This window comes from Sorex fumeus, unplaced genomic scaffold (genome assembly GCF_029834395.1).
Source record: "Sorex fumeus unplaced genomic scaffold, SorFum_2.1 ptg000069l, whole genome shotgun sequence".
Lineage (NCBI taxonomy): Eukaryota > Metazoa > Chordata > Mammalia > Eulipotyphla > Soricidae > Sorex > Sorex fumeus.
Window position 1 is genome coordinate 2085222 of NW_026606126.1, and position 66174 is coordinate 2151395.

The window sequence follows — 66174 nt, forward strand, 5'->3', positions numbered from 1 at the left end:
GTGGCCTGGGCGCGCGGCCTGGCCCTACGGCGGCGGGTGCCACGGAGCTAAGTCCCGGGGTCGGCAGCTGCCCGGAGCAGTGCCGAGGAATGGGCCAGGCGCGGGGCAGCCCAGGCGCGCGGCCAGTCCCTCCGCTGCCGTGTGCTGCGGAGCTAAGCCCCGGGGTCGGCAGCGGCCCAGAACGGGGCCGAGGGCAAGGCCTTGTGCCGGGTGGCCCTGGCGCGCGCCCCGGTCCTCAACCGGCGGGTGCCGCGGAGCTAATCCCCAAAGTCAGCAGCGGCCCTAAGCGGGGCCAGGGCCGGGCCGGGCGCTGGGTCGCCCGGCACACAGCAAGGCTGGGCGCGGGGCGGCCAGGGCATGCTGCCAGGCCCTAGGTCGGCGGGTGCCGCAGAGTTAAGCCCGGGATCGGCAGCAGCCCAGAGCGGGGCCGAGGGTCGGGCCAGGCGTGGGTCAGCCTGGGCGCGCGGCCCAGCCCTCGACCCGTGGGTGCCGTGGAGCTATGTCCCGGTGTCGGCAGCGGCCAGGAGGGGGGCCGAGGGCCGGGCGCGGCGTTGGGCGGACCGGGCACGCGGCCCGGCCCTCGGCCTGCGGGTGCCGCGTAACTACGCCCCGCAGTTGGCAGCGTCCCGGAGGGGGGCCGAGGGCCGGGCCCGGTGTGGGGCGGCCGGGTCGCACGACCCGACCCTCAACAGGCGCGTGCCGCGGAGCTAAGATCCGGGGTTGACAGCTGCCCGGAGCGGGGCCAAGGGCCAGGCCCGGTGTGGGGCGGCAGTGCACTTGGCCCGGCCCTCCGCCGGCGGTTGCCGTGGAGCTAAGCCCCGGGGTCGGCAGCATCCCGGAGCGGGACCGAGGGCCGGGACGGGCGCATGTCTGCCCGGGTGCGTGGACCGGCCCTCAGCCCGCGGGTGCCACGAGCTAAGCGCAGGGGTCGACAGCGGCTGGGAATGGGGCTGAGGGCGGGGGCGGAGTGGGGCTGCCTGGGCGCAGGGCCCGGCCCTCGGCCGTCAGGTGCCGCGGAGTTTAGCCCCGGGGTTGGCAGCGGCCCGGAGGGGGGCCAAGCCCGGGGGTCGGCAGCGGCCCGGAGTGGGGCCGAGGGCCAGGCTGGTCGCAGGGTGGCTCGGGCGAGCGGCCGGGCCCTCAGTAGGCGGGTGCCGTGGAGCTAAGCCCCGGGATTGGCAGCGGTCTGGAGCGCACCCGAGTGTCTGTAAGGGCGCGGGGCGGCCTGGGCGCGCGGCCCGGCCCTCAGCCTGTTGGTGCCGCTAAGCTAAGCCCCGGGGTAGGCAGCGGCCCGGAGAAGGGCCGAGGGCCGGGCCGGGTGGGGTGTCCATTGCGCGCAGCCTGGCCCTTGTCCCTGCGGGTGCCACGGAGCTAAGCGCCGGGTTTAGCAGTGGCCCTGAGCGGGGCCGAGGGCCAGACCGTGCGCGGGGCGACCCTTGCGCGCAGCCTGGCCCTCCGCCGACAGGTGCTGCGGAGCTAAGCTCCGGAGTAAGCAGCGGCCCGGAGCGGGGCCGAGGGCCAGGCCTGGTGCGGTGCGGCCCGGGCGCGCGGCCCGGCCCTCGGCCGCGGGTGCCGCGGAGCTAAATCCCGGGGTCAGCAGCAGCCTGGAACGCGGCCGAGGGTCGGGAAGGGAGCGGGGCGGCTCGGGCACGCGGCCCGGCCCTCGCCGGCGATGCCGGGGGTCAAAGCCCCGGGGTCTGCAGCGGCCTGGAGTGGGTCCGAGGGCCAGGCCGGTCGAGGGGTGGCTCGGGCGTGCGGCCGGGCCCTCGGTCGGCAGGTGCCGCGGAGCTAAGCCCTGGGGTCGGCAGCGGTCTAGAGCACGGCCGAATGTCCGTACGGGCGCGGGGTGGCCCAGGCGCGCGACCCGACCCTCGGCCCACGGGTGCCGCGGAGCTAAGCCCCGGGGTCGGCAGCAGTCTGGAGCACGGCCGAGTGTCGGTATGGGCGCGGGGCGGCCCGGCCCTCGGCCTTTTGGTGCCGCGATGGGAGCAGGGTGTCCCTTGCGCGCGGCCCGGCCCTTGTCCCGCGGATGCCACGGAGCTAAGCGCCGGGGTTAGTAGTGGCCCGGGGCGGGGCTGAGGGCCGGGCCGGGCACGGGTGCCACCGAGCTAATTCCCGAGGTCGGCAGCAGCCGGGAATGCGGCCGAGGGTTGGGAAGGGAGCGGGGCGGCTCGGGCGTGCGGCCATGCCCTCCGGCGACGGATGCCGGGGGGCTAAGCCCCGGGGTCGGCAGCGGCCTGGGGCGGGACTGATGGCCGGGCCAGGTGCGGGGCGGTCTGGGCGCACCGCCAGGACATCCGCGGGCGGGTGCCGCGGGGCAAAACCTCTGTGTCGGCAGCGGCCCTGAGCATGGCCGAGGGCCGGGCCTGGTGCCGGGAGGCCCAGGAGTGAAGCCCGCGCCTCGGCCCGCCGGTGCCGCGGAGCTAAGCCCTGGGTTCAGCAACGGCCCGGACCTGGGTGGAGGGCAGAGCTGGGCGCGGGGCAGGCTGGGCGCGCAGCCCAGCCCTCCGCCGGCAGGTGCCGCAGAGCTAAGCCCTGGGGTCGGCAGCGGCCAAGAAGGCGGCCAAGGGTCGGAAAGGGAGCTGGGCGGCTCGGGGGCTCGGTCCGACCCTCGGACCGCGGGTGCCGCGGAGATAAGCCCCGGGATCAGCAGTGGTCGGGGGCGGAGCTGAGGTCCGGGGAGGGCGCGGGTTGGCCCAGGCGCGTGGCCTGGCCCTATGCCGGCTTGTGCCGCGGGGCTAAGCCCCAGGTTCGGCAGTGGCCCGGAGCGCGGCCGAGGGTACCGACAGTATCGGTGCAGCCTGGGCACGTGGCCTGGTCCTCCGCCGGCGGGTGCCGCGGAGCTAATCCCCGGGGTCGGCAGCGGCCCGAAGAGGGGCCGAGGGCACAGCAGGGCGCATGCGACCCGGGCATGCGGCCCGACCCTCGGCCCGCGGGTGCCGCTGAGCTAAGCTTCGGGGTCGGCAGCGGCCCAAAGAGGGGCCGAGGGCCCGGCAGGGCACATGCGGCCCGGGCACGCAGCCCGGCGCTCCGCCGCCGGGTGCCGCAGAGCTAAGTCCTGGTGTCGGCAGCGGCCCAGAACGCGGCCGATGGTCGGGACGGGAGCTGGGCGGCTCGGGTGCGCGTCCCGGCCCTCCGCTGGGGGTTGCTGCTGAGCTAAGCCCCGGCAGCGGCCTGGAACGGGGCCAAGGGCTGGGCCGGGCGCGGGGCAGCCCGGGCACGCGGCCCGGCCCTCGACCCGTGGGTGCCACGGAGCTAAGCCCAAGGGTCGGCAGCGGCCCAGAAAGCGGCCAATGGTCGGGACGGGAGCGGGGCGGCTCTGGTGCACGTCCCAGTCCTCCGCCGGGGGGTACCGCGGAGCTAAGTCCCGCGGTCAGCAGCGACCCGGAGCGGGCCCGAGGGATGTGCCGGGCGTGGGGCGGCCCGGGCGCGCGGCCCGGCCCTCGACCCGTGGGTGCCACGGAGCTAAGCCCCGGGGTCGGCAGCGGCCGGGAGCAGGGCCAAGGGATGGGTCGGGCGTGGGTCGGCCCGGGCGCCAGGTCTGGCACTCCGCCGTTGTGTGCCGCAGAGCTAAGCCCCGGGGTCAGGAGCAGCCCAGAACGCGGCCGACGGTCCCGACGGGATGGTGACAGCCTGGGCACGTGGCCCGGCCCTCTACCGTTGTGTGCCGCGGGGCTAAGCCCTGGGTTCGGCAGCAGCCCAGAACGTGGCCGAGGGTCCCGACGGGATCAGTGCTGCCCGGGCACATGGCCTGATCCTCCGCCGGCAGGTGCCGCAGAGCTAAACCCCGGGGTCGGGAGCGGCCCAGAACATGGCCGATGTTCAGGACGGAAGCGGGGCGGCTCGGGTGCACGTCCCGGTCCTCCGCCGGGGGGTGCCGCGGAGCTAAGTCCCAGGGTGGTCAGCGGCCCGGAGTGGGGACGAGGGCCGGGCCGGGCGCAGGGCAGCCCGGGCGCACGGCCCAGCCCTCCGCCGGGGGGTGCCGCGGAGCTAAGCCCCGTGGTCGGCAGCGGCCCGAAGCGGGACCAAGGGTCGGGACGGGAGCGGGGCGGCTCGGGCGCGCGGCCCGGCCCTCAGCCCGCTGGTGCCGCGGAGCTAAGCCCCGGGGTCGGCAGCGGCCCGGAGCGTGGCCGAGGGACGTGCCGACGGGATCATGGCAGACTGGGCACGTGGCCCGGCCCTCTGCCGTTGTGTGCCGCAGAGCTAAGCCCCGGAGTCTGCAGCGGCCCAGAACGCTTCCAATGGTCAGGACGGGAGGGGGGCTTCTCGTGTGCACGTCCCGGTCCTCCGACGGGGGTACCGCGGAGCTAAGCCCCGGGGTCAGCAGCGGCCCGGAGGGGGCCGAGGGACGTGCCGGGTGCGCGGAGGCCCGGGCGCGCGGCCCGGCCCTCGGCCCACGGGTGCCGCGGAGCTAAGCCCCGGGGTCGGCTGTGGCCAGGAGTGGGGCCAGAGCCGGGACCGGCGCAGGGCGTCACCGGCGCACGACCCGGCCTTCAGCCCGCGTGTGCCGCGGAGCTAAGCTCCGGGATCTGCAGCGCCCCGGAGCGGGGCCGAGGGCCGGGCCGGGCGCTGGACGGCCCGGGCGCGTGGCCAGGCCCTCCGCTGGAGGGTGCTGTGGAGCTTAGCCCCGGGGTCGGCAGCGGCCCAGAGCGGGGCCGAGGGCTGGGCCGGGCGCGGGTCGGTCCGGGCACCCGGCCCGGCCCTCCGCCATTGTGTGCCGCGGAGCTAAGCCCCGGTGTCGGCAGTGGCCCAGAGCGGGGCCGAGGGCCTGGCAGGGTGCATGCGGCCCGGGCACGCGGCCCGGCCCTCGGCCCGCGGGTGCCGCGGAGCTAAGCCCCGCGTTCGGCAGTGGCCCGGAGTGGGGCCAGGGCCGGGACCGGAGCGGGGCGGCCCCGGCGCGCGACCCGGCCCTCAGCCCGCGTGTGCCGCAGAGCTAAGACCCGGGGTCGGCAATGGCCCAGAGCGGGCCCGAAGGCCTGGCCGCGCGCTGGACGGCCCGATCGCGTGGCCAGGCCCTCCACTGGTGGGTGCCGCGGAGCTAAGCCCCGTGTTGGCAGTGGCCCGGAGCATGGCCGAGGGTCCCGACGGTATCGGGGCATCCCGGGCACGTGGCCTGGTCCTCCGCCGCCGGGTGGCGTGGAGCTAAGCCCTGGGGTCGGCAGCTGCCCGGAGCGGGGCCAATGGCCGGGCCGGGCGCGGGGCAGCCCGAGAGCGGAACCCAGTCCTCCGCCGTCGGGTGCCGCGGAGCTAAGTCCCGGAGTCGGCCGCGTCCCGGAGCGGGGCCGATGGCCGGGCCGGACGCGGGGCAGCCTGGGAGCGCAGCCCGGTCGTCCGCCTGCGGTTGCCGCGGAGCTAAGTCCCGGAGTTGGCAACGGCCCGGAGCGGGTCTGAGGGCCGGTCCGGGCGCGGATCGGCCTGGGCGAGCGGCCCGGCCCTCAGCCCACTGGTGCCGTGGAACTAAGCCCCGGGGTCGGCAGCGGCCCGGAACGCGGCCGAGTGTCGGGACGGGAGCGGGGCGGCCTGTGCTCGCGGCCCGGCCCTTGTCCCGCGGGTTCCACGGAGCTAAGCCCCGGGGTGGGCAACGGCCCGGAGCGGGGCCGAGGGCTGGGCCGGGCACGGGGTGGCCCAGGCGCGCGGCCCAGCCCTCTGCCGGGGGTTGCCACGGAGCTAAGCACCGGGGTCGACAGCAGCCCGAAGCGGGGCCGAGGGTCGGGACCGGAGCGGGGCGGCTCGGGTGCGTGGCCAGGCCCTAAGCCCGCTGGTGCCGTGGAGCTAAGCCCCAGGGTCGAAAGCGGCCCAAAGCGGGGCCGAGGGTCGGGACGGGAGCTGGGCTGCCCGAGCGCGCGGCCTGGCCCTCAGCCCACTGGTGCCGCGGAACTAGCCCCGGGTTCGGCAGCGGCCCGGAGCGGGGCTGAGGGTCGGTCCGGATGCGGGGCGGCCCGGGCGCGCGGCCCAGCCCTCCGCCGGGGGTTGCCGCAGAGCTAAGCCCCGGGGTCGGCAGCGGCCCAGAAAGCGGCCGATGGTCGGGACGGGAGAGGGGCGGCTCGGGTGCACGTCCCGGTCCTCCGCCGGGGGGTACCGCGGAGCTAAGCCCCGGGGTGAGCAGCGGCCCGGAGCGTGGCCGAGGGACGTGCCGGGCGCGGGGCGGCCCGGGCATGCGGCCCGGCCCTCGGCCCGCGGGTGCCGCGGAGCTAAGCCCCGGGGTCGGCAGTGGCCCGGAGTGGGGCCAGGGCCGGGACCGGCGCAGGGCAGCACCGGCGTGCGGCCCGGCCCTCAGCCCGCGTGTGCCGCGGAGCTAAGCCCCGGGGTCGGCAGCGGCCCGGATCGGGGCCAAGGGCTGGGCCGGACGCGGATCGGCCCGGGCGCCTGGCCCGGCCCTCCGCCGTTGTGTGCTGCGTAGCTAAGCCCCGGGGTCGGGAGCGGCCCAGAACGCGCCCGAGTGTCCTGACGGGATCGCGGCACCCCGGGCATGTGGCCCGGCCCTCCGCCGTTGTGTGCTGCGGGGCTAAGCCCTGGGGTCGGCAGCAGCCCAGAACGCGGCCGAGGGTCGCGACGGGATCGGGGCAGCCCGTGCAGGTGGCCTGGTCCTCCGCTGGCGGGTGCCGCGGAGCTAAGCCCCGGGGTCGGCAGCGGCCCGGAGCGGGGCCAGGGCCGGACAGGGCGTGCGGTGGCCCGGGCACGCGGCCCTGCCGTCGGTCCGCGTGTTCCGCGTAGCTAAGCCCCGGGGTCGGAAGTGGCCCAGAGAGAGATGCCGAGGGCCGGGCCGGGCGCTGGGCTGCCCGGACGCGTGGCCTGGCCCTCCGCTGGCGGTTACCGTGATGCTAAGCCCTGGTGTCGGCAGCGGCCCAGATCGGGGCCGAGGGCCACGCCGGGCGCGGGGCAGCCCGGGCGAGCATCCCGGCCCTCCGCCGGCGGGTGCCGCAGAGCTAAGCCCCGGGGCCGGCAGCGGCCCAGAAGGCGGCCGATGGTCGGGACGGGAGTGGGCCGGCTCAGGTGCACGTCCCAGTCCTCTGCGGGAGGGTGCCACGGAGCTAAGCCCCGGGGTCGGCAGCGGACCGGGGTGGGGACAGGGCCGGGCCAGGCGTGGTGTGGCCCAGGAGCGCGGCCCGGCCCTCGGACCGCGGGTGCCACGGAGCTAAGCCCCGGGGTCAGCACCGGCCTGGGGAGAGGCCGAGGGCCGGGCTGGGCGAGGGGCGGCCCTGGCGCGCGGCCATGCCCTCCACTGGCGCGTGCCGCGGAGTTAAGCCCCGGGGTCGGCAGTGGCCCGGAGCGGGGCCAAGGGCCTGGCCGAGTGCGGTGCGGCCCGGAAGCACGGCCCTGCCCTTGGACCGCGGGTGTCGCGGAGCTAAGCCTGGGTTGGCAGCGGCCCGGAGCGGGGCCATGGCCAGGACGGAGCGGGCCCCCCCCCGGTTCGTGGCTCGGCCCTCGGCCCGCTGTTGCCGCGGAGCCACGCCCCAGAGTCGGCAGCCGCCCAGAGCTGTACCGCGGGCCAGGCTGGGTGCAGTGCAGCACAGGTGCGTGGCCCGGCCCTCCACCGTTGTGTGCCGTGGAGTTAAGCCCCGGGGTCGGCAGCGGCCCGGAGCATGGCCGAGGGCCGGGCTGGGCGCGGGCGGCCCAGGCGCGCGGCCCGGCCCTCGGCCCCCTATTGCCGCGGAGATAAGCCCCGGGGTCGACAGAGGCCCGGAGGATGGCCGAGGGCCAGGCCGGGCGCGGGGCGGCCAAGGCGCGCGGCCCGGCCCTCGGCCCCCTGGTGCCACGGAGCTAAGCCTCGGGGTCAGCAGCGGCCCAGAGCGGGGCCGAGGGCCAGGCTGGCGCGGGGCGACCTGGGCGCGCGGACCGAACCTCGGCCAACGGGTGCCGAGTAGCTAAGCTCTGGGGTTGGCAACGGCCCGGAGCTGGGCCGAGGGCCGAGCCGGACGCGGGGCATACCGAGAGCGCTGCCCGGCCCTCCGCTAGGGGTTGCTGCTGAGCTAAGCCCCGGTGTCGGCAGCGGCCCGGAGTGGGGCCAAGGGCCGGGCCGGGCGCGGGGCAGTCCGGGCCCGTGGCCCGTCCCTCGGCCCGCGGGTGCCGCGAAGCTAAGCCCCAGGGTCGGCAGTGGCCCAGAGTGGGGTCAAGGCCTGGACCGGCCAGGGGTGGCTCGGGCGCGTGGCCAGGCCCTCCGCCGGCGGGTGCCGCGGAGCTAAGCACAGGGGTCGGCAGCGGCCCGGAGCAGTGCCGCGGGCCAGGCCGAGTGCGGTGCGGCACAGGCGTGCGGACCGGCCCTCGGCTGGCGTGTGCCGCGGAGCTAAGCTCTGGGGTCGGCAGCGGCCCAGAGCGGGGCCAGGGGCCGGTCCGGGCGCGGGACGGACCGGGCAGGTGGCCCATTGCTCCGCCGGGGGGTGCCACGGAGTAAAGCCCCGGGATCGGCAGCGGCCCGGAGCGGGCCCAGAGCTGGGCGGGGCGCGTGGCGGCCCCGGCACGCGGCACAGCCCTCGGCCCGCGTGTGCCGTGGAGCTAAGCCCCGGGGTAGGTAGCGGTCCAGAGCAGGGCCGAAGGCTGGACCAGGCGCGTGGCAGCCCAGGCGCGCGCCCCGGCACTCCGCCGGCGGGTGCCACAGAGCTAAGTCCAGGGGTCGGAAGCGGCCCCGGACGCGGCTGATTGTTGGGACGGGAGCAGGGCGGCTCGGGTGCGCGTCCCGGTCCTCCGCCGGCGGGAGCTGCGGAGCTAAGCCCCGGGGACGGCAGCGGCTCGGGGCGGGGCCGAGGGCCGGGCCGGGCGCAGTAGGGCCCAGGCGCGCGGCCCGGCCCTCGGACCGTGGGTGCCGCGGAGCTAAGCCCCGGGGTCAGTAGTGGCCCGGAGCCGGACAAGGGTCCTGACGGTATCGGGGATGCCCGGGCACGTGGCCCAGTCCTCCACCGGCGGGTTCCGCGGAGCTTAGCCCCGGGGTCGGCAACGGCCCGGAGCTGGGCCGAGGGCCGAGCCGGACGCGGGGCAGCCCGCGAGCGCGGCCCGGCCCTCTGCCGGGGGTTGCCGCTGAGCTAATCCCCGGTGTCGGCAGCAGCCCGGAGTGGGGCCGAGGGCCTGGCTGGGCGCGGGCCAGCCCGGGCGCGCAGCTTGGCCCTCCGCCAGCAGGTGCCGCAGACCTAAGCCCCGGGGTCGGCAGCGGCCCAGAATGCGACCAATGGTCAGGACAGAAGCGGGGCGGCTCGGGTGCACGTCCCGGTCCTTTGCCGGCAGGTGCCGCGGAGCTAAGCCCCAGGGTCAGCAGCGTTCTGGAGCAGGGCCGAGGGACGAGCCGGGCGCGGGGTGGCCAGGGCGTGCGGCCTGGCCCTCGGCCTACGTTTGCTGCGGAGCTAAGCACTGGGGTCGGCATTGGCCCGGAGCGGGGCCAGGGCCAGGACCGGCGTGGGGCATCCCCGGCGCGCGACCCGGACCTCGGCCCACGTGTGCCGCGGAGCTAAGTCCCGGGGAAGGCAGCGGCCCGGAGCGGGGCCGATGGCCCAGCCGGGCGCGGGGCAGCCCGGGAGCGCAGCCCGGTCCTCCGACGGCGGGTGCCATGGAGCTAAGTCCAGGAGTTGGCAACGGCCCGGAGCGGGGCCGAGGGCCGGTCCGGTCTTGAGGCGGACCGGGCACGCGGCCCTGCCCTCAGCCCACTGGTGCCGCGGAACTAAGCCCCGGGGTCGGCAGCGGCCCGGAGCGCGGCCGAGTGTCGGGACTGGAGCGAGGTGGCCCGTGCTCGCGGCCCGGCCCTTGTCCCGCGGGTTCCTCGGAGCTAAGCCCCGGGGTGGGCAGCGGCCCGGAGCGGGGCCGAGGGCCGGGCCGGACGCGGGGCGGACCGGGCGCGCGGCCCAGCCCTCTACCGGGGGGTGCCACGGAGCTAAGCCCCGGGGTTGGCAGCGGCCCGAAGCGGGTCCCAGGGTCGGGACGGGAGCGGGACGGCTCGGGCGCGCAGCCCGGCCCTCAGCCCGCTAGTGCCGCGGAGCTAAGCCCCGGGGTCGGCAGCGGCCCGGAGCTGGGCCGAGGACTGGGCCGGCCCCGGAGCGGCCCCAGTGCGCGGCCCGACCCTCGGCCCGCGGGTGCAGCGGAGCTAAGCCCCGGGGTCGCCAGCGGCCCGGAGCGGGGCCGAGGGCCGGGCCGGACGCATTGCGGCCCAGGCGCGCGGCCCATCCCTCCGCAAGGGGTTGCCCGGAGCTAAGCCCCGGGGTCGGCAACGGCCCAGAGCAGGGCCGAAGTCCTGGCCGGGTGCGGGGCAGCCCAGTCGCGCGGCCCGGGCCTCTGCCGGCGGGTGCCGCAGAGCTAAGCTCTGGGGTCGGCAGTGGTCTGGAGCGCGGCCGAGTGTCTGTACAGGTGCGGAGCGGCCTGGGCGCGCGGCCCGGCTCTCGGTCCGCGAGTGCCACGGAGCTAAGCCCCGGGGTCGGCAGCAGTCTGGAACGTGGCCGAGTGTCGGTACGGGCGCCAGGCGGCACGGGCGCTCGTCCCGGCCCTCGGCCTGTTGGTGCCGCGAAGCTAAGCCCCGGGGTCGGTAGCGGCCTGGATGGGGGCCGAGGGCCGGGCCGGGTGGGTTGCGGCCCAGGCGCGCGGCCCGTCCCTCCATAGGGGATTGCCCGGAGCTAAGCCCCGGGGTCGGCAGCGGCCCGGAACGGGGCCGAGGGACGTGACAGGCGCAGGGCAACCCGGGCACGTGGCCCGGGACGCGGCCCACTGGTGCCGCGGACCTAAGCCCCGGGGTCGGCAGCTGGTCGGAGCGGGGCCAGGGCCGGGCTGTGCGTGCGGCCTCCCTGGCAGGCAGCAAAGCCCTCGGCCCGCGTGTGCCACGGAGCTAAACTCCGGGCTCGGCAGCGGCCCGGAGTGGGGCCGAGTGTCGGGACGGGAGCGGGGCGGCCCGTGCGCGCGGCCCGGCCCTTGTCCCGCGGGTGCCACAGAGCTAATCCCCAGTGTGGGCTTCGGCCCGAAGCGGGGCTGAAGGTCGGGACTCTCTCGGGGCGGCCCCGGAACGCGGCACAGCCCTCGGCCCGCGGGTGCCGCATAGCTAAGCCCCGGGGTCGGCAGCAGCCTGGAGCGAGGCCAAGGGCCGGGCTGGGCGCTGGGCGGCCCGTGCGCTGGCCAGGCCCTCCGATGGCGGTTGCCGCGGAGCTAAACCCCAGTGTCGGCAGTGGACCGGAGTTGGCCGAAGACTGGGCCGGGCGCGGGGCAGCCCGGGCGCGCGGCCCGGCCCTCCACCAGCCGGTGCCGCAGAGCTAAGCCCCGGGGTCGGCAGCGGCCCAGAACGCGGCCGATGGTCAGGACGGGATTGGGGCGGCTCGGGTGCACGTCCCGGTCCTCCACCGGCGGGTGCCACGGAGCTAAGGCCCGGGGTCAGCAGAGGTCTGGAGCGCGGTCAAGTGTCGGTACAGGCGCGGGGCGGCCCAGGTGCGCGGCTCGGCCCTTGGCCTGTTGGTGCCGCTAAGCTAAGCCCCGGGGTCGGCAGCGGCCTGGAGCGGGGCCATGGCCAGGACGGGAGCAGGGCCCCCCCGGCTCGCGGCCCGGCCCTCGGCCCGCAGGTGCCGCGTAGCTATGCCCCGGAGTCTGTTGCCGCCCAGAGCAGTGCCGGGGGCCCAGCCGGTTGCGGTGCAGTACAGGCGCACGGCCCGACCCTCGGACCGCGGGTGCAACGGACCTAACCCCCTGGGTCAGCAGCGTGCCGGGGCGGGGCCGAGTGTCGGGCCGGTCACGGGGCGGCCCTGGAGCGGGGCCAGGACATCCGCCGGCGGGTGACGCCGGGCAAAACCACTGTGTCGGGAGCGGTCCGGAGCGTGGCCGAGGGCCGGGCCGGGCGCGGGGAGGCTCAGGTGCGAGGCCCGGCTCTCGGCCCGCTGGTGTCGCGGAGCTAAGCCCCGGGGTCGGCAGTGGCCCGGAACGAGGCCAAGGGCCGGGGCGGGCACTGGGCGGCCCAGGCGCGTAGCCAGGCCCTCCGCTGGCGTGTGCCGCGGATCTAAGCCCCGGGGTCAGCAGCGGCCTGGAGCTGGGCCGAAGACTTGGCCGGGCGCGGGGCAGCCCGGGCGCGCGGCCCGGCCCTCCGCCGGCCGCTGCCGCAGAGCTAAGCCCCGGGGACGGCAGTGGCCCAGAACGCGGCTGATAGTCAGGACGGGATTGGGGCGGCTCGGGTGCACGTCCCGGTCCTCCGCCGGCGGGTGCCGCGGAGCTAAGCCCCGGGGTCGGCCCCTGCCCGGAACGCGGCCGAGGTTCGGGACGGGAGCAGGCAGGCTCGGGCGCGCGACCCGGTTCTCCGCCGGCGGGTGCCGTGGAGCTTAGCCCCGGGGTCAGCAGCGGTCAGGAGCGCTGCCGAGTGTCGGTACAGGCGCGGGGCGGCCCAGGCGCGCGGCTCGGCCCTCGGCCTGTTGGTGCTGCGAAGCTAAGCCCCGGGGTTGGCAGCGGCCCGGAGCTGGGCCAAGGACCGGGCCAGGTAGGGTGCGGCCTGGGTGCGCGGCCAGGCCCTCCACCGGGGGTTGCCGCGGAGCTAAGCCCCGGGGTCGGCAGCCGCCCGGAGCGTGGCCGAGGGACGTGCCGGGCACAGGGCGGACCGGTGTGTGGCCCAGCCTCTCAGCCCGCGGGTGCTGCGGAGCTAAGCACAGGGGTCAGCAGCGGCCCAGAACGCGGCCGAGGGTCCCGACGGGATTGGGGCAACCGGGCACGTGGCCCGGTCCTCCACCGGCGGTTGCCGCGAAGATAAGCGCCGGGGTCGGCAGCGGCCCGGAGCGGGGCCGACGGCCGGACAGGACGCGAGACCGCCCTGGCGCGTGGCCTGGCCCTCCGCTGGCGGGTGCCGCGGAGCTAAGCCCCGGGGTCAGCAGCAGCCCGCGGCAGGGCCGAGTGCCCGGCCGGGCGCTGTGGGACCCGGGCGCGCGACTAGGCCCTCGGCCCGCGGGTGCCGCGGAGCTAAGCCCCGGGGTCAGCAGCAGCCCGCGGCAGGGCCGAGTGTCAGGCCGGGCGCTGTGGGACCCGGGCGCTCGACCAGGCCCTCGGCCCGCGGGTGCTGCGGAGCTAAGCCCTTGGGTCAGCAGAGGCCCGGGGTGGGGCCAAGGGCCGTGCCGGGCGCAGGGTGGCCCGGGCGCACTGCCAGGCCATCCGACAGTGGGTGCCGGGGGGCAAAGCGCCTGGATCGGCAGCGGCACAGAGCGTGGCGGAGGGACGGGCTGGGCGCGGGGATGCCCAGGCACGTAGCTCAGCCCTCGGCCCACTGGTGTCGCAGAGCTAAACCCCGGGGTCGGCAGCGGCCCGGAGCAGGGCCGAGGACCGGGCTGTGCACGGTGCGGCCCGGGCACGCGGGCCGGCCCTTGTACCGCGGGTGCGGCGGAGCTAAGCCCCAGGGTCGGCAGCAGCCCGGGGTGGGGCAAGAGCCGGGCCGGACGCGGTGTGCCCCGGGAGCGCGGCCCGGCCCTCGGCCCGCGGGTGCCGTGGAGCCCAGGCCCGGGGTCAGCAGCGGCCCGGAGCGTGGCCGAGGACAGGGCCGGGCGCGGGGAGGCCCCAGTGTGCGGCCCCGCACTCGGCCCGCTGGTGTCGTGGACCTAAGACCCGGGGTCGGCAGCAGCCTGGAGCGGGATCGAGGAACGGGCCGGGCACGGGGCGGCCTGGGCGCGCGGCCCGATCCTCGGCCCGCAGGTGCCGCGGAGCTAATCCCTGGGGTCGGCAGCGGCGGGGATCGGGGCCAAGGGCCTGGCCGGCCGCGGGGCAGCCCGGGTGCGCGGCCTGGCCCTCCTCTAGTGGGTGCCGCGGAGCTAAGCCCCGGGGTTGTCAGCGGTCTGGAGAGTGGCCGAGTGTCGGTATGGGCACGGGGCGGCCCGGGCACGCGGCCTGGCCCGCGACCCGCTTGTGCCACGTAGCTAAGCCCCGGGGTCGGAAGCGGCCCGGAGTAGGGCCGAGGACCATGTAGGGCGCTGGGCAGTCCAGACGTGTGGACAGGCCCGCCGCCGGCAGGTGCTGCGGAGCTAAGCCCCGGGGTCGCCAGCGGCCCGGAGCGGGGCCGAGGGTCGGGACGGGAGCGGGGCGGCGCGGGCGCGCGGCCCAAAACCCGGACCGCGGGTGCCTCGGGGCTAATCCCTGGGGTCCGCAGCAGCCCAGAACGCGGCCGAGAGTCCCGACGGGATCGGGGCAGCCGGGCAGGTTTCCCGATTCTCCGCCGGCGGGTGCCGCGGTGCTAAGCCCCGGGGTTGGCAGCGGCCCGGAGCGGGGCCATGGCCAGGACGGGAGCGGGGCCCCCCCGGCTCGCGGCCCGGCCCTTGGCCCGCGGGTGCCGCGGAGCTATGCCCCGGGGTCGGCAGCCGCCCGGAACGGGGCCGAGGGACGTGACGGGTGCGGGGCAGCCTGGGCGTGCGGCTCGGCCCTCGGCCTGTTGGTGCCGCGAAGCTAAGCCCCGGGGTTCGCAGCGGCTCGGAGCTGGGCCGAGGACCAGGCCAGGTGCGGTGCGGCCCGGGCGCGCGGCCAGGCCCTCCGCCGGGGGTTGCCGCGGAGCTAAGCCCCGGGGTCGGCAGCCGCCCGGAGCGGGGCCGAGGGACGTGACGGGTGCGGGGTGGCCTGGGCGCGCGGCCCGGCCCTCCGCCGGGGTTGCCGTGGAGCTAAGCCCCCAGGGTCGGCAGCGGCCCAGAGCGGGGCCGAGGGACGTGCCGGGGCCGGGGCAGCCCGGGTGTGTGGCCCGGCCTCTCAGCCTGCGGGTGCTGCGGAGCTAAGCACAGGGGTCAGCAGCGGCCCAGAATGCGGCCGAGGGTCCCGACGGGATCGGGGCAACCGGGCACGTGGCCTGGTCCTCCGCTGGCGGGTGCCACGGAGATAAGCCCCGGGGCCGGAAGCGGCCCGGAGCGGGGCCGACGGCCGTACCAGACGCTGGACCGCCCTGGCCCGTGGCCAGTCCCTCCGCTGGCGGGTTGCGTGGAGCTAAGCCCCGGGGTCGGCAGCGGCCTGGAGCGGGGCTGAGGGCCGTGGTGGGCGCGGCCAGCCCGGGCACGCATACCGGCCCTCTGCCGATGGGTGCCGCGGAGCTAAGCCCCGGGGTCGGCAGCGGACCAGAGCAGGGCCAGGGCCAGGCCGGGCACGGGGCGACCCTGGCGCGCGGCCCGGCCCTCGGCCCACCTGGGCTGCGGAGCTAAGCTCCGGGGTCGGCAGTGGCTCGGAGCGGGACCGAGGACCGGGCCGGGCGCAGGGAGGCCCAAGCGCACAGCCCCGCCCTCGGCCCGCTTGTGTCGTAGAGTTAAGCCCCGGGGTCGGCAGCGGCCGGAGCGAGGCCGAGGGCCGGGCCGGGCGCGGTGCGGCCCCGGCGTGCTGCCAGGCCCTCGGACCGTGGGCGCCGCAGAGCTAAGCCCAGGGTCAGCAGGGGCCCAGGGCGGGGCCGAGGGCAAGGCTGGGCGCGGGGCGGCCCAGGCGCGCGGCCAGGCACTCCGCGGCGGGTGCGGCAGATCTAAGCCCCGGGGTCGGCAGCGGCCCACAGCAGGGCCGAGGGCCCGGCCGGGCGCTGTGGGACCTGGGCGTGCGACCTGGCCCTCAGCCCGCGGGTGCCGCAGAGCTTAGCGCCGGGGTCGGCAGCGGCCCGGCGCAGGGCCGAGGGCCAGGGCGGGCGCCGGAGGGCCAGGGCGCGCGGGCAGGCCATCCAACGGCGGGTGCCGGGGGGCAAAGTCCCTGGGTCGGCAGCGGCCCAGAGTGTGGCCGAGGGCCGGGCCGGGCGTGGGGAGGCCCAGGCACACAACCCGGCCCTCCACCGGGGGTGACGCGGAGCTAAGCCCGGGGTAAGCAGCGGCCCGGGGCGGGTCCGAAGGCCGTGCCGGGCACGGGGGGCGGCCCGGGCGCGCGGACAGGCCATCCGGCGGTGGGTGCCGCAGAGCTAAGCCCCGGGTTTGGCAGCGGCCCAGAATGCGGCCGAGGGTCCGGAAGGGAGTGGGCCGGCTCGGGCGCGCGTCCCGGCCCTCCGCCATCGGGTGCTGCAGAGCTAAGCCCAGGGGTCAGCAGCGGCCCGCGGCAGGGCCGAGGGCCCGGCCGGGCGCTGTGGGTCCGGGCGCGCGACCCGGCCCTTGGGCAGCGGATGCCGTGGTGCTAAGCCCCGGGGTAGGCAGTGGCCCGGAGTGGGGCCGAGGGTCGGGAAGGGAGCGGGCTGGCACCGGCGTGCGGCCCGGCCCTCGGCCTGTTGGTACCGTGAAGCTAAGACCCGGGGTTGTCAGCGGCCCAGAGCTGGGCCGAGGGTCGGGCCAGGCGCGGTGCGGCCCGGGCGCCTGGCCAGGCACTCCGCCGGGGGTTGCCACGGAGCCAAGCCCCGGGGTCAGCAGCGGCCCAGAGCGGGGCCGAGGGCCGGGTTGGGCGCTGGGCAGCCCGGGCATGTGGACAGGCCCTCCGCCGGTGGGTGCCGCGGAGCTAAGCCACGGGGTCGGCAGTGGCCCGAAGCGGGGCCGATGGCCAGGCCGGGCGCAGGGAGGCCCAGGTGCGCGGCCCCGGACTCGGCCCGCTGGTGTCGCAGAGCTAAGCCCCGGGGTCAGCAGTGGCCCGGAGCGGGACCGAGTTCCGGGCCGGGCACGGGGCGGCCCGGGCGCGTAGCCCGACACTCGGCCCGCGGGTGCTGCAGAGCTAAGCCCCGGGGTCGGCAGCGGCCGGAGCAGGGCTGAGGGCCGGGCCGGGAGCGGTGTGGCCCGGGCGTGCGACCCGGCCCTCGGACCGCGGGTGCCGCGGAGCTAAGCCCCGGGGCCAGCAGCAGCCCAGGGCGGGGCCGAGGGCCAGGCTGGGCGCGTGGTGGCCCGGGCACGCGGCCAGGCCCTCCGTGGGCGGGTGCCGCGGAGCTAAGCCCCGGGGTCAGCAGCAGCCCGCAGCAGGGCCGAGTGCCCGGCCAGGTGCTGTGGGACCCGGGCGCGCGACCCGGCCCTCGGCCCGCGGGTGCCGTGGAGCTAATCCCCGGGGTCGGCAGCGGCCCGGATCGGGGCCAAGGGCCTGGCCGGCCGCGGGGCAGCCCGGGCGCGCGGCCTGGCCCTCCGCCGGCGGGTGCCGCGGAGCTAAGCCCCGGGGTTGTCAGCGGTCTGGAGCGCGGCCGAGTGTCGGAACGGGGGCGGGGCGGCCCTGGCACGCGGCCCGGCCCGCGACCCGCTTGTGCCGCGGAGAAAGCATCGGGGTCAGCAGCAGCCCGGAACGGGGCCGAGGGCCATGTAGGGCGCTGAGCAGCCCGGGCGTGTGGACAGGCCCTCCGCTGGCAGGTGCCGCGGAGCTAAGCCTAGTGTCGGGACGGGAGCAGGGCGGCCCGTGCACGCGGCCCGGCCCTTGTCCCGCGGGTGCCACAGAGCTAATCCCCAGGGTGGGCATCGGCCCGAAGCGGGGCCGAGGGTCGGGACTGGATCAGGGCGGACCCGGAACGCGGCACAGCCCTCGGCTCGCGGGTGCCACAGAGCTAAGCCCCGGGGTCGGCAGCGGCCCGGAGCGAGGCCGAGGGCCGGGCTGGGCGCTGGCCAGGGCGCTGGCCAGGCCCTCTGATGGCGGTTGCCGCGGAGCTAATCCCCGGTGTTGGCAGCGTTCTGGAGCTGGGCCGAAGACAGGGCCGGGCGCGGGGCAGCCCGGGCGCGCGATCCAGCCCTCCGCCGGCTGGTGCTGCATAGCTAAGCCCCGGGGTCGGCAGCGGCCCAAAACGCGGACGATGGTCGGGACGGGATTGGGGCGGCTCGGGTCCACGTCTCGGTCCTCCGCCGGCGGGTGCCGCGGAGCTAAGCCCCGGGTTTGGCAGCGGCCCGGAACGTGGCCGAGGGTCGGGAAGGAAGCGGGCAGGCTCGGGCGCGCGACCCGGCCCTCCGCTGGCGGGTGCCGCAGAGCTAAGCCCCGGGGTCAGCAGCGGTCTGGAGCGCGGCAGAGTGTCGGTACGGGCGTGGGGCGGCCCAGGCGCGCGGCTCGGCCCTCGGCCTGTTGGTGCCGCGAAGCTATGCCCCGGGGTTGGCAGCGGCCCGGAGCTGGGCCGAGGACTGGGCCAGGTGCGGCCCAGGCGCGCGGCCAGGCCCTCCGCCGGGAGTTGCCGCGGAGCTAAGCCCCGGGGTCGGCAGCTGCCCGCAGCGTGGCCGAGGGACGTGACGGGTGTGGGGCGGCCTGGGCGCGCGGCCCGGCCCGCGGCCCGCTGTTGCGGCGGAGCTAAAGCCTGGGGTCGGCAGCGGCCTGGAGCGGGGCCGAGGGCCGGGTTGGGCGCGGGGAGGCCCAAGCGCGCGTCCCCGCCCTAGTCACGCTGGTGTCGCGAAGCTAAGCCCCGGGGTTGACAGCGGCCCGAAGCGGGCCGAGGGCCGGGCCTGGCGCGGGGAGGCCCAAGCGCGCGGCCCCGCCCTCGGCCCTCTGGTGTCGCGGAGCTAAGCCCTGGGTCGGCAGCGGCCCGAAGCGGGGCCGAGTGCCGGGCCGGGTGCGGTGAGGCCTGTCGTGCGGCCCGGCCCTCCGCCGGGGGTGCCGCGGAGCTAAGTCCCGGTGTTGGCAGCGGCCCAAAGCGGAGCCGAGGGACGTGCTGGGCGCGGGGCGGCCCGGGCGTGTGGCCCTGCCTCTCAGCCCACGGGTGCCGCGGAGCTAAGCACAGGGGTCAGCAGTGGCCCGGAGCATGTTCGAGGGCCGGGCCTGGTGCGGGGAGGCCGAGGGGCGTGGCCCCGCCCTCGGCCCGCTGGTGTCGCGGAACTAAGCCCCGGGGTCGTCAGCGGCCCGGAGCAGGACCGAGGGCCAGGACGGGCACGGTGCGGCCCAGGCGCGTGACCCGGCCATCGGACCGCGGGTACCACAGAGTTAAGCCCCGGGGTCAGCAGCGGCCCAGGGCGGGGCCGAGGTCCAGGCTGGGCGCAGGGCGGCCCGGGCGCTCAGCCTGGCCCTCCGCGGTGGGTGCCCCAGAGCTAAGCCCCCGGGGTCGGCAACGGCCCGGAGCGGGGCCGAGGGCCGGGACAGGATTGGGGCGGCTCGGGCACCTGGTCCAACCGTCGGACCACGGGTGCCGCGGAGCTAAGCCCTGGGGTCGGCAGCGGCGCGGAGCGGGGCCGAAGAATGGGCCGGGCACGGGGCAGCCCGGGCGCGCGGCCGGGCTCTCTGCCTACGGGTACCGCAGAGCTAAGCCTCAGGGTCGGCAGTGGCCCGGGGCGGGACCGAGGGCCGGGCCGGTCGTGGTGTGGCCCGGGCGCGTGAACCGGCCCTCGGACCGCGGGTGCCGCGTAGCTAAGCCCCGGTGTCGGTAGCGGCCCGGAGTGCGGCCGAGTGTCGGGACGGGATCGGGGCGGCCCGTGCGTGCGGCCCAGCCCTTGTCCAGCGGGTGCCACGGAGCTAAGCCCCGGTGTGGGCAGCGGCCCGGAGCAGGGTCGAGGGCCGGGTCGGGCACGTGGCGGCCTGGGCGCGCGGCCCAGTCCTCTGCTGGGCGGTGCCGCGGAGCTAAGCCCCGGGATCAGCAGCGGCCCAAAGCGGCGCGGAGGGTCGGGATGAGAGCGAGGCAGATCGGGCGCAAGTCCCGGCCCTCAGCCCGCTGGTGCCGCGGAGCTAAGCCCCGGGTTCGGCAGTGGCCCGGAGCGGGGCCGAGATCCGTGGTGGGCGCGGCCGGCCCGTGCGCGCGTCCCGGCCCTCCGCCGATGGGTGCCGCGGAGCTAAGCCCCGGGGTCGGCAGCGTCCCGGGACGGGACCGAGGGCCATGCCAGGCGCAGGGCAGACCGGGCGCGCGGCCAGGCCATCCGACGGTGGGTGCTGCGGGGCAAAGCCCCTGGGTTGGCAGCGGCCCAGAACGTGGTGAGGGCTTGGCAGGTCACGAGGAGGCCCAGGCACGCGGCCCCGCCCTCGGCCCACTGGTGCCGCGGAGCTTAGCCCCGTGGTCGGCAGCGGCCCGGAGTGGGGCCGAGGGCCGGTCCGGGAGTGGGGCAGCCCGGGCGCACGGTCAGGGCCTCTGCCTCTGCCGGCGGGTGCCGCAGAGCTAAGCCCCAGGGTCGGCAGCGCCCAGGAACGCGGCCGAGGGTCGGGAAGGGAGAGGGCTTGGTCTGGCCCTCCGCCGGCGGATGCCGCGGGGGTAAGCCCCGGGGACGGCAGCGGCCGAGTGTCTGTACGGGCGTGGGGTGGCCCGGGCGCCCGGCCCGGCCCTCGGCCCGCGGGTACCGTGGAGCTAAAACCCGGGGTCGGCAGCGGTCCGGGGCATGGCTGAGTGTCGGTACTGGCGCGGGGCGGTGTGGCCCGGACTCTTGGTGCCGCGAAGCTAAGCCGCTGGGGTCGGCAGCAGTCTGGAGCGGGAATGAAGGCCGTGCCGGGCACGTGGACAGGCCCTCGGCTGGCGTGTGCCGCGGAGCTAAGCCTCGGGTTCGGCAGTGGCCCGGAGCGGGGCCGAGGGCCGGGCCGGGTATGGGGCAGCCGGTGCGCTCTGCCCGTCCCTCCACCGGCGGGTGCCGCAGAGCTAAGCCCCGGGGTCGGCGGCAGCAGCCCGGAGTGGGACAGAGGGCCGTGCTGGGCGTGCGGTGGCCCGGGCGCGCGGCCTGGCCCTTGGCCTGCGTGTGCCGCGGAGCTAAGCCCTGTGGTCGGCAGCGGCCCGGAGCGGGGCCAAGGGCCCGGACGGGCGCTGGGCGGCGTGAGCGCGTGGACAGGCGCTCCGCCGGCGGGTGACGCGGTGCTAAACCCCGGGGTCGGCAGCGGCCCGGAGCGGGGCCGAGGGCTGGGCCGGGCGTGGTGCTGCCCGGGCGCACGGCCCAGCCCTCCACCGGGGGGTTCCGCGGAGCTATGCCCCGGGGTCGGCAGCGGCCCGGAGCAGGACTGAGGGCCGTGACGGGCGCGGCCGGCCCGGCGTGCGGACCGGTCCTCCGCCAGCGTGTGACGCGGAGCTAAGTCCCAGGGTCGGCAGTGGGCCGGAGCAGGGCAAGGGCCGGGCCGGGTGCGGGGTGGCCTGGACGCTCGGCCCGGCCCTAGGCCCGCGTGTGCTGCAGAGCTAAGCTTCGGGGTCGGCAGCGGCTGGAGCGGGGCCGAGAGCCGGGCCGGTCGCTGGGCGGTCCGGGTGCGTGGCCAGGCACTCCGCAGGCGGGTGCCACGGAGCTAAGTCCAGGAGTCGGCAATGGCCTGGAGCGGGGCCATGGGCTGGGCCAGACGCGGTGCGGCGCGGGCGCACGGCCAGGCCCACGGCCCGCGGGTGCCGCAGAGTTAAGCCCCAGGGTCGGCAGCAGCCGGGAGCGGGGCCGAGGGCCGGGCAAGGCGCGGGATGGCCAGGGCGCGCGGCCCCATCTCTCGGTCCGCATGTGCTGTGGAGCTAAGCCCCGGGGTTGGCATTGGTCTGGAGCGCGGCCGAGTGTCGGTACGGGCGCGAGGTGTCCCGTGTGCGCGGGCGGCCCTCGGCCTGTTGGTGCCGCGAAGCTAAGCCCCGGGGTTGGCAGCTGCCCGGAGCGGGGCCGAGAGCCGCGCCTGGCGTGGTGCGGCCCGGGTGCGTGGTCCTGCCCTCCGCTAGTGGTTGCCACGGAGCTAAGCCCCGGGGTCATCAGCGGCCCGGAGTGGGGCCGAGGGACGTGCCGGGTGCGGGGCAACCTGCGCGCCCGGCCCGAACCTCGGCCCGCGGGTGCCGTGGAACTAAGTCCAGGGTCGGCAGCGGCCCGGAGCTGGGCCGAGAGCCGAGCCGGGCGCGGGGCAGCCCGAGTGCCAGGCTTCGTCTCTCAGCCCGTGGGTGCCGTGGAGCTAAGCCGCGGTATCAGCAGCGCCCTGGAATGGGGTCGAGGGCTGGGCCGCTCGCGGCCGGCCCTGGCACGTGGACTGACCCTCCGTCAGCTGGTACTGCAGTGCTACGCCCCAGGGTGGGCAGCGACACGGAGCAGGGCTGAGGGCTGGGCCTGGCGCGGGTCGGCCCGGGCACGCGGCCCGGCCCTCCGCCGTTGTGTGCCACGGAGCTAAGCCCTGGGGTCGGCAGCGGCCCGGAACGTGGTCGAGGGCCGGGCCATGTGCGGGGCGGCCCAGGCGCGCGGACCGGCTCTCGGCCCGCAGGTGCCGTGGAGCTAAGCCCCGGGGTCGGCAGCGGTCCGGAGCGGGGCCGAGGGCCCGGCCGGGCGCGGTTTGGCCGGGTCGCGCGGCCCGACCCTCGGCCCGCGGGTGCCGCAGAACTAAGCCTGGGGTCGGCAGTGGCCCGGAGCTGGGCCGAGAGCCGAGTCGGGCGCGGGGCAGCCCGGGCGCGTGGGCAAGCCCGCCGCCGGCCAGTGCCGCAGAGCTAAGCCCCGGGTTCAGCAGCGGCCCGGGGCGGGGCTGAGGGCCGGTGCTGACGCGGGGCGGCCCGGGCGCACGGCCTGGTCCTCTGCTGGCGGGTACCGTGGTGCTAAGCCCTGGGGTCGGTAGCGGCCCGGAGCGCGGCATAGGGTCCCGATTGGATCGGGGCAGCCCGGGCATGTGGCCTGGTCCTCCGCCGGCGGGTGCCTCGGAGCTAAGTTCCGGAGTCGGCATTGGCCCGGAGTGGGACCGGTGGCCGGGCCGGGCGCGGGGCAGCCCGGGCGCGTGGCCCGGTCCTCCGCTGGCGGGTGCCACGGAGCTAAGCCCCAGGGTCGGCAGCGGCCGGGATTGGGACCGAGAGCCGGACAAGGCGCTGGGCGGCCAGGGTGCCAGGCCTCGTATCTTGGCCCGCGAGTGCCGTGGAGCTAAGCCGCGGGATCGGCAGCGCCCCAGAGCGGGGTCGAGGGCCGGGCCGGTCGCGGCCGCCCCTGGCACGCAAACTGACCCTCCGTCGGCGGGTACCACAGTGCTAAGCCCTGGGGTCGGCAGCGCCCCGGAGCGGGGCCGAGGGCAGGGCCGGGCGCGGGCCGGCCCGAGCACGCGACCAGGCCATTAGATGGCGGGTGCCGCGGGGCAAAGCCCCTGGGTCGGCAGCATCCCAGAGCGTGGCCGAGGGCCGGGCCGGGAGCGGGGCAGCCAGGGCGTGCGGCCTGGCCCTCGGCCCGCGGGTGCCGCGGAGCTAAGCCCCGGGTTCAGCAGCGGCCAGGAGCGTGGATGAGGGCCGGGCCGAGCACGGGGCGGACCAGGCGCGTGGCCCGACCCTCGGCCCTCGGGTGCCGTGGAGCAAAGCCCCGGGGTCGGCAGCGTCCCGGAGCAGGGCCGAGGGACGTGACGGGCGCGGGGCGGCCCGCGCACCCGGCCCGGCCCGCGGCCCTCTGGTGCCATGGAGCTAAGCCTCGGGGTCGGCAGCGGCCCGGAGCGGGGCCGAGGGCCATGTTGGGCGCTGGGCACCCGGGCGCGTGGACATGTCCTCCGCCGGTGGGTGCCGCGGAGCTAAGCCCCTGGGTCGGCAGCGGCCCGAAGCGGGGTGGAGATCCGGGCCGGGCGTGGTGCGGCTCGGGCGCGCAGCCCGGCCCTCCGCCGAGGGGTTTCGCGGAGCTAAGCCTCAGGGTCGGCCGTGACCCGGAGCGGAACCATGGACCGGGCCGGGCACGGGGCGGCCCGGGCGCGTGGCCCGACCCTCGGCCCGTGGGTGCCACGGAGCTAAGCCCCAGGGTCGGCAGCAGCCCAGAACACGGCGGAGGTTTGGGAAGGGAGCGGGCCAGGTCGCGCGCGCGGCCCGGCCCTCTGCCGTCGGGTTTCGCGGAGCGAATCCCCGGGGTGGGCAGCGGTCTGGAGCACGGCCGAGTGTCGGTACAGGCGCTGGGCGGCCGGGCATGCGACCCGGTCCTCGGCCTGTTGGTGCCGCAAGGCTAAGCCCCAGGGTCAGCAGCGGCCCGGGGCGGGGCCGAGGACCGGGGCGGACGCGGGGTGGCCCGGGCGCGCGGCCCGGCCATCCGCCGGCGGGTACCGCGGGGCTAAGCCCCGGGTCGGCAGCGGCCCGGAGCACGGCAGAGGGTCCCTACGGGATCAGGACAGCCCGGGCGCGCGGCCTGGCCCTCCGCCAGCTGGTGCCGCAGAGCTACGCCTCGGGTGTCTGCAGCGGCCAAGAGCGCGGCCGAGGGTTGGGACGGGAGCAGGGCTGCTCGGGTGCGCGGCCCGGTCTTCTGCCGGCGGATGCCGTAGAGCTAAGCCCCCGGGTCGGCAGTGGCCGGGAGCAGGGCCGAGGGCCTGGCAAGGCGCGGGACGGCCCGGCCGCGCAGCCCCATCTCTCAGCCCGCGGGTGCCGTGGAGCTAAGCCCCGGGGTCGGCAGCGGTCTGGAGCGGTGCCATGGCCGGGACGCGAGCTGGGCCCCCCCGGCTCGTGGCCCTGCCCTCGGCCCGCAGGTGCCACGGGGCTAAGCCCCGGTGTCGGCAGCGATCTGGATCGGGGCCGAGTGTCGGTACGGGCGCGGGGTGTCCCGGGCACGCGGCCCGGCCCTCGGCCTGTTGGTGCTGCAAAGATAAGCCCCGGGGTCGGAAGCAGCCCGGAGTGGGTCCGAGGGCCGGGCCGGGTTCGGGGCAGCCCGGGCGCGCGGCACGGCACTCGGCCCGTGGGTGCCGCAGAGCTAAGCCCCAGGGTCGGCAGCCGCCCAGAGGGGGGCCGAGTTTCGGGACGGGAGAGTGGCGGCCCGGGCGCGTGGCCTGGCCTCGGCCTGCAGTTGCAGCGGAGCTAAGCACCGTGGTCGGCAGCAGCCCAGAGCGGGGCCGAGGGCTGGGCCCGGCGCGGGTCGGCCAGGGCGCGCAGCCCGGCCCTCTGCCTGCGGGTTCCGTGGACCTAAGTCCCGGGGTCGGCAGCGAACCGGAGCAGGGCCGAGGGCCGGGCCGCCGCATGTCAAACCGGGCGTGCAGCCAGGCCCTCGGCCGCGGGAGCCGCGTAGCTAAGCCTCGGGTTTGGCAGCGACCCTGAGCGGGGTTGAGGACCGGCCCGGGTGCGGGGCAGCCCGGGCGCGTGGCTCGGCCCTCCGCCGGCTGGTGCCGCAGAGCAAAGCCCCAGATTGGCAGCGTCCCGGAGCGGGGCCTGGGCCTGGTGGGGCACGCGGCGGCCCCGGCACGCGGCACAGCCCTCAGCCCACGTGTGCCAGGGAGCCAAGTCCCGGGGTCGGCAGCGGACAGGAGCGGGGCCGAGGCCCGGAGAGGCACGGTGCGGCCCAGGCACGCGGCCCGGCCCTCGGCCCGCGGGTGCCGTGTAGCTAAGCCTCGGGTTCGGCAGCGGCCCAGAGCGAGGCTGAGGGCCGGGCTGGGCGCTGGGCGGACCGGGCACGTGGCCAGGCCCTCCGCTGGTGGTTGCCGCGGAGCTAAGCCCCGGTGTCGGCAGCGGCCTGGAGAGGGGCCGATGTCCAGGCCAGGCGCCGGGCAGCCCAGGCGCGCGGCCCGGTCCTCTGCCGGCGGGTGCCGTGGAGCTAAGTCCCGGGGTGGGAAGCGGCCCGGAGCGGGGCCGAGGGTCACACCAGGCGCGGGGCGGCTCGGGCGCAGCACGGCACTCGGCCCGCTTGTGCCACGGAGCTAAACCATGGGGTCGGCAGCGGCCCGAGGCGCGGCCGAGTGTCGGGACGGGAGCAGGATGGCCCGTGCGCGCGGCCCGGCCCTTGTCCCGTGGGTGCCACGGAGCTAAGCCCCGGGGTCGGCAGCAGCCCAGAGTGGGGCCGAGTGTTGGGACGGGAGCAGGGCGGCGCAGGCGCGCGGCCCGACCTTCGGTCCGTGGGTGCCGCGGAGCTAAGCCCTGGGGTCGGAAGCGGCCCGGAGCGGGGCTGAGGGTTGTGACAGGTGTGGCCAGCCCGGGCGTGAGGACCGGCCTTCCGCCAGTGGGTTCCGTGGAGCTAAGCCCCAGGTCGGCAGTGGCCCGGAGCGGGGCCAGAGCTGGGTGGGGTGTGTGTCGGCCCCAGCACGCGGCACGGCCCTTGGCCCGCTTGTGCCGCGGAGCTAAGCCCCGGGGTCGGCAGCGGCCCGGAGTAGGGCCGAGGGCTGGGCCGGGTGCGGGGCAGCTCAGGCGAGTGTCCTGGCCCTCCGCCGGCGGGTGCCACAGAGCTAAGCCCCGGGGTCGGCAGCGGCCCAGAACGCGGCCGATGGTCGGGACGGGAGCAGGGCGCTTCGGGTGCACGACCCGGTACTCCGCCGGCGGGTGCCGCGGAGATAAGCCCCGGGGTCGGAAGCGGCCCGGGGGTGGGACAAGGGCAGGGCCGGGCATGGTGTTGCCCGGGAGCGCGGCCAGGCCCTTGGACCGCGGGTGCCGTGGAGCTAAGCGCCAGGGTTAGCACGGGCCTTGAGGGAGGCTGAGGGTCGGGCTGGGCGCGGGGCGGCCCTGTTGCGCGGCCCCGCCCTCGGCCAGCGGGTTCCGTGGAGCTAAGCCCCCGGGGTCGGCAGCGGCCCGGAGTGGGGCCAGGGCCAGGTAGGGTGCGGGGAGTCACTGGCGCGCGGCCCGGCCCTCGGCCCGCTTGTGCCGCGGAGTTAAGCCCCGGGGTCGGCAGCGGCCCAGAACGCGGCCGAGGGTCGGGACGGGAGCGGGGCTGCTCGGGCGCGGGGCCCAGTCCTCCGCCGGCGGGTGCCGCGGAGCTAAGCCCCGGGGTCGGCAACAGCCGGGAGCGGGGCCGAGAGCCGGGCAAGGCGCGGGGCGGCCCGGGCCCATGGCCCCATCTCTCGGCCCGCGGGTGACGTGGAGCTAAGCCGCGGGGTCGGCATCGACCCGGAGGGGGGCCGAGGGCCCAGCCGGTCGCGGCCGGCCATGGCTCGCGGACTGACCCTCTGTCGGCGGGTACCGCAGAGCTAAGCCCCGGGGTCAGCAGCAGTCTTGAGCGCGGCTGAGTGTCAGTACGGGCGCGGGCCTGCCCGGGCGGTCGGCCCATCCCTCGGCCTTTGGTGCCGCGAAGCTAAGCCCCGGGGTAGGCAACGGCCCAGAACAGGGCCGACAGTCCCGATGGGATCAGGGCAGCCCAGGCACGTGGCCCGGAACTCCGTCGTTGTGTGCAGCGGGGATAAGCCCTGGGGTCGGAAGCGGCTTAGAATGCGGCCGACGGTCCCGACGGGATAGGGGCAGCCCGGGCACCTGGCCCTGTTCTCCGCCGGAGGGTGCCGCTGAGCTAAGCCCCGGGGTCGGCAGCGGCCCAGATCGGGGCTGAGGTCCGTGTCGGGAGTGGCAGGCCAGGGTGCGAGGACCGGCCTTCTGCCAGTGGGTACCGTGGAGCTAAGTCCCGGGTCGGCAGCGGCCTGGAGCGGGGCCAGAGCTGTGCGGGGCGCACAGCGGCCCCGGCACGCGGCACAGCCCTTGGCCCGGGTGTGCCGTGGAGCTAAGCCCCGGGTTCGGCAGCAGCCCGGAGTGGGGCCGAGGGCCAGGCAGGGTGTGGTGCGGCCCAGGCACGTGGCCTGGCCCTCGGCCCGCGGGTGCCACGGGGCTAAGCCCCGGTGTCGGCAGCGGCCCGGAGCGGGGCCGAGGGCCGGGCCGGGCGCGGGGCAGCCCGGGCGAGCGTCCCGGCCCTCCGCCGGCGGGTGCCACAGAGCTAAGCCCCGGGGTCAGCAGCGGCCCAGAACGTGGCTGATAGTTGGGACGGGAGCGGGGCGCCTCAGGTGCACGTCCCGGTACTCCGCCGGCGGGAGCCGCGGAGCTAAGCCCCGGGGTTGGCAGCGGCCCGGAACGCGGCTGAGAGTCAGAAAGGGAGCAGGGCGGCTTGGGCCCGCTGCCCGGCCCTCCGTCGGCGTATGCCGCTGGGCTAAGCCCCGGGGTCGGCGGCAGCCCGGACTGGAGCCGAGGGCTGGGCCGGGCGTGCTGTGGCCCGGGCGAGCGGCCCTGCCCTCGGCCGGCGGGTGCCGCGGATCTAAGCCCCGGGGTCAGCAGTGGTCTGGAGTGCGGCCGAGTGTCGGTTCGGGCGCGTGGCGGCCCGGGCGCCCGATCCGGCCCTTGGCCCGCGGGTGCCGCGGAGCTAAGCCCCGGGGTCAGCAGCTGCCCGGAGCAGGGCAAGGGCCGGGCCGGGGGCGGGGCGGCCGGGGCGCGCGGCCCGGTCCTCGGTCCGCGGGTGCCGCGGAGCTAAGCCCCGGGGTTGGGAGTGGCCCGGAGTGGGGCCGAGGGCCACTGGTGCCTCGGGGCTAAGCCCTGGGGTCTGCAGCGGCCAAGAACGCGGCCGAGGGTCCCGATGGGATCGGGGCAGCCGGGGCACGTGGCCCTGTCCTCCAACGGCGGATGCACGGAGCTAAGCCCCGGGGTCGGCAGCGGCCCGGAGCGGGGCCGAAGGCCAGACCGGGCGCTGGACGGCCCGAGCACGTGGCCAGGCCCTCCGCTGGCGGGTGGCGCGGAGCTAAGCCCCGGAGTCAGCAACGGCCCTGAGCGGTGCCTTGGGCCCGGCCGGGTGCGGGGCAGCACTGGCGCGCGACCCGGCCCTCGGCTGGCGTGTGCCACGGATCTAAGCGCCGGGGTCGTCAGCGGCCCGGAGCGGGGCTGAGGGCTGGTCCGGGCGCGGATCGGCTCAGGCGCGCGGCCCGGCCCTCCGCCGTTGTGTGCCGCGGAGCTAAGCCCCAGGGTCGGCAGCGACCCGGAATGTTGCCGAGGTCTGGGCCGGGTGCTGGATGGCCCAGGCGCGCGGCACGGCCCTCGGCCCACTGGTGCCGTGGAGCTAAGCCCCATGGTCGGCCGGGCCGGGCGTGGGGCGGCCCGGCCGCATGTCCCGGTCCTCCGCTGGCGGGTGCCGTGGAGCTAAACCCCGGGGTCGGCAGTGGCCCGGAGCGGGGCCGAGGGCTGTGGCGGGCGTGGCCATCCCGGACGCCCATCCCGGCACTCCATTGACGGTTGCCGCGGAGCTAAGCCCTGGGGTCTGCAGCGGCCCAGATCGCGGCCGAGATTCGGGACGGGAGCGGGGCTGCTCGGGTGCGCGGCCCGGTCCTCCGCCGGCGGGTACAGTGGAGCTAAGCCCCAGGGTCGGCAGCGGTCTGGAGCGGGGCCATGGCCGGGACGGGAGTGGGGCCCCCCCAGCTCGCAGCCCGGCCCTCGGCCCGCGGTTGCCGGGGAGCTAAGCCCCGGGGTCGGCAGCGGTCTGGAGCGCGGCCGTGTGTCGTTACGGGCGCGGGCAGTCTCGGGAGCGCGGCCCGGTCCTCAGCCTCTTGGTGCCGCGAAGCTAAGCCCCGGGGTCGGCAGCCGCCCGGAGCGGGGCTGAGGGCCGGGCCGGGCGCGGTGCGGCCTGGGCGCACAGCCTGGCCCTCCGCCGGGGGTTGCCGCGGAGCTAAGCCCCACGGTCGGCAGCAGCCGGGAGCGGGGCTGAGGGCCGGGCAAGGCGTGGGATGGAACGGGCGCGCGGCCCCATCTCTCGGCACGCGGGTGCCGTGGAGATAAGCCCCGGGGTTGGCAGCGGTCTGGAGCGGGGCCGTGGCCGGGACGGGAGCGGGGCCCCCCCAGCTCGCGGCCTGGCCCTCGGCCCACGGGTGCTGCGGAGCTAAGCCCCGGGGTCGGCAGCGGTCTGGAGCGCGGCCAAGTGTCGGTACGGGCGCGGGCTGTCCCGGGCGCGTGGCCCGGCCCTCGGCCTGTTGGTGCCGCGAAGCTAAGCCCCGGGGTCGGCAGCGGCCCGGAGCGGGGCCGAGGGCCGGGCAGGGCGCAGTGCGGCCCGGGCGCGCGGCCCGGCCCTCCGCCGGGGGTTGCCGCAGAGCTAAGCCCCGGGGTCGGCAGCGGCCCGGAATGGGGCCGAGGGCCGGGACAGGCGCTGGGTGGTCCGGGTGCGGGGCCCGGCCCTCCGTTGGCGTGTGCCGCGGAGCTAAGCCCCGAGGTTGGCAGCTGCCTGGAGCGGGGCCGAGGGCTGGGACGGGCGAGGTGCGGCCCGTGCGGGCGTCCCGGCCCTCGGCCCGCGGGTGCCGCGGAGCTAAGCCTGGGGGTCGGCAGCTGCCCGGAGCGGGGCCGAAGGCCGGGCCGGGCGTGGGGCAGCCCGGGCGCGCGGTCAGGCCCTCCGCCGGCGGGTGCGGCAGAGCTAAGTCCTGGGGTCGGCAGCGGCCCAGAACGCGGCCGATGGTTGGGACGGGAGCGGGGTGGCTCGGGTTCGCGGCCAGGCCCTCCGCGGTCGGGTGCCACGGAGCTAAGCCCCGGGGTCGGCAACGGCCTAGAGCGTTGCCGGGGGCCAGGCCGGGTGCAGAATGGCACAGGCGCACAGCCCGGCCCTCTGCTGGCGTGTGCCACGGATCTAAGCCCCGGGGTCGTCAGCAGTCCAGAGCACGGCCGAGGGACGGGCCGTGCGCAGGTCAGCCTGGGCGCGCGTCCTGGCCCTCCGCCGTTGTGTGCCGCGGAGCTAAGCCCCGGGGTTGGCAGCGGCCCAGAACGCGGCCGAGGGTCGGGTTGGGAGCGCGGCAGCTCGGGCGCGCGGCCCGACCCTCGGCCGGCGTGTGCCGTGGATCTAAGCCCCGGGGTCGGCAGCGGCCCGGAGCGGGGCCGAGGGCTGTGCTGGGCGTGGGTCTGCCCAGGCGCGAGGCCCAGTTCTCCGCCGGCGGGTGCCGCAGAGCTAAGTCCCGGGGTCGGCAGCGGCCCGGAGCGGGGCCGAGGTCCGGTACGGGCTCGGGGCGGCCCGGGCGCGCGGCCCGGTCCTCGGCCCTGTGTTGCCGTGGACCTTAGCCCCGGGGTCGGCAGCTGCCCGGAGCGCGGCCGAGTGTCGGGACGGGAGCGGGGCGGCCCGTGCTGGCGGCCGGGCCCTGGTCCCCCGCGTCCCACAGAGCTGAGCCCAGGGGTCGGCAGCGGCCCAGAGCAGGGTCGAGGGCCGGGCCGGGCCCTGGAAGGCCCGGGAGCATTGTCAGTCCCTCTGCTGGCGGGTGCCGCGGAGCTAAGTCCCGGAGTCGGCAGTGGCCGGGAGCGGGGCCAGGGCCGGGCCGGGCACGGGACTGCACCGGCACGCGGCCCAGCCCTCGGGCCTCCTGGGCCGCGGAGCTTAGCCCCGAGGTTGGCAGCGGCGGGGAGCAGGGCCGAAGGCCCCACCAGGCGCTGGACGGCCCGGGCGCGTGGCCAGGCCCTCTGATGGCGGGTGGCGCGGAGCTAAGACCCGGGGTCGGCAGTGGCCCAGAACGCGACTGATGGTCGGGACGGGAGTGGGGTGGCTCGGGTGCGCGTCCCGGTCCTCTGCCAGCGGGTGCCGTGGAGCTAAGCCCCGGGTTCGGCAGCGGCCCGGGGTAGGGCCAAGGGCCGGGCCGGGCGCGGGGATGCCCAGGCACGCAGCCACGCCCTCGGCCCGCTGTTGTCGGGGAGCTAAGCCCCGGGGTCGGCAGCGGCCCGGAACGGGGCCCAGAACGGGGCCAGGCATGGTGCGGCCCGGGTGCGCCGCCCGGCCCTTGGACAGCGGGTGCCACGGAGCTAAGCGCCGAGGTCAGCAGTGGCCAGGGCAGAGCCGAGGGCCGGCTGTGGGTGGGGAGGCCGGGGCGCGTGGCCCAGCCCTCGCCCACGGGTGCCGCGGAGCTAAGCCCCGGGATCAGCAGAGGCCCGGAGCGGGGCCGAGGGCCGGGCCGGGCGCGGGGTAGACCGGGAGCGCGGCCCGGGCCTCCGCCGGCACGTGCCGCAGAGCTAAGCCCCAGGGTCGGCAGCGGCCCGAAGTGGGATCGAGGGCCATGTTGGGTGCTGCGCAGCCCGGGCGGGTGGACACGCACTCCGATGGCGGGTGCCACGGAGCTAAGCCCCGGGGTTGGCAGCGGCCCGAAGCAGGGCCAAGGGACGTGCCACGCGCGGGGCGGACCGGGTGCGCGGCCCGGCCCTCTTCCCGTGGGTGCCGCGGAGCTAAGCCATGGGGTCAGCAGAGGCCCGGAGCGTGGCCGAGTGCCGGGCTGGGAGTGGGGAGGCCCAGGGGTGCGGCCTGGCCCACGGCCTGTTGGTGAGGCGGAGCTATGCCCCGGCATCGGCAGCGACCAGGAGCGTGGTCGAGGGCCATGTTGGGCGCTGGGCAGCCCGGGCGCGAGGACAGGCCCTCCGACGGCGGGTGCCACGGAGCTAAGCCCCGGGGTCGGCAGTGGCCCGGAGCGGGGCCGAGGGCCGTGGCGGGCATGGCCGGCCTGGGTGCGCGTCCCGGCCCTCTGCTGTCGGGTGCCGCAGAGCTAAGCCCCGGGATCTGCAGCGGCCCAGAACGCGGCCGAGGGTCGGGACAGGAGTGGGGCTGCTCAGGTGCGCGGCCCGGTCCTCCGGCGGCGGGTGCCGCGGAGCTAAGCCCAAGGGTCGGCAGCAGCTGGGAGCGGGGCCGAGGGCCGGGCAAGGTGCGGGACGGTCCGGGAGCGGGGCCCCATCTCTTGGCCCGCGGGTGCCGTGGAGCTAAGCCCCAGGGTCGGCAGCGGTCTGGAGTGGGGCCATGGCCGGGAAGGGAGCAGGGCCCACCCGGGTTGCGGACCGACCTTCGGCCCGCGGGGGCCGCGGAGGTAAGCCCCGGGGTCTGCAGCGGCCCGGAGCGGGGCCGAGGTATCTGCCGGCGCAGGACGGCCCTGGCATGCGGCCCGGTCCTCGGCCCGCGGGTGTGGCGGAGCTAAGCCCCGGGGTCGGCAGCAGCCCGGAGCGGGGCCGAGGGCCGGGTCGGGCGTGGGGTGCCCGTGCACGCGGCCGGGCCCTTGTCCCGCATGTCCCACGGAGTGAAGCCCCGGGGTCGGCAGCGGCCTGGAGAGGGGCTGAGGGCCGGGCCGGGCGCGGGGCAGCCTGGGCGCGAAGCCCGGCCCTACGCCGGCGCATGCCGTGGAGCTAAACCCCGGGGTCAGCAGCGGTCTGGGGCGGGGCAGAGGGCCGGGACAGGCGCAGTGCGGCCCAGGCGCGCAGCTCGGCCCTCAACCCGCGGGTGCGGCGGAGCTAAGCCCCAGGGACAGTAGCGGCCCGGGGCGGGGCCGAGGGCCGGACCGGGCGCAGGGCGGCCCGGGCGTGCGGCCAGGACATCCGCCGGCGGGTGCCGCGGGCAAAAACCCCTGGGTCAGCAGCGGCCCGGTGTGTGACCAAGGGCCGGGACGGGCGTGGGGAGGACCAAGCACGCAGCCCGGCCCTCGGCCCACTGGTGTCGCGGAGTTAAGCACTGCGATCGGCAGCGGCCCGGAGCGGGGCCGAAGGCTGGGCCGGGCTTGTGGTGGCACGGGCGAGCAGCCCGGCCCTCTGCTGGCGGGTGCAGTGGAGCTAAGCCCCGGGGTCGGCAGCGGCCCAGAACGAGGCCGAGGGTCAGGAAGGGAGCGGGGCGGCTCGGACGCATGGCCTGGCCCTCGGCCCGCGGATGCCGCAGAGCTAAGCCCCGGTGTCGGCAGCGGCCCGGAGCAGGGCCGAGGACCGGCCGGGCGCGGGGCAGCCCCGGCGCACGGCCTGGCCCTCCGCCAGCGGGTGCCGCAGAGCTAAGACACGGGGTCGGCAGCAGCCCAGATTGCGGCCGAGGTTCGAGACGGGAGCGGGGTGGCTCGGGCGCGCGGCCCGGTCCTCCGCCGGCGGGTGCCGAGGACATAAGCCCTGGGTTCGGCAGTGGCCGGGAGCGGGGCCGAGGGCCTGGCAAGGTGCAGGTCGGCCCAGGCGCGTAGCCCCGTCTCTCGGCCCGCGGGTGCCATGGAGCAAAGCCGAGGGGTCGGCAGCGCCCCGGAATAGGGCCGACGTCCGGGCCGGTCGCAGCCGGCCCTGGCACGCGGACTGAACCTCCGTTGGTGGGTACCGCAGAGCTAAGCCATGGGTTCGGCAGCGGCCCGTAGCTAGGCCATGGCCGGAATGGGAGCGGAGCCCCCCCCTGCTCGCCAACCGACCCTCGGCCCGCGGGTGTCGCGGAGCTAAGCCCCGGGGTCGGCAGCGACTCGGAGCGGGGCCGAGGGCTGGGCCGGGCACGGGTCGGCCCAGGCGCGCGGCCCGGCCCGCTGTCGTTGTGTGCCGCGGAGCTAAGTCCCGGGGTCGGCAGCAGCCTGGAGCGGGGCCGAGGGCCGGGTCGGGCGTGGGGCGGCCGGGTGCGCGGCCCGACCCTCGGCCCGCGGGTGCCGCGGGGCCAAGCCCCGGGGTTGGCAGCAGCCCGGAGCAGGGCCGATGGCCGGGTCGGGTGCGGGGCAGACCTGGCGCGCGGCCCGGTCCTCCGTAGGCAGGTACCGCGGAGCTAAGTCCCGGGGTCGGCAGCGGCCCGGAGCGCGGCCGAGTGTCGGGACGGGAGCGGGGCGGCCCTTCGCGCAGCCGGGCCCTTGTCCCGTGGGTGCCACGGAGCTAAGCCCCAGGGTTGGCAGTGTCCCGGAGTGGGGAAGAGGGCCGTGCCAAGAGCTGGGATGCCCGGGCGCATGGCCATGCCCTCCGCTGTCGGGTGCCGCGGAGCTAAGCCCCGGTGTCGGCAGTGGCCCGGAGCGGGGCCGAGTGCTGTGGCGGGCGCGGCCAGGCCGGGCACGCGGCCCGGCCCTCTGCTGACGGGTGCCGCGGAGCCTAAGCCCCGGGTCGGCAGCGGCCCGGAGCGGGTCCAGGGCCGGGCCAGGCACAGGGTGGCCCCGGCATGCGGTACGGCCCTCGGCCCGCCTGGGCCGCTGAGTTAAGCCCCGGGTTCGGCAGCGGCACGGAGCGGGGCCAAAGGCCGAACGGGCGCTGGATGGCCCGGGCGGGTGGCCAGGCCTTCCGCTGGCGAGTGGCGCGGAGATAAGCCCTGGTGTCGGCAGCGGCCTGGAGCGGGGCCAAGGGCCGGGCCGGGCGCGGGGCAGCCCGGGCGCGTGGCCAGGCCCTCTGCCGGCGTGTGCCGCAGAGCTAATTCCTGGAGTCGGCAGCGGCCCGGAACGCGACCGATGGTCTGGACAGCAGCGGGGCGGCTTGGGAGCGCAGCCAGGCCATCCGCGGGCGGGTGCTACGGAGCTAAGCCCCGGGGTTGGCAGCGGCCCGTGGCAGGGCCTAGGGCCCGGCTGGGTGCTGTGGGACCCAGGAGCACGACACGGGACTTGGCCTGCGGGTGCCGCAGACCTAAGTCACGTGGTCAGCAGTGGCCCGGGGCAGGGCCAAAGGCCGGGCCTGGCGCGGGGCAGCCCGGGCTCACGGCCAGGCCCTCCGCCGGCTGGTGCCGCAGAGCTAAGTCCTGGGGTCGGCAGCGCCCCGCGGCAGGGCCGAGGGCCCGGATGGGTGCTGTGGGACCCGGGAGCGCGACAAGGCCCATGGCCCGCGGGTGACGCGGAGCTAAGTACCGTGGTCAGCAGCGGCCCAGGGAGGGGCCAAGGGCCGTGCCGGGCGTGGGGCGGCCCGGGTGCGCGCCAGGCCATCCGACGGCAGGTGCCGCGGGGCAAAGCCCCTCTGTCGGAAGTGGCCCAGAGCGAGGCCGAGGGCCGGGCCGGGCGCGGGGAGTTCCAGGCACGTGGCCCCGCCCTCGGCCCGCTGGTGTCATGGAGCTAAGCCCCGGGGTCAGCAGTGGCCCGGAGCTGGGCCGAGGACCGGGCCGGGCACAGTGCGGCCTGGGCGCGCGGCCCGGCCCTCGGCCCGCCTGGGCCGCGGAGCTAAGCCCCAGCTTCGGCAGCGGCCCGAAGCGGGGCCGAAGGCCGGACCAGACGCTGGACGTCCCGGGCGCATGGCCAGGCACTCCACTGGCGGGTGGCGCGGAGCTAAGCAACGGGGTCTGCAGCGGCCGGGAGCGGGGCCGAGGGCCAGGCCGGGCGCAGGGCAGCCCGGGCGCGCGGCTCGGCCCTCCGCCCGTGGGTGCCGCTGAGCTAAGTCCTAGGGTCAGCAGCGGCCTGGAACGCGGTCAATGGTCGGGACGGGAGCGGGGAGGCTCTGGTGCGTGGCCAGGCACTCCGCGGGCGGGTGCCGTGAAGCTAAGCCACGGGGTCGACAGTGGCTCATGGTATGGCCGAGGGCCCGGCCGGGCGCTGTGGGACCCGAAGGTGCGACCCGGCCCTTGGCCTGCGGGTGCGCCGAGCTAAGCCCCGGGGTCAGCAGCGGCCCGAGGCGGGGCCGACGGTCCGGAAGGAAGCGGGCCGCCTCGGGCACACGACCCGGCCCTCTGCCGACGGGTGCCGCGGAGCTAAGCCCCGGGGTTTGCAGCGGTCTGGAGTGCGGCCGAGTGTTGGTACGGACGCGGGGCGGTCCGGGCATGCGGCCCGGACCTCTGCCTGGTGGTGCCGCGAAGTTAAGCCCCGGGGTTGGCAGCGGCCCGGAGGGTGGCCGAGGGCCTGGCCGGGCGCGGGGCGGCCCAGGTGCGCAGCCCGGCCTTCGACCCGCTGGTGCCGCGGGGCTAAGCCCCGGTGTCGGCAACGGCCCGGAGTGGAGCCGAAGGCCAGGCCGGGCGCGGGGCGGCCCGGGCGCGCGGCCTGACTCTTGGCCCGTGGTTGCCGCGGAGCTAAGCCCCGGGGTCGGCAGCGGCCCAGAGCGGGGCTGAGGGCTGAGCCGGGCGTGGGGCAGAACGGGCGCTCGGCCCAGCCCTCCGCCGGTGGGTGCCGCAGAGCTAAGCCCCGGGGATGGCAGCGGCCCAGAACCCGGCCGAGGGTCGGGACGGGAGCGGGGCGGCTCGGGGGCGCGCTCCGACACTCGGACCGCGGGTGCCGCGGAGCTAATCCCTGAGGTCGGCAGCAGCCCGGAGCAGAGCCGAGGGCCGGGCAGGTCGCGGGGCCACCCGGGCGCGCGGCACGGCTCTCGGCCCGCGGGTGCCGCGGAGCTAAGCCCCGGGGTCGGAAGCGGCCCGAGGCGGAGTCGAGGGCCGGGCAGGGCGCGGGGCCGCCCAGGCGCGTGGCACGGCACTCGGCCCGTGGGTGCCGCAGAGCTGAGCCACGGGATCGGCATTGGCTCGGAGCGGGGCCGAGGCCCGTACTGGTCCTGGGCGGGCCAGGCGCGCGGCCTGGCCCTCTGCCGGCGGGTGCCGCCAACCTAAGCCCCGGGGTCGGCAGCGGCCCGGAGCTTGGCCAAGGACCGGCCTGGGCACGGGGCAGCACGGGCGCGTGGTAGGGCCCTATGCCGGCGGGGTGCCGCGGAGCTAAGCCCTGGGGCCGGCAGCATCGCGGAGCAGGGCCAAGGGCCGGGCCGGGCGCGGGGCAGCCCGGCTTCGTGGCCCGGGCCCCCGCTTGCGGGTGCCGCGGAGCTAAGCCCCGGGGTCGGCAGGGGCTCGGAGCGGGGCCATGGCACGGACCAGTCCCGGGCAGCCCGGGCGCGAAGCCTGGCCCTCCGCTGCTGGGTGGCGCCGACCTAAGCACCTTGGTCGGCAGCAGCCCAGAGCGGGGCCGAGGGCAGGGCCGGGCGAGGGGCGTCCCTGTCGCGCAGCCTGGCCCTCCGCCGGCGGGTGCCGCAGAGCTAAGACCCGGGGTCGGCAGCGGCCCAGAGCGGGCCCAACGGCCAGGCCGGGGTCGGGGCGGACAGGGCCCGCGGCCAGGCCCTCAGCCGGCGGGTGCCGCAGAGTTAAGCCCCGGGGTCGACAGCGGCCCGGAGCAGGGCCGAGGGGAGGGCTGGGCGTGTGGCCGCCCGGGCGCGCGGCACGGCACTCGGCCTGCGGGTGACGCGGAGCTAAGCCCTGGGGTAGGCAGTGGCCCGGAGCGGGGCCGAGGCCCGGACCAGTCCCGGGCGGCCCTGGCGCGCGGCCTGGCACTCCGCCGGCAGGTTCCGCTGACCTAAGCACCGAGGTCACCAGCGGCCCGGAGCGGGGTCGAGGGCAGGGCCGGGCGAGTGGTGGCCCGGTCGCGCGACCCGGCCCTCCGCCGGCGGGTGCCGCGGAGCTAAGCCCCAGGGTCGGCAGCGGCCCAGAGAGGGGCCGATGGCCGGGCCGGCCTCGGGGCTGCCGGGGCACGCGGCCAGGCCCTCGGCCGGCGGGTGCCGCGGAGTTAAGCAACAGGGTCAGCAGCGGCCCGGAGCGGGGCCGAGGACCGGGCCGGGCACGGGGCAGCCCGGGCGCGCAGCAGGGCCCTCCACCGGCGGGTGCCGCGGACCTAAGCTCTGGGGTCGGCAGCGGCCCGGATCAGGGCCATGGGCCGGGTCGGGCGCAGGGCAGCCCGGCGCGCGGCCCGTGTCCCCGCCTGCAGGTGCCGTGGAGCTAAGCTCCAAGGTCGGCAGTGGCCCGTAAATGGGCCGAGGGCCGGGCCGGGTGCGGGGCTGCCCGGGCACGCGGCCCAGCCATCCGCCGGCGGGTGCCGCAGAGCTAAGCCCCAGGGTCGGCAGCGGCCCAGAGGGGGGCTGAGTTTCGGGACGGGAGAGGGGCGGCCCGGACACGTGGCCTGGCCTCGGCCCACAGGTACAGCGGAGCTAAGCCCCGGGGTTGGCAGCGGCCCAGAGCGGGGCTGAGGGCCGAGCCGGGCGTGGGGCAAACCGGGCGCGTGGCCCAGCCCTCCGCCGGTGGGTGCCGCAGAGCTAAGCCCCGGGGATGGCAGCGGCCCAGAACCTGACCGAGGGTCGGGACGGGAGCGGGGCGGCTCGGGGGCGCGCTCCAACACTCGGACCGCGGGTGCCGCAGAGCTAATCCCTGAGGACGGCAGCGGCCCGGAGCAGAGCCGAGGGCCGGGCAGGTCGCGGGGCCGCCCGGGCGTGCGGCACAGCTCTCGGCCCGCGGGTGCCGCGGAGCTAAGCCCCGGGTTCGGAAGCGGCCCGAGGCGGAGTCGAGGGCCGGGCAGGTCGCGGGGCCGCCCGGGCGCGCGGCACGGCTCTCGGCCCGCGGGTGTCGCGGAACTAAGCCCCGGGTTCGGAAGCGGCCCGAGGCAGAGTCGAGGGCCGGGCAGGGCGCGGGGCCGCCCGGGCGCGTGGCACGGCACTCGGCCCGTGGGTGCCACGGAGCTAAGCCACGGGATCGGCAGTGGCCCGGAGCGGGGCCGAGGCCCATACCAGTCCTGGGTGGGCCAGGCGCGCGGCCTGGCCCTCTGCCTGCGGGTGCCGCCAACCTAAGCCCCGGGGTCGGCAGCGGCCCGGAGCGTGGCCAAGGACCGGCCCGGGCACGGGGCAGCACGGGCGCGTGGCAGGGCCCTACGCCGGCGGGTGCTGCGGAGCTAAGCCCTGTGGTCGGCAGCATCCCGGAGCAGGGCCAAGGGCCAGGGCCGGGCGCGGGGCAGCCCGGCCGCGTGGCCCGGGCCCCCGCTTGCGGGTGCTGCGGAGCTAAGCCCCGGGGTCGGCAGGGGCTCGGAGCGGGGCTGAGGGGAGGGCTGGGCGTGTGGCCGCCCGGGCGCGCTGCACGGCACTCGGCCTGCGGGTGCTGCGGAGCTAAGCCCTGGGGTAGGCAATGGCCCGGAGCGGTGCCGAGGCCCGGACCGGTCCCGGGCGGCCCTGGCGCGCGGCCCTGCCCTCCGCCGGCGGGTTCCGCCGACCTAAGCACCGAGGTCAGCAGCGGCCCAGAACGGGGTCGAGGGCAGGGCCGGGCGAGGGGCGGCCCGTGCGGGCGTCCCGGCCCTCAGCCCGAGGGTGCCGTGGAGCTAAGCCTGGGGGTCGGCAGCTGCCCGGAGCGGGGCCGAGGGCAGGGCCGGGCGAGGGGCGTCCCTGTCGCGCAGCATGGCCCTCCGCCGGCGGGTGCCGCGGAGCTTAGACCTGGGGTCGGCAGCGGCCCAGATCGGGCCCGACCGCCAGGCCCGGCTCGGGGCGGACAGGGCCCGCGGCCAGGCCCTCGGCCGGCGGGTGCCGCAGAGATAAGCCCCGGTGTCTGCAGCGGCCCGGAGTAGGGCCAAGGGGAGGGCTGGGCGTGTGGCCGCCCGGGCGCGCGGCACGGCACTCGGCCTGCGGGTGCCGCGGAGCTAAGCCCTAGGGTAGGCAGTGGCCTGGAGCGGGGCCGAGGCCCGGATCGGTCCCGGGCGGCCCTGGCGCGCGGCCTGGCCCTCTGCCGGCGGGTTCCGCCGACCTAAGCACCGAGGTCAGCAGCGGCCCGGAGCGGGGCCGAGGGCAGGGCCGGGCGAGGGGCGGCCCGGTCGCGGGGCCCGGCCCTCCGCCGGCGAGTGCCGCGGAGCTAAGCCCCAGGGTCGGCAGCGGCCCAGAGAGGGGCCGACGGCCGGGCCCGCCTCGGGGCTGCCGGGGCACGCGGCCAGGCCCTCGGCCGGCGGGTGCCGCCGAGTTAAGCAACGGGGTCAGCAGCGGCCCGGAGCGGGGCCGAGGACCGGGCCGGGAACGGGGCAGCCCGGGCGCGCAGCAGGGCCCTCCACCGGCGGGTGCCCCGGGGCTAAGCTCTGGGGTCGGCAGCGGCCCGGATCAGGGCCATGGTCCGGGTCGGGCGCAGGGCAGCCCGGCGCGTGGCCCGGGTCCCCGCCTGCGGGTGCCGTGGAGATAAGCTCTAAGGTCGGCAGTGGCCCATAAATAGGCCGAGGGTCGGGCCGGGTGCGGGGCTGCCCGTGCACGCGGCCCAGCCATCCGCCAGCGGGTGCCGCAGAGCTAAGCCCCAGGGTCGGCAGCGGCCCAGAGGGGGGCTGAGTTTCGGGACGGGAGAGGGGCGGCCCGGGCACGTGGCCTGGCCTCGGCCCGCAGGTGCAGCGGAGCTAAGCACTGTGGTCGGCAGTGGCCTAGAGCGGGGCCGAGGGCCAGGCCGGGTGCGGGGCGGCCATGGCGCGCGGCCCGGCCCTCCGCCGGCGGGTGCCGCGGACCTAAGTCCCGGGGTCTGCCGCGGCCCGGAGCGGGGCCGAAGACCTGGCCGGCGCGGGTTTACCCGGCGTGCGGCCAGTCCCTCCGTCCGCGGGTGCCGCGGAGCTAAGCCCCGGGGTCGGCAGTGGCCCGGAGCGGGGCTGAGGGCCGGGCAGGTCGCAGGGCGGCCAGGGAGCGCGGCACGGCACTCGGGCCGCGGGTGCTGCAGAGCTAAGCCACGGGGTCGGCAGCCACCAGAGCGGGGTCGAGGGCCGGGCCGGGCGTGGGGTGGCCCGGGCGCGCGGCCAGGCCCTCGCCCCACGGGTGCCGCGGTGCTAAGCCCCCGGGTCAGCATCGGCCCAAGCAGGGCCGAGGGCCTGGCAAGGCGAGGGGCGGCCCGGTCACGCAGCTCGCGCTGCCCCGGTGGGTGCCGCGGAGCTAAGCCCCAGTTTCGGCAGCGGCCCGGAGCGGGGCTAAAAGCCGGGCCCGGCTCGGGGCTGCCCGGGCGCGCGGCACAGCCCTCCCCCCGCGGGTGCCAGGGAGATAAGCCCCACGGTCGGCAGTGGCCCGTAACGGGCCCGAGGTTTTAGACGATAGCAGGAAGGCCCGGGCGCATGGCCTGGCCTCGGCCCGCGGGTGCAGCGAAGCTAAGCCCCGTGGTCAGAAGAGGCCCAGAGTGGGGCCGAGGGCCGGGCCGGCCGCGGGGTTTCCAGGGTGCGTGGCCTGGCCCTCGGTCCGCGGGTGCCGCGTAGCTAAGCCCCGGCGTCAGTTGTGGCCCCGAGAGGGGTTGAGGGCAGTGCAGGGCGAGGGGCCGCCCGGGCGCGCTGCATGGCACTGGGCTCGCGGGTGCCGCGGATCTAAGCCCCGGCATCGGCTGCGGCCCCGAGAGGGGTCAAGGGCCGGGCAGGGCGTGGGGCCGCCCGGGCGCGCGGCACGGCACTCAGCCCGCGGGTGCCGCAGAACTAAGCCCTGGGGTCTGTAACGGCCCGGAGCAGAGCCGAGGTTCGGAACGGGAGCAGGGCGGTCCGGGCGCGTGGCCCGGCCATGGCCCGCGGGTGCAGCGGAGCTAAGCCCCGTGGTCTGCAGCGGCCCGGAACGGAGCCGAATGCCGGGCTGGGCGCGGGGTGGCCAGGGCGCGCGTTCCGTCCCTCCGCCGGCGGGTGCCGTGGACCTAAGTCCAGGGATCGGCAGCGACCCGGAGCGGGGCCGAGGGCCGGGCCGGCGCGGGTCGACCCAGGTGCGCGGCACGGCACTCGGCCCACAGGTGCCGCGGAGCTAAGCCCCGTGGTCGGCGGCGGCCCGGAGCGGGGCCGAGGGCTGGGCCGGTGCGGGACGACCCAGTGCGCGGCCCGGCCCTCGGCCAGTGGGTGCCGCGGAGCTAAGCCCCGGGGTCGGCAGTGGCCCGGATCGGTGCCGAGGGGTGCACTGGGCGCTGGGCGTCCCAGGCGCGCGGCACGGCCCTCTGTCCGCGGGTTGCCGTGAGCTAAGCCCCAGGGTCAGCACGGGCCTGGGGGGAGGCTGAGGGTCGGGCTGGGCGCGGGGCGGCCCTGTTGCGCGGCCCCGCTCTCGGCCAGCGGGTTCCGTGGAGCTAAGCCCCCGGGGTCGGCAGCGGCCCAGAGTGGGGAGGGCCGAGGGCCGGGTTGGACATGGAGCGGCGCAGGCGATCGGCCCGGTCCTCTGCCGGCGGGTGCCGTGGAGCTAAGTCCCGGGTCGGAAGCGACCCGGAGCGGGGCCGAGGGACACACCAGGCGCGGGGCGGCCCGGGCGCAGCACGGCACTCGGCCCGCTTGTGCCGCGGAGCTAAACCCTGGGGTCGGCAGCGGCCCGAGGCGCGGCCGAGTGTCGGGACGGGAGCAGGACGGCCCGTGTGCGTGGCCCAGCCCTTGTCCCGTGGGTGCCACGGAGCTAAGCCCCGGGGGTCGGCAGCAGCCCGGAGTGGGGCCGAGTGTCGGGACGGGAGCGGGGCAGCGCAGGCGCGCGGCCCGGCCTTCGGTCCGCGGGTGCCGCGGAGCTAAGCCCTGGGGTCGGAAGCGGCCCGGAGCGGGGCCGAGGGCCGGGTCGGGCGTGGAGCGGCGCAGGCGAGTGGCCCGACACTCGGCCCGCGGGTGCCGCGGAGCTAAGCCACTGGGTCGTCAGCGGCCCGGATCGGAGCTGAGGGCTGTGACGGGTGCGGCCGGCCCGGGCGCGAGGACCGGCCTTCCGCCAGTGGGTTCCGTGGAGCTAAGCCCCAGGTCGGCAGTGGCCCGGAGCGGGTCCAGAGCTGGGCGGGGTGCGTGTCGGCCCCTGCACGCGGCACAGCCCTTGGCCCGCGTGTGCCGCAGAGCTAAGCCCCGGGGTCGGCAGCGGCCCGGAGTAGGCCCGAGGGCTGGGCCGGGTGCGGGGCTGCTCGGGCGAGTGTCCTGGCCCTCCGCCGTCGGGTGCCGCAGAGCTAAGCCCCGGGGTCGGCAGCGGCCCAGAACGCGGCCGATGGTCGGGACGGGAGCGGGGCCCCTCGGGTGCACGTCCCGGTACTCCGCAGGCGGGTGCCGCGGAGATAAGCCCCGGGGTCGGAAGCGGCCCGGGGCTGGGACAAGGGCAGGGCCGGGCGTGGTGTTGCCCGGGAGCGCGGCCCGGCCCTCGGCCAGCGGGTGCCGCGGAGCTAAGCCCCGGGGTCGGCAGTGGCCCGGATCGGGGTCGAGGGGTGCGCTGGGCGCTGGGCGTCCCGGGAGCGCGGCACGGCCCACGTCCCGCGGGTGCCGCAGAGCTAAGCCCTGTTGTTGGCAGCGGCCGGGAGCGGGGTCGAGGGACGGGCAGGGCGCGGAGCCGCCCGGGCGCGCGGCACGGCCCTGGCCCGCGGGTGCCGCGGAGCTAAGCCCTGGCGTCGGCAGCGGTCGGTAGAGGGGTCGAGGGCCGGGCAGGGCGTGGGGCCGCCTGGGCGCACGGAACGGCAGTGGGCCCGCGGGTGTCGAGGAGCTAAGCCCCGGGTTCGGCAGTGGCCTGGAGTGGGGCCGAGGCCCGGACCGGTCCCGGGTGGCCCGGGCACGCGGCCTGGCCCTCCCCCGGCGGGTGCCGCCGACCTAAGCACCAGGGTCAGCAGCGGCCTGGAGCGGGGCCAGAGCCAGTTCGGGTGCGGGGAATCACTGGCACGCGGCCCGGCCCTCGGCCCGCGTGTGCCGCGGAGTTAAGCCCCGGGGTCGGCAGCGGCCCAGAACGCGGCCGAGGGTCGGGACGGGAGCGGGGCTGCTCAGGCGCGGGGCTCAGTCCTCCACCGGCGGGTGCCGCGGAGCTAAGCCCCGGGGTCGGCAACAGCCGGGAGTGGGGCCGAGAGCCAGGGAAGGCGCGGGGTGGCCCGGGCCCACGGCCCCATCTCTCGGCCCGCGGGTGACGTGGAGCTAAGCCGTGGGGTCGGCATCGACCCGGAGGGGGGCCGAGGGCCCGGCTGGTCGCGGCCGGCCATGGCACGCGGACTGACCCTCTGTCGGCGGGTACCGCAGAGCTAAGCCCCGGGGTCGGCAGCAGTCTGGAGCGCGGCAGAGTGTCAGTACGGGCGCGGGCCTGCCCGGGCGTTCGGCTCATCCCTCGGCCTGTTGGTGCCGCGAAGCTAAGCCCCTGGGTAGGCAACGGCCCAGATCGGGGCCGACAGTCCCGATGGGATCAGGGCAGCCCGGGCACGTGGCCCGGAACTCCATCGTTGTGTGCCGCGGGGATAAGCCCTGGGGTCGGAAGCGGCTCAGAACACGGCCGACGGTCCCGACAGGATAGGGGCAGCCCGGGCACCTGGCCGTGTTCTCCGCTGGAGGGTGCCGCTGAGCTAAGCCCCGTGGTCGGCAGTGGCCCGGATCGGGGCTGAGGTCCGTGACGGGAGTGGCAGGCCAGGGCGCGAGGACCGGCCTTCCGCCAGTGGGTGCCGTGGAGCTAAGTCCCGGGTCGGCAGCGGCCCGGAGCGGGGCCAGAGCTGTGCGGGGCGCACGGCGGCCCCGGCACGCGGCACAGCCCTTGGCCCGCGTGTGCCGCAGAGTTAATCCCCGGGGTCGACAGCGGCCCGGAGTGGGGCCGAGGGCCGGGCAGGGTGTGGTGCGGCCCAGGCACGTGGCCTGGCCCTCGGCCCGCGGGTGCCACGGGGCTAAGCCCCGGTGTCGGCAGCGGCCCGGAGCGGGGCCGAGAGCCGGGCTGGGCGCGGGGCAGCCCGGGCGAGCGTCCTGGCCCTCCGCCGGCGGGTGCCACAGAGCTAAGCCCTGGGGTCGGCAGCGGCCCAGAACGTGGCCGATGGTCGGGACGGGAGCGGGGCGCCTCGGGTGCACGTCCCGGTACTCCGCCGGCGGGAGCCGCGGAGCTAAGCCCCGGGGTTGGCAGCGGCCCGGGGCTGGGACAAGGGCAGAACCGGGCGTGGTGTGGCCCAGGAGCGCGGCCCGGCCCTCAGACTGCGGGTGCCGCGGAGCTATGCCCCGGGGTCAGCACGGGCCTGGGGGGAGGCTGAGGGCCGGGCTGGGCACGGGGCGGCCCTGTTGCGCGGCCCGGCCCTCGGCCAGCGGGTTCCGTGGAGCTAAGCCCCGGGGTCGACAGCGGCCCAGAACGTGGCCGAGGGTGCCGACCGGATCGGGGCAGCCTGGGCACGTGGCCCTGTTCTCCGCCGGTAGATGCTGCGGAGCTAAGCCCCGGGGTCAGAAGCGGCCTGGAGCGGGGCCAATGGCCGTGCAGTGCGTGGGGCAGCCCTGGCGCACGGCCGGTCCTCCGCCGGCGGGTGCCGCGGAGCTAAGTCCCGGGGTCGGCAGCAGCCCGGACGGCGGCCGAGGGCCGGGCCGGGCACGGGGCGGCCCGGGCGCGCGGCTCCGCCCTCAGCATGCGGGTGCCGCGGAGCTAAGCCCCGGGGTCGTCAGCGGCCCGAAGCGGGGCCGAAGGCTGGGCCGGGCGCGGGACAGCCCGGGCGCGCGACCCTGCACTCCGCCGGCGGTTGCCGCAGAGCTAAGTCCAGGGGTCTGCAGTGTCCCGGAAAGCGACTGATGGTTGGGACGGGAGCGGGGCTGCTCGGGTGTGCGTCCCGGTCCTCCGCCGGCGGGAGCTGCGGAGCTAAGCCCCTGGGTTGGCAGCGGCCTGGGGCGGGGCCAAGGGCCTGGCCGGGCGCAGTGCGGCCCGGGCACGTGGCCCGGTCCTCCACCGGGGGTTGCCGCTGAGCTAAGCCCTGGTGTCGGCAGCAGCCCGGAGCGGGCCCGAGGGTCGGGCCGGAGGGGGGCAGCCCAGGCGTGCTGCTCGGCCCTCCACTTGCGGGTGCCACGGAGCTAAGCCCCGGGATCGGCAGCGGCCAGGAGCGCGGCCGAAGGTCCCGACGGTATCGGGGCAGCCCGGGCACGTGACTCGGCCCTCGAGCCGTTTGTGCCGCGGAGCTAAGCCCCGGGGTCAGCAGCGGCCAAGAGCGGGGCCGAGTGCCGGGCCAGACGCTGGGCGGTCCGGGCGCGTGGCCAGGCCCTCCGCCGGTGGGTGCCGCGGAGCTAAGCCCTGGGGTCGGCAGAGGCGCAGAATGCGGCTGAGGGTCGAGACGGGAGCGGGGCAACTCGGGGGCGCGGTCCGACCCTCGGACCACAGGTGCCGCGGAGCTAAGCCCCGGGTTCGGCAGCGGCCGGGAGCGTGGCCGATGGCCGGGCTGGTCGCTGAGGCCTGGGCGTGTGGCAAGTCCCTCCGCTGGCGGATGCAGCGGGGCTAAGCCCGGGGTTGGCAGTGGACCGGAGCGGGGCAGCGTGCCAGGCCATGTGAGGGGCGGCCCGAGAGGGCGGCATGGCCCTCCGCCGACCGGGGCGGCGGAGCTAAGCCCCGGGGTCGGCAGCGGCCCGGAGCGTGTCCGAGGGTCCCGACGGTATCGGGGCAACTCGGGCACGTGTACCGTTCCTCCGCCGGCGGGTGTCGGGGAGCTAAGCCCCGGGGTCGGCAGCGGTCCGGAACGGGGCCGACAGCTGGGCCGGGTGCGGGGCAGATCGGGTGCGCGGCCCGGTCCTCTGCCGGCGGATGCCGCGGAGCTAACCCCCGGGGTCGGCAGCAGCCGGGAGCGCGGACGAGTGTCGGGATGGAGCGGGGCGGCCCGTGCACGCGGCCCAGCCCTCGGCCCGTGGTGCCGCGGAGCTAAGCCCGGAGTCATCAGAGGTCCGGAGCGTTGCCGAGGGCAAGGCCGGGCGCGGGGTTTCCCGGGCGCGCGGCTCGGCCCTCCGCCGGCGGGTGCCACAGAGCTAAGTCCTGGGGTCGGCAGCGTCCCAGAATGCGGCCGATGGTCGGCACGGGAGCGGGGCAGCTCGGGTGCTCGCCCAGGCCCTCCGCGGGCGGGTTCCGTGGAGCTAAGCCCCGGTGTCGGCAGTGGTCCGGAGCGGGCGCGAGGGCCAGGCCGGGCGCGGGGCCACCCGGGCGCACTGCTTGGCCCTCTGCGGGCGGGTGCCGCAGAGCTAAGCCCTGGGGTCGGCAGCGGCCCAGAACGCGGTCGATGGACGGGACGGAAGCGGGGCGGCTCATTTGCACGTCCCGGTCCACTGCCGGCGGGTGCCGCTTAGCTAAGCCCCAGGGTCGGCAGCAGCCGGGAGCGTGAACGAGTGTCGGGACAGGAGCGGGGCGGCCCGTGCGCATGGCCCGGCTCTCGGCCCGTGGTGCCGCGGAGCTAAGCCCTGGGGTCGGCAGCAGCCCAGAGCGGGGCCGATGACCGGGCCGGGCGCGGGGCAGGCCCGGCGCGCGGCCCGGCCCTCCGCCGGGGGTTGCCGCTAAGCTAAGCCCCGGTGTCGGCAGCAGCCCAGAGCGGGGCCGAGGGCCATGCCGGGTGCGGGGCAGCCCGGGCGCGCGGCTTGGCCCTCCTCCTGCACGTGCCGCGGAGCTAAGCCCCGGGATCGGCAGTGTCCAGGAGCGCGGCCTGTCCATCGAGCCGCGTGTGCCGCGGAGCTAAGCCCCGGGGTCGGCAGCGGCCGGGAGCGGGGGCAAGGGCCAGGACGGTCGCTGGGCGGCCTGGGCGTGTGGCCAGGCCCTCCGCCGGTGGATGCAGCAGGGCTAAGCCTGGGGTCGGCAGCGGACCGGTGTGAGGCGGAGTGCCAGGCCGTGTGCGGCGCGGCCCGGGAGCCCGGCCTGGCCCTCCGCCGACGGGTGCCGCGGAGCTAAGCCCCGGAGCCGGCAGCGGCCCGGAGCGTATTCGAGGGTCCCAACGGTATCGGGGCAGCTCGTGCACGTGTCCCGTTCCCCCCGCCGGCGGGTGCCGCGGAGCTAAGCCCCGGGGTCAGCAGCGGCCCGGAACGGGGCCGACGGCCGGGCCGGGTGCAGGGCAGCCCGGGTGCGTGGCCAAGTCCTCTGCCGGCGGATGCCGCGGAGCTAAGCCCCGGGGTCGGCAGCAGCCGGGAGCGCGGACGAGTGTCAGGCCGGGTGCAGGGCAGCCCCGGTGCGCGGCCCGGCCCTTGTCCCGCGGGTGCCACGGAGCTAATCCCCGGGGTCGGCAGCGACCCGGAGCGGGGCCGAGAGCCGGGCCTGGCGCGGGGCGGCCCGGGCGCGCGGCCTGGCCCTCCGCCGGGGGGTGCCGCAGAGTTAGCCCCCGGGGTCGGCAGAGGCGCGGAGCGAGGCCGAGGGACGTGCTGGGCCCGGGGCGGCCCAGGCGCGCAGACTGGCCCTCGGCCCGTGGTGCCGAGGAGCTAAGTCCCGGGGTCGGCAGCTGCCCGGAGCAGGACTGAGGGCCGTGCAGGGCGCGGCCGACCCGGGCGGGCGGACCGGCCCTCCGCCGGCGGGTGCCACGGAGATAAGCCCCGGGGTCCGCAGTGGCCCGGAGCGGGGCCAGGGCCAGGCCAGGCGCGGGGAGGCCCTGGCGCGCAGCCCGGCCCTCGGACCGCGGGTGCCGCGGAGCTAAGCCCCGGGGTCGACAGTGGCCCAGAACGCGGCCGAGGGTAAGGATGGGAGCAGGGCTGTTCGGGCGCGGGGCCCGGTCCTCCGCCGGCGGGTGCCGCGGAGCTAAGCCCCGGGGTCGGCAATGGCCAGGAGCGGGGCCGAGGGCCGGGCAAGGCAAGGGGCGTCCCAGGCGCACGGCCCCTTCTCTTGGCCCGCGGGTTCCGTGGAGTTAAGCCGCGGGGTCGGCAGGGGCCCGAAACGCGGCTAATGGTCGGGACGGGAGCGGGGCGGCTAGGGTGCGCGTCCCGGTCCTCAGACGGCGGGAACTGCGGTGCTAAGCCCCGGGGTTGGCAGCGGCCCAGGGCGGGGCCGAGGGCCGGGCCGAGCACGGTGCGGCCCAGGCGCGCGGCCCGGCCCTCGGACCGCGGAGCTAAGCCCCGGTGTCGGCAGCAGCCCGGAGCCGTCCCGAGGTTCGGGCCGGCTCCGGGGCTGCCCTGGCGCGCGGCCGGGCCCTCCGCCGGGGGGTGCCGCGGAGCTAAGTCCCGGGGTCAGCAGCGGCCCGAAGCGGGGCCGATGGTCGGGACAGGAGCGGGGCGGCTCGGGCGCCCGGCCAAACCCTCAGAACGCGGGTGCCGCGGGGCTAAGCCCTGGGGTCCGCAGCGACCCAGAAAGCGGCCGAGGTTACCGACGGGATCGGGGCAGCCCGGGCAAGTGGCCCGGTCCTCCGCGGGCAGGTGCCGTAGAGCTAAATCCCGGGGTCGGCAGTGGCCCGGAGCGGGACCGAGAGCCGGTCCAGGCGTGGGGCGGTCCGGGCGCGCATCCCGGCCCTCAGCCCGCTGGTGCCGCGGATCTAAGCCCCGGAGTCGGCAGCGGCCCGGAGCGGGGCTGAGGGCCGTGGCGGGCGCGGCCGGCCCAGGCGTGCCTCTCGTCCCTCCGCCAACGGGTGCTGCGGAGCTAAGCCCCGGGGTCGGCAGCGGCCCGGAGCGGAGCCGAGGGATGGGCCGTTCGCGAGGCAGCCCGGGCGCCATGCCCGGCCGTCTGCCGGCGGGTTCCTCGAGCTACGTCCTGGGGTTGGCAGCATCCCGGAGCGCGGCCGAGTGTCGTGATGGGAGCGTGGCGGCCCCTGCGCGCAGCCCGGCCCTTGTCCCACGGGTGCCACGGAGCTTAGCCCCGGGGTCGGCAGCGGCCCGGAGCGGCTCCGAGGGCCGGGCTGGGCGCCGGGTGGCCCAGGCGCGCGGCCTGGTCCTCCATTGGCGGGTGCTGCGGAGCTATGTCCCGGGGTCGGCAGTGGCCCAGAATGAGGCCGAGGGTACGGAAGCGATCGGGGCAGCCCGGGAACGTGGTCCGGCCCTCCGTCGTTGTGTGCCGCGGGGCTAAGCCCTGGGGTCGGCAGCGGCACAGAATGCGGCCGAGGGTTCCGAATGGATCGGGGCAGCCTGGGCACGTGGCCCCGTCCTCCGCCGGCGGGTTCCGCGGAGCTAAGGTCCGGGGTCGGCAGCGGCCCGGTCCTCTGTCGGCAGGTGCCGCGGAGCTAAGCCCCGGGGTCAGCAGCGGCCCGGAGCAGGGCTGAGGGTCCCGACAGTATCGGGGCAGCCCGGGCACGTGGCCCGGTCCTCCGCCGGCGGGTTCCGCGGAGCTAAGCCCCGGGGTCGGCAGCGGCCTGGAGCGGGGCCGAGGGCCAGGCCGGGCGCGGGGCAGACTGAGTGCGCGACTTGGCCATCCGCCGGCGGGTGCCGCAGAGCTAATCCCCGGGGTCCGCAGCGGCCCAGAGCGCGGCCGATGTTCGGGACAGAACGGGGGCGGCTCGGGTGAACGTCCCGGTCCTCCATCGGCGGGGGCCGCGGAGCTAGGCCCCGGGGTCAGCAGCGGACCGGAACGGGGCCAAGGGAAGTGCCTGGCGCAGTGCGGCCAGGGTGCGCAGCCCGGCCCTCGGCTCGCGTGTGCCGTGGAGCTAAGCCTCAGGGTCGGCAGCGGCCCGGAGCGGGGCCGAGGGACGGGCCGGGTGCTGGGCGGCCCAGACGCGTGGCCAGGCCCTCCGACGGTGGGTGCCGTGGAGCTAAGCACCGGGGTCATCAGTGGCCCGAAGCGGTGCCGCGGGCCCGGCAGTGTGTGGTGCGGCACAGGCGCGCGGCCTGGCCCTCGGACCGCGGGTGCCGCGGAGCTAAGCCTTGGGGTCGCCAGCAGCCCGGAGCGGGGTCGAGGGCTGGGTCGGGCGTGGAGCGGCGCAAGCACGCGGCCCGATCCTCGGCCCGCGGGGGCCGCGGAGCTAAGCCGGGGGTCGGCAAGGGCCCGGATCTGGGCTGAGGGCTGTGACGGGCGCGGCCGGCCCGGGATCGAGGACCGGACTTCCGCAGGTGGGTGCCACGGAGCTAAACCCCGGGGTCGGCAGTGGTCCGGGGCGGGGCCGAGGGCTGGGCCGGACTTGGGGCAGCCCGGGCGCGCGGCCCGGCACTCCGCCAGCGGGTGCCACAGAGCTAAGTCCTGGGGTTGGCAGCAGCCCGGAACGCGGCTGATGGTTGGGAAGGGAGCGGGGCGGCTCGGGTGCGCGTCCCGGTCCTCCGCCGCCGGGAGCCGCGGAGCTAAGCCCCGGGGTCGGAACCAGCCCGGGGCGGGGCCGAGGGCTGGGCCGGGCGTGCTGTGGCCGGGGCGCGCGGAACGGCCCTCGGACCGCGGTGCCGTGGAGCTAAACCCCGGGGTCAGCAGCGGCCCGGAGCGGGGCCAAGGGTCCCGACAGTATCGGGGCAGCCCGGGCACATGGCCCGGTCCTCCGCCGGCGGGTGCCGCAGAGCTAAGCCCCGGGGTCGGGAGCGGCCCAGAACACGTCCGAGGGTCCCGACGGGATCGGGGCAGCCCGGGCACGTGGCCCGGTCCTCCGCCAGCGGGTTACGCGGAGCTAAGCCCTGAGGTCGGCAGCGGCCCGAAGTGGGTCCGAGGGTCTGAATGGTAAACGGGGCAGCTCGGGCGCGCGGCCCGGCCCTCAGCCCGCTGGTGCCACGGAGCTAAGCCCCGGGGTCGGCAGCGGCCTGGAGCAGGGCCGAGAGCCGTGGTGGGTGCGGCCGGCCCGGGACGGTTGCCGTGGAGCTAAGCCCCGGGGTCAGCAGCGGCCCGGAGCGGGGCCGAGGGCCGAGCTGGGCGCTGGGAGGCCCAGGCGTGCGGTCCCGCCCTCGGCCCGCTGGTGTCGCGGAGCTAAGCCCCGGGGTCGGCAGCGGCCCGGAGAGGGGCTGTGGACCGGGGCGGGCACGGGGCGGCACGGGCGTGTGGCCCGACCCTCGGCGCGCGGGTTCCGTGGAGCTAAGCAGCGGGGTCGGCAGTGGGCCGGAGCAGGGCCTAAGGCGGCCCGGGCGCGGGGCAGCCCGGGCGCGCGGCCCAGGCCTCTGCCGGCGGGTGCCGCAGAGCCAAGCCCTGGGTTCGGCAGCGGTCTGGAGCGCGGCCGAGTGTCCTTACGGGCGCGGGGAGGCCCGGTCGCACGGCCCGGGTCTCTGCCGGCGGGTGCAGCAGATCTAAGCCCTGGGGTCGACAGCGGTCTGGAGCGCGTCCGAGTGTCGGTACGGGCGCGGTGCGGCACGGCGCTCGGCCCGGCCCTCGGCCTGTTGGTGCCGCGAAGCTAAGCCCCTGGGTCGGCAGCGGCCCTGAGCGGGGCCGAGGGCCATGGTGGGTGCGTTCGGCCCGGGCGTGCGTCCAGGCCCTCCGCCGACGGGTGCCGCGGAGCTAAGCCCCAGGGTCGGCAGCGGCCCGGAGCGGGGCCGAGGGCCGGGCTTGGCGTGGGGAGGCCTGGGCGTGCGGCCCCGCCCTCGGCCCGCTGGTGTCGCGGAGCTAAGCCCAGGGGTCGGCAACAACCCGGAGAGGGGCCGAGGACCGGGGTGGGCACGGGGCGGCACGGGTGCGCGGCCCGACCCTCAGCCCGCGAGTGCCACGGAGCTAAGACCCGTTGTCCGGAGCAGCCCGGAGCAGGGCCGAAGGCCGGGTCGGGCTCGGGGCTGCCTGTGCTCGAGGCCCGGGCCTCTGCCGGCGGGTGCCACAGAGCTAAGCCCTGGGGTCGGCAGCGGTCTGGAGCGCGGCCGAGTGTCCAGACGGGCGCGGGGAGGCCCGGTAGCGCGGCCCGGCTCTCGGACCGTGGGTGCCTTGGAGCTAAGCCCCGGGTTCGGCAACAGTCTGGAGCATGGCCGAGTATCGGTATGGGCGCGGGGCGGCACAGGCGCTCGGCCCGGCCCTCGGCCTGTGAGTGCCGCGAAGCTAAGCCCCAGGGTCGGCAGCGGCCCGGAGCGGGGCCGAGGGACGTAACATGCGCGGGGTGGCCCAGGCGCGTGGACCGGCCCATGGCCCGCTGGTGCCGCGGAACTAAGCCCCGGGGTCGGCAGATGCCCGGAGCGGAACCGAGGGCCGTGCCATGCGTGGCCGGCCAGGGCGTGCGGACCGGCCCTCTGCCATCGGGTGGCACGGAGCTAATCCCTGGGGTAGGCAGCGGCCCGAAGTGCGGCCGAGGGCCGGGAAGGGCGAGGTGCGGCCCGGGCGCAAGGCCCGGCTCTCCGCCGGGGGGTACCACAGAGCTAAGCCCCGGGGTCGGCTTCGGCCTGGAGTGGGGCCGAGGGACATGCCGGACGCAGGGCAGCCCGGGCGCGCGGCCTAGCCCTCGGCCCGCGGGTGCCGCGGAGCTAAGCCCCGGGGTCGGCAGCGGCCCGGAGCGGGGCCGAAATCCGGGCCGGGCGCTGGACGGCCAGGGAGCATGTCCAGGCCCTCTGCCAGTGGGTGCCGCAGAGCTAATTCCAGGGGTCGGCAGTGGCCCGGAACGCGGCCGATTGTCGAGACAGGAGCGGGGCGGCTCGGGTGTGCGTCCCGGTCCTCCACCGGTGGGAGCTGCAGAGCTAAGCCCCGGGGTCGGCAGCGGCCCGGGGCGGGGCCGAGGGCTGTGCCGGGCACGGTGCAGCCCGGGCGCGCGGCCAGGCCATCTGACCACGGTGCCACGGAGCTAAGCCCTGGGGTCGGCAGCGGCCCGGATCGGGACTGAGGGATGTGACGGTCACGGCCGGCCCAGGGGGAAGGACCGGGCTTCCCCAGGTGGGGGCCGCGGAGCTAACGCCCAGGTCGGCAGCGGCCCCGAGCGGGCCCAGGGCCGGGAGGGCCTGCGGCGGCCCCGGCACGCAGCACAGCCCTCGGCCAGCGTGTGCCGCAGATCCAAGCCCCGGGGTCGGCAGTGGCCCGGAGCGGGGCCCAGGGCCGGACAGGGCGTGGTGGGGCCCGGGCACGCGGCCCGGCCCTTGTCCCGTGGGTGCCACGTAGCTAAGCCCCGGGGTCGGAAGCGGCCCGGTGTGGGGCCGAAGGCCTGCTGGGCGCGGTGCGGCATGGGTGCTTTGCCCGGCCCTCGGCCTGTTGGTGCCGCGAAGCTAAGTCCCGGGGTCGGCAGCGGCCCGCAGCAGGGCTGAAGGCCGGGCCGGGCACGGGGTAGCCCGGGCGCACGGCCCGGGCCTCTGTCGGCGGGTGCCGCAGAGCTAAGCCCTGGGTTCGGCAGCGGTCTGGAGTGCGGCCGAGTGTCCTTACAGGCGCGGGGAGGCCCGATCGCACGGCCCGGGCCTCTGCCGGCGGGTGCCGCAGAGCTGAGCCCTGGGTTCGGCAGCTGTCTGGAGCGCGGCCGAGTGTCGGTACGGGCGCGGGGCTTCACGGCGTTCGGCCTGGCCCTCGGCCTGTTGGTGCCACGTAGCTAAGCCCCTGGGTCGGCAGCGGCCCTGAGCGGGGCTGAGGGCCATGGTGGGTGCGGCCGGCCCAGGCGCGCGTCCCGGCCCTTCGCCGACAGGTGTCACGGAGCTAAGCCCAAGGGTCGGCAGCGGCCCGGGGCGGGTGCGAGGGCCGGGTCGGGCGCGGGGAGGCCTGGGCGTGCGGCCCCGCCCTCGGCCCGCTGGTGTCGTGGAGCTAAGCCCCGGGGTCGGCAACGGCCCGGAGAGGGGCCGAGGACCAGGGCGGGCACGGGGCGGCACGGTTGCGCCGCCCGATCCTCGGCCCGCGGTTGCCACGAAGCTAAGCCCCGGTGTCGGCAGCGGCCCGGAGCAGGGCCGAAGGCCAGGCCGGGCGCGGGGCAGCCTGGGCTCGCGGCCCGGGCCTCTGCCGGCGGGTGCCACAGAGCTAAGCCCTGGGGTCGGCAGCGGTCTGGAGCGCGGCCGAGTGTCCGGACGGGCGCGGGAAGGCCCGGTCGCGCGGCCCAGCCCTCGGTCCACGGGTGCCTTGGAGCTAAGCCCCGGGTTCGGCAACAGTCTGGAGCGCGGCAGAGTATCGGTATGGGCGCAGGGCGGCACTGGCGCTCGGCCCGGCCCTCGGCCTGTGAGTGCCGCGAAGCTAAGCCCCAGGGTCGGCAGCGGCCCGGAGCGGGGCCGAGGGACGTAACGGGCGCGGGGCGGCCCGGGCGCGTGGACCGGCCCACGGCCTGCTGGTGCCGCGGAACTAAGCCCCGGGGTCGGCAGATGCCCGGATCGGCACCGAGGGCCGTGCCAGGCGTGGCCGGCCCGGGCGCGCGGACCGGTCGTCCGCCAGCGGGTGGCACAGAGCTAATCCCCGGGGTCGGCAGCGGCCCAGAGCGCGACCGATGGTCGGGACGGAAGGGGGGCGGCTCGGGTGAACGTACTGGTCCTCCGCCGGCGGGGCCGCGGAGCTAAGCCCCTGGGTCAGCAGCGGCCCAGAGCATGGCTGAGGGACGTGCCCGGCGCGGTGCGACCACGGCGCGCGGCCCTGCCCTCGGCTCGCGTGTGCCGCGGAGCCAAGCCCCAGGGTCGGCAGTGGCCAGGAGCGGGGCCGAGGGCCGGGCCGGGCGCTGGGCGGCCTAGACGTGTGGCCAGGCCCTCCGCCGGTGGGTGCCGCGGAGCTAAGCACCGGGGTCATCAGTGGCCCGGAGCGGTGCCGCGGGCCCGGCAGTGTGCGGTGCGGCACAGGCGCGCGGCCTGGCCCTCGGACTGTGAGTGCCGCGGACCTAAGCCCTGGGGTCGCCAGCGGCCCGGAGCGGGGTCGAGGGCTTGGTCGGACGCGGAGCGGCGCAAACACGCAGCCCGATCCTCGGCCCGTGGGTGCCGCGGAGCTAAGCCGGGGGTCGGCAGTGGCCCGGATCTAGGCTGAGGGCTGTGACGGGCGCGGCCGGCCCGGGAGCGAGGACCGGGCTTCCGCAGGTGGGTGTTGTGGAGCTAAACCCCGGGGTCGGCAGTGGTCCGGGGCGGGGCCGAGGGCTGGGCCGGGCTTGGGGCAGCCCGGACGCGCGGCACGGCCCTCGGACCGCGGTGCCGCGGAGCTAAGCCCCGGGTTCAGCAGCGGCCTGGAGCGGGGCCAAGGGTCCCGAGAGTATCGGGTCAGCCCGGGCACGTGGCCCGGTCCTCTGCTGGCGGGTGCCACGGAGCTAAGGACCGGGGTCGGCAGTGGCCCGGAGCGGGGCCGAGTACTGGGACGGGCGCGGGACAGCCCGGACTCGCGGCCCGGCCCTCCGCCGTTGTGTGCCGCGGAGCTAAGCCCTGGAGTCGGTAGCGGCCCAGAGCACGGCCGATAGTCTTGATGGAAGGGAGGCTGCTCGGGTGAACGTCCCAGTCCTCGGCCAGCGGGTGCGCCGGAGCTAAGCCCCGGAGTCGGCAGCAGCCCGGAGCGGGGCCGAGGGCCGTGGTGGGCGCTGGGCGGCCCGGACGCGTGGCCAGGCCCTCCGCCGGCGGGTGCTGCGGAGCTAAGGACCAGGGTCGGCAGTGGCCCGGAGCTTGGCCGAGTGCTGGGACGGGCACGGGACAGCCCGGGCTCGCGGCCCGGCCCTCCGCCGTTGTGTGCCACGGAGCTAAGCCCCGGGGTCGGGAGCGGCCCAGAACGTGGCCGAGGGTCCCGACAGGATCGGGGCAGCCTGGGCTCGTGGCCCGATCCTCCGCCAGGGGGTTACGCGGAGCTAAGCCCCGGGGTCGGCAGCGACCCGAAGCGGGTCCGAGGGTCTGGATGGGAGCGGGGCAGCTCGGGTGCGCGGCCAGGCCCTCAGCCCGCTGGTGCCACGGAGCTAAGCCCCGGGGTCGGCAGCGGCCCGGAGCAGGGCCGAAGGCCGGGCCGGGCGCGGGGTAGCCCGGGCGCGCGGCCCGGGCCTCTGCCGGCGGGTACCGCAGAGCTAAGCCCTGGGTTCTGCAGCGGTCTGGAGCGCGGCCGAGTGTCCGTACGGGCGCGGGGAGGCCCGGTCGCACGGCCCGGGCCTCTGTCGGCGGGTGCCGCAGAGCTAAGCCCTGGGGTCGGCAGCGGTCTGGAGCGCGGCCGAGTGTTGGTACGGGCGCGGGGCGGCCCGGGCGCTCTGCCCGGCCCTCGGCCTGTTGGTGCTGCAAAGCTAAGCCCCGGGGTCTGCAGCGGCCCGGAGCAGGGCTGAAGGCCGGGCCGGGCGCGGGGCAGTCCGGGCGCGCGGCCTGGGCCTCTGCCGGCGGGTGCCGCAGACCTAAGCCCTGGGGTCGGCAGCGGTCTGGAGCACGGCCGAGTGTCCTTACGGTCACGGGGAGGCCCGGTCGCACAGCCCGGGCCTCTGCTGGCGGGTGCCGCAGAGCTAAGCCCTGGGGTCGGCAGCGGTCTGGAGCGCGGCCGAGTGTCGTTACGGGTGCGGGGCGGCATGGCGCTCGGCCTGGCCCTCGACCTGTTGGTGCCACGAAGCTAAGCCCCAGGGTCGTCAGTGGCCCTGAGCGGGGCCGAGGGCCATTGTGGGTGCGGCCGGCCCGGGCGCGCGTCCCGGCCCTCCGCCGACGAGTGCCGCAGAGCTAAGCCCCAGGGTCGGCAGCGGCCTGGAGCGGGGCCGAGGGCCGGGCCCGGTACGGGGAGGTCTAGGCGTGTGGCCCCGCCCTCGGCCCGCTGGTGTCGCGGAGCTAAGCCCCGGGGTCGGCAACAGCCTGGAGAGGGGCCGAGTACCGGGACAGGCACGGGGCGGCACGGGTGCGCGGCCCAACCCTCGGCCCGCGAGTGCCACGGAGCTAAGCCCCGGTGTCGGCAGCGGCCCGGAGCAGGGCCGAAGGCCGGGCCGGGCGCGGGGCAGCCTGGGCGCGCAGCCCGGGCCTCTGCCGGCGGGTGCCACAGAGCTAAGCCCTGGGGTCAGAAGCAGTCTGGAGTGAGGCCGTGTGTCCGGACGGGCGCAGGGAGGCCCGGTCGCGCGGCCCGGCCCTCAGTCCGCGGGTGCCTTGGAGCTAAGCCCCGGGTTCGGCAACAGTCTGGAGCGCGGCAGAGTATCGGTACGGGTGCGGGGCGGCACGGGCGCTCGACCCGGCCCTCGGCCTGTGAGTGCCGCGAAGCTAAGCCCCAGGGTCGGCAGCGGCCCGGAGCGGGGCCGAGGGACGTAACGGGCGCGGGGCGGCCCGGGCGCGTGAACCGGCCCACGGCCCGCTGGTGCTGCGGAACTAAGCCCCGGGTTTGGCAGAAGCCCAGATCGGCACCGAGGGCCGTGCCAGGCGTGGCCGGCCCGGGCGCGCGGACCGGCCCTCCGCCAGCGGGTGGCACAGAGCTAATCCCCGGGGTCGGCAGCGGCCCAGAGCGCGGCCGATGGTCGGGACGGAAGGGGGGCGGCTCGGGTGAATGTCCCAGTACTCCGCCGGCGGGTGCCGCGTAGCTAAGCCCCGGGGTCAGCAGCGGCCCGGAGCGGGGCCGAGGGACGTGCCCGGCGCGGTGCGGCCAGGGCGCAACTGCCCGGCCCTCGGCTCGCGTGTGCCGCGGAGCTAAGCCCAAGGGTCGGCAGCGGCCCGGAGCGGGGCCGAGGGCCGGGCCGGGCGCTGGGCGGCCCAGTAGCGTGGCCAGGCCCTCCGCCGGTGGGTGCCGCGGAGCTAAGCACAGGGGTCATCAGTGGCCCGGAGCGGGGCCGAGGGCCGGGCCGGGCGCGTGGAGGCCTAGGCGTGCGGCCCTGCCCTCGGCTCGCTGGTGTCGCGGAGCTATGCCCCGGGGTCAGCAACGGCCCGGAGAGGGGCCGAGGACCGGGGCGGGCACGGGGCGGCACGGGTGCGCGGCCCGACCCTCGGCCCGCGGGTGGCGCGGAGCTAAGCCCCGGTGTCAGCAGCGGCCCGGAGCAGGGCCGAAGGCCGGGCCGGGCGCGGGGCAGCCCGGGCATGCGGCCCGGGCCTCTGCCGGCGGGTGCCGCAGAGCTAAACCCTGGGGTTGGCAGCGGTCTGGAGCGCAGCCGAGTGTTCAGACGGGCACGGGGAGGACCGGTCGCGCAGCCCGGCCCTCGGTCCGCGGGTGCCATGGAGCTAAGCCCCGGGTTTGGCAGAAGTCTGGTGCGCGGCCGAGTGTCGGTATGGGCGCGGGGCGGCACAGGCGCTCGGCCCGACCCTCGGCCTGTTCGTGCCGCGAAGCTAAGCCCGGGGGTCGGCAGCGGCCCGGAGCGGGGCGGAGGGACGTGATGGACGCGGGGCAGCCCGGGCGTGTGGACCAGCCCGCGGCCCGCTGGTGCTGCGGAACTAAGCCCTGGGGTCGGCAGCTGCCTGGTGCTGGACCGAGGGCCATGCCAGGCGCGGCCGGCCCAGGCGCGCGGACCGGCCCTCCGCCAGCGGGTGGCACGGAGCTAAACCCCGGGGTCGGCAGCGGCCCGGAGCGGGGCGGAGGGACGTGACGGACGCGGGGCGGCCCGGGCGCGTGGACCGGCCCACGGCCCGCTGGTGCTGCGGAACTAAGCCCTGGGGTCGGCAGATGCCCGGTGCGGGACCAAGGGCCGTGCCAGGCGCGGCCGGCCCAGGCGCGTGGACAGGCCCTCCGCCAGCGGGTTCCGCAGAGCTAAGCCCCGGGGTCGGCAGCGGCCCGATGCGCGGCCGAGGGCCTGGAAGGGCGTGGTGCGGCCCGGGCCCGCGGCCCGGCCCTCCGCCGGGGGGTGCCACTGAGCTAAGCCCCGGGGTCGGCTGCGGCCTGGAGCGGGGCCGAGGGACGTGCCGGACGTTGGGTGGCCTGGGCTCGCGGCCCGTCCCTCGGCCCGCGGGTGCTGCGGAGCTAAGCCCCGGGGTCGGCAGCTGTCTGGAGCGGGGCCAGGACGGGCAGGTTGCGCGGCAGCCACGGCACGCGGCACAGCCCATGGCCCGCGTGTGCCGCGGAGCTAAGCCCCGGGGTCGGCAGCGGCCCGGAGCAGGGCCGAAATCCGGGCCGGGCGCTGGACGGCCAAGAGCATGTCCAGCCCCTCCGCCAGCAGGTGCCGCAGAGCTAATTCCTGGTGTCGGCAGTGGCCCGGAACGCAGCCGATGGTCTGGACGGGAGCAGGGCAGCTCGGGTGCGCGTCCTGGTCCTTCACTGGCGGGAGCTGCAGAGCTAAGCCCCGGGGTCAGCAGCGGCCTGGGGCGGGGCCGAGGGCCAGGCGGGGCGCGTTGCAGCGACCACGGGTGCCGCGGAGCTAAGCCCTGGGGTCAGCAGCGGCCCGGATCGGGGCTGAGGGCTGTGACGGGCGCGGCCGGCCCGGGTGCGAGGACCGGGCTTCCGCAGGTGGGTGCCGCGGAGCTAAGGCCCAGGTCGGCAGCGGCCCGGAGCCGGGCCAGGGCCGGGCGGGCCTGCGGCTGCCCTGGCACGCGGCACAGCCCTCGGCCCGCGTGTGCCGCGGAGCCAAGCCCCGGGTTCGGCAGTGGCCCGGAGCGGGGCCCAGAGCTGGACAGGGCGTGGTGTGGCCCGGGCACGCGGCCCGGCCCTTGGAGTGCGGATGCCGCGTAGCTAAGCCCCGGTGTCAGCAGCGACCCGGGGCGGGGCCGAAGGCCGGGCCGGGTGCTGGCGGCCCGTGCACGTGGCCAGGCCCTCCGCCGGTGGGTGCCGCGGAGCTAAGCCCCGGGGTCAGCAGTGGCCCGGATGGGCCGAGAGCTGGGATGAGCGGGGGTCGGCCCGGGCGCGCGGCCAGGCCCTCTGCAGTTGTGTGTCGCGGAGCTAAGCCCAGGGGTCGGGAGCGGCCCAGAACGCGGCCGTGCGTCCCAATGGGATCGGGTCAGCCCGGGCACGTGGCCCGGTCCTTCCCCGGCGGTTGCCACGGAGCTAAGCCCTGGGGTCGGCAGCGGCCCGGAGCAGGGCCGAGGGCCGGTTCAGACGCGGGGCGGCCCGGGCACGAGACCCGGCCCTCGGTCCGCTGGTGCCGCGGAACAAAGCCCCAGGGTAGGCAGCGGCCCGGAGCAGGGCCGAGGACCAGGTCGGGTGCGGAGTGGCGCAGGTGCGTGACCCTAACCTCGGCCCGCGGGTGCCGCGGAGCTAAACCCCGGGGTCGGCAGCGGCCCGGATCGGGGCTGAGGGCTGTGACGGGCACGGCCGGCCCGGGCGCGAGGACTGGGCTTCCGCAGGTGGGTGCCGTGGAGATAAGCCCCAGGTCGGCAGCAGCCCGGAGCAGGGCCAGGGCCGGGCGGGTCACGAGGCGGCCCCGGCACGCGGCCCGGCCCTTTGCCCGCAGGTGCCGCGTACCTAAGCCCCGGGGTCAACAGCGGCCCTGAGCAAGGCCGAGGTCCGGGCCGGGCGCTGGGTGGCCCGGGCACATGGCCAGGCCCTCCCCTGGCGGTTGCCGCAGAGCTAAGCCCTGGTGTCGGCAGCGGCCGGAAAGGCGGCTGATGGTCGGGACGGGAGTGGGGCGGCTCGGGTGCGTGTCCCAGTCCTCCGCCGGCGGGAGCTGCATAGCTAAAACCCGGGTTCGGCAGCGGCCCGGAGCGTGGCCGAGGGCGGGACGGGCGCAGGAGGCCCAGGCGCGAGGCCCGGTCCTCGGCCCGCTGGTGTCGCGTAGCTAAGACCCGGAATCGGCAGTGGCCCGTAGTGAGGCCGAGGACCGGGCCTGGCGATGGGCGGCCCGGGCGCGTGGCCAGGCCCTCCAATGGCAGTTGCCGCGGAGCTAAGCCACGAAGTCGGCAGCGGCCCGGAGAGGGGCCGAGGACCGGGGTGGGCACGGGGCGGCACGGGCGTGCGGCCCGAACCTCGGGCCGCGGGTGCCACGGTGCTAAGCCCCGGGGTCGGCAGCGGCCCGGAGCAGGTCCGAAGGCCGGGTCGGGCGCGGGGCTACCCGGGCGTGCGGCCCAGGCCTCTGCCGGCGGGTGCTGCAGAGCTAAGCCCTGGGGTCGGCATCGGTCTGGAGCGCGGCCAAGTGTTCGGACGGGCACGGGGAGGCCCGGTCGTGCAGCCCGGCCCTCGGTCCGCGGGTGCCTTGGAGCTAAGACCCGGGTTCGGCAGCAGTCTGGAGCGCGGCCAAGTGTCGGTACGGGCGCGGGGTGGCACGGGCGCTCGGCCTGACCCTCGGCCTGTTGGTGCCGCGAAGCTAAGCCCGGGGGTCGGCAGCGGCCCGGAGCGGGGCGGAGGGACGTGACGGACGCGTGGTGGCCCGGGCGCGTGGACCGGCCCGCGGCCCACTGGTGCCGCGGAACTAAGCCCCGGGGTCGGCAGCTGCCCGGTGCGGGACCGAGGGCCGTGCCAGGCGCGGCCGGCCCGGGCGCGCGGACCGGCCCTCCGCCAGCGGGTGGCACGGAGCTAAACCCCGGGGTCGGCAGTGGCCCGGAGCGGGGCCGAGGGCCGGGTTGGACGCTGGGCAGCCCGGGCGCGTGGACAGGCCCTCCGCCAGCGGGTGCTGTGTAGCTAAGCCCCGCGGTCGGCAGCGGCCCGAAGCGCGGCCGAGGGCCAGAAAGGGCGCGGTGCGGCCCGGGCGCGCGGCCCGGTCCTCCGCCTGGGGGTGCCGCAGAGCTCAGCCCCTGGGTTGGCTGCGGCCTGGAGCGGGGCCGAGGGACGTGCGGGACGCAGGGTCGCCCGGGCACGCGGCCCATCCCTCGGCCCGCGTGTGCCGCGGAGCTAAGCCACGGGGTCGGCTGCGGCCCGGAGCAGGGCCAAAATCCGGGCCGGGCGCTGGACGGCCCGGGAGCATGTCCAGGCCCTCTGCCAGCAGGTGCCGCAGAGCTAATTCCTGGGGTCGGCAGCGGCCCGGAACACGGCCAATGGTAGGGACAGGAGCGGGGCGGCTCGGGTGCGTGTCCCGGTCCTCCACTGGCGGGAGCTGCAGTGCTAAGCCCCGGGGTCGGCAGCGGCCTGGGGCGTGGCCAAGGGCCGGGCGGGGCGCATTGCAGCCCGGGCGCGTGGCCCAGCCATTCGACCACGGGTGCCGCGGAGCTAATCCCTGGGTTCGGCAGCGGCCCGGATCGGGGCTGAGGGCTGTGACGGGCGCGGCCGGCCCGGGCGCGTGGACAGGCCCTCCGCCAGCTGGTGCCGCGGAGCTAAGCCCCGGGGTCGGCAGCGGCCCGTTGTGCGGCCGAGGGCCAGAAATGGCGCGGTGCAGCCCCGGCGCGCGGCCAGGCCCTCCGCCGGGGGGGGCCGCAGAGCTAAGCCACTGAGTCGGCTGCGGCCTGGAGCGGGGCCGAGGGACGTGCGGGACGCGGGGTGGCCCGGGCACGCGGCCCATCCCTCGGCCCGCGGGAGCCGCGGAGCTAAGCCCCGGGGTTGGCAGCGGCCCGGAGCAGGGCCGAAATCCGGGCCGGGCGCTGGACGGCCCGGGAGCATGTCCAGGCCCTCCGCCAGCAGGTGCCACAGAGCTAATTCTTGGGGTCGGCAGCGGCCCGGAACGCGGCCGATGGTCGGGACAGGAGCGGGGCGGCTCGGGTGCACGTCCCGGTCCTCCACTGGCGGGAGCTGCAGAGCTAAGCCCCGGGGTCGGCAGCGGCCTGGGGCGTGGCCAAGGGCCGGGCGGTGCGCGTTGCAGCCCGGGCGCGTGGCCCGGCCATTCGACCACGGGTGCCGTGGAGCTAATCCCTGGGTTCGGCAGCGGCCCGGATCGGGGCTGTGGGCTGTGACGGGCGCGGCCGGCCCGGGCGCGAGGACCGGGCTTCCGCAGTTGGGTGCCGCAGAGCTAAGGCCCAGGTCGGCAGCGGCCCGGAGCGGGACCAGGGCCGGGCGGGCCTGCGGCGGCCCCAGCACGCAGCACAGCCCTCGGCTCGCGTGTGCCGTGGAGCTAAGCCCCAGGGTCGGCAGTGGCCCGGAGAGGGGTCAGGGCCGGGACTGGCGCGGTGCGGCCCCGGCGCGCGACGCGGCCCTCGGCCTGCGTGTGCCGCGGAGCTAAGCCTCGGGGTCGGCAGTGCCTCGAGCGGGTCCGAAGGCCGGGCCGGGTGCTGGGCGGCCCGGGCGCGTGGCCAGGCCCTCCGCCGGGGGTGTCGCGGAGCTAAGCCCCCGGGTCGGCTGCAGCCCGGATGGGGCCGAGTGCTGGGACGGGCGGGGGTCGGCCCGGGCGTGCGGCCGGGCCCTCTGCTGTTGTGTGTCACGGAGCTAAGCCCCGGGGTCGGGAGCGGCCCAGAACGCGGCCGAGTGTCCGGACGGGAAGGGGCAGCCCGGGCACGTGGCCCGGCCCTCCGTCTTTGTGTGCCGCGGGGCTAAGCCCTGGGGTTGGCAGCAGCTCAGAACGCGGCCGAGCGTCCCGACGCGATCGGGGCAGCCCGGGCACATGGCCCGGTCCTCCACAGGCGGTTGCCGCGGAGCTAAGCCCTGCGGTCAGCAGCGGCCCGGAGCGGGGCCGAGGGCCGTCCAGATGCGGGGCGGCCCGGGCGCGAAGCCCAGCCCTCAGTCTGCTGGTGCCGCGGAGCTAAGCTCCAGGGTCGGCAGCGGCCCAGAGCGGGGCCTAGGGCCGTGGTGGCGCGGCCGGACCGGGGGCGCGTCCCGGCCCTCTGCCAACAGGTGTCACGGAGTTAAGCACCAGGGTAGGCAGCGGCACGGAGCGGAGCCGAGGGCCGGGTCGGGCGCGGGGCGGCCCGGGCCCGCGGCCCGGTCCTCCGCCAGGCGGTGCCGCGGAGCTAAGCCCCGGGGTCGGCAGCGGCCCGAAGCGGGTCCGAGGGTCTGGATGGGAGCAGGGCAGCTTGGGCGCACGGCCCGGCCCTCAGCCCGCTGGTGCCATGGAGCTAACCCACGGGGTCGGAGCGGCCCGGAGCGGGGCCGAGGGCCGTGTTGGGTGCGGCTGGCCCGGGCGCGCGTCCCGGCCCTCCGCCGACGGGTGCCGCGGAGCTAAGCCCCGGGGTTGGCAGCGGCCCGGAGCGGGCCGGGGGCCGGGACAGGCACGGTGCGGTCTGGTCGCACAGCCCGGCCCTCGGACCGCGGTTGCCGCGCAGCTAAGCCCCGGGGTTGGCAGTGGCCCTGAGCGGGTCCGAAGACCGGGCGGGGCGCTGGGTGGCCCGGGCGTGAGGCCAGGCCCTCCGCCGGCGGGTGCCGTGGAGCTAAGCCCCGGGGTCGGCAGCGGCCCGGATGGGCCGAGTGCTGCGACGGCGGGGGTTGGACCGGGCGCGCGGCCGGGCCCTCTGCTGTTGTGTGTCACGGAGCTAAGCCTCGGGGTCGGGAGCGGCCCAGAACGCGGCCGAGTGTCCCGACGGGAAGGGGCAGCCCGGGCACATGGCCTGGCCCTCCGTCTTTGTGTGCCGCGGGGCTAAGCCCTGGGGTCGGCAGCGACCCAGTACGCGGCCGAGCATCCCGACGGGATCGGTGCAGCCCGGGAACGTGGCCCGGTCCTCCGCCGGCGGTTGCCGCAGAGCTAAGCCCTGGGGTCGGCAGCGGCCCGGAGCGGGGCCGAGGGCCATCCAGACGCGGGGCGGCCCAGGAGCAAGGCCCGGCCCTCGGTCCGCTGGTGCTGCGGAGCTAAATCCCGGGGTCGGCAGTGGCCCGGAGCGGGGCTGAGGGCCGTGGTAGGAGCGGCCGGACCGGGCGCGCGTCCCGGCCCTCTGCCGACGGGTGTCACGGAACTAAGCCCCAGGGTAGGCAGCGGCACGGAGCGGGTCTGGGGGCCGGGTCGGGCACGGGGCGGCCCGGGCCCGCGGCCCTGTCCTCCACCGGGGGGTGCCGCAGAGCTAAGCCCCGGAGTCGGCAGCGGCCTGGATCGGGGCTGAGGCCTCTGACGGGCACGGCCTGCCTGGGCGCGAGGACCGGGCTTCTGCAGGTGGTTGCCGCGGAGCTAAGACCCAGGTCGGCAGCAGCCCAGAGCAGGGCCAGGGCCGGGCGGGTCACGCAGCAGCCCCGGCACACGGCACAGCCCTCGGCCCGTGTGTGCCACGGAGCCAAGCCCTGGGGTCGGCAGTGGCCCGGAGTGGGACCGAGGGCCAGACAGGCCTCGGTGCGGCCCCGGCACGCGGCCCGGCCCTTGGCCCGCGGGTGCCGCGTACCTAAGCCCCGGGGTCAACAGTGGCTCTGAGAAAGGCCGTGGGCCGGGCAGAGCGCTGGGGTGCCAGCAAGCATGGCCAGGCCCTCCGCTGGCGGTTGCCGCAGAGCTAAGCCCCGGTGTCAGCAGGGGCCCGAAAGCCGGCTGATGGTCGGGACGGGAGCGGGTCGGCTCGGGTGCGCGTCCCATCCTCCGCCGGCGGGAGCTGAGGAGCTAAGCCCCGGGGTTGGCAGCGGCCCGGGGCGGGGCCGAGGGCCAGGCCGGGCACGGTGCGGCCCTGGCGAGCAGCCCGGCCCTCGGACCGTGGGTGCCACGGGGGAAAACCGTGTGTCGGCAGCTCCCCGGAGCGAGGCCGAGGGCCAGGCCAGGCGCTGGGAGGCCCAGGCGCGAGGCCCGGTCCTCGGCCCGCTGGTGTCGCAGAGCTAAGCCCCCGGAATCGGCAGTGGCCCGTAGCGAGGCCGAGGGCTGGGCTTGGCGCTGGGCGGCCCGGGCACGTGGCCAGGCCCTCCGATGGCGGTTGCCGCGGAGCTAAGACCCGGTGTCGGCAGCGGCCTGGTGCAGGGCCAAAGACCTGGCCGGGTCCCGGGCAGCCCAGGCGCGCGGCCCTGCCCTCGGACTGCTGGACTCGGCAGCCATCCAAAGCGGTGCCGCGTGCCCAGCCTGGTGCGGTGCAGCACAGGTGCGCGGCCCAGCCATCAGCTGGCGGGTGCCGCGGAGCTAATCCCCGGGGTCGGCAGCGGTCTGGAGCACGACCGAGGGACGTGACGGGCGCGGGGCGGCCTGGGCGCGAGGACCGTCCCAGGGCCCGCTGGTGCCGCGGAACTAAGCCCCGGGGTCGTCAGCTGCCCAGAGCGGGACCGAGGGCCGTGCCAGGCGTGGCCTGCCCGGGCGCGCAGACCGACCCTCGGCCAGCGGGTGGCACGGAGCTAAACCCCGGGGTCGGCAGCGGCCTAGAGCGGGGCAGAGGGCCGGTTTGGATGCTGGGCAGCCCGGGCGCGTGGACAGGCCCTCCGCCAGCGGTTGCCGCGGAACTAAGCCCCGGTGTCGGCAGCGGCCCGAAGCGGGGCCGAGGGTCGGGATGGGAGCGGGGCAGCTTGGGCTCGCGGCCCGGCCCTCAGCCCGCTGGTGCTGCGGAGATAAGCCC